The sequence below is a fragment of the Papaver somniferum genome, chromosome 10 (genome assembly GCF_003573695.1).
Source record: "Papaver somniferum cultivar HN1 chromosome 10, ASM357369v1, whole genome shotgun sequence".
In the NCBI taxonomy this organism is placed as follows: Eukaryota; Viridiplantae; Streptophyta; class Magnoliopsida; order Ranunculales; family Papaveraceae; genus Papaver; species Papaver somniferum.
Genome location: NC_039367.1, coordinates 2,038,296 through 2,102,097, shown reverse-complemented (window position 1 = coordinate 2,102,097; position 63,802 = coordinate 2,038,296). Strand labels below are relative to the sequence as shown.

At 38.2% G+C, this 63,802-nt stretch overlaps 4 protein-coding genes and 2 long non-coding RNA genes across 15 annotated transcripts; all 6 read left to right on the top strand.

Annotated features, from left to right (window-relative positions):
• Positions 1–23,696: 23,696 nt before the first annotated feature.
• On the top strand, positions 23,697–28,024 carry LOC113318272. Of its 8 annotated transcripts, none has more exons than XR_003344388.1 (11): positions 23,700–23,868; positions 24,065–24,123; positions 24,259–24,324; positions 24,493–24,632; positions 24,755–25,007; positions 25,368–25,498; positions 25,607–25,849; positions 25,944–26,255; positions 26,361–26,915; positions 27,177–27,352; positions 27,666–28,024. It is a non-coding gene; the product is annotated as an uncharacterized LOC113318272 (long non-coding RNA). The 8 variants fall into 8 exon arrangements; XR_003344387.1 differs by having other exon boundaries at positions 23,701–23,868; positions 25,944–26,207; XR_003344384.1 differs by having other exon boundaries at positions 23,697–23,868; positions 25,944–27,045.
• A 2,568-nt stretch (positions 28,025–30,592) lies between these two features.
• Positions 30,593–34,338, top strand: LOC113319474. Its single transcript, XR_003345537.1, has 7 exons — positions 30,593–30,865; positions 31,510–31,834; positions 31,961–32,022; positions 32,101–32,206; positions 33,363–33,600; positions 33,745–33,904; positions 34,053–34,338. It is a non-coding gene; the product is annotated as an uncharacterized LOC113319474 (long non-coding RNA).
• A 3,671-nt stretch (positions 34,339–38,009) lies between these two features.
• On the top strand, positions 38,010–39,021 carry LOC113318527. The gene is made up of 5 exons (XM_026566696.1): positions 38,010–38,177; positions 38,267–38,474; positions 38,568–38,664; positions 38,751–38,833; positions 38,982–39,021. Exons 1-5 carry the CDS (start codon positions 38,162–38,164, stop codon positions 39,019–39,021), a joined length of 444 nt encoding a protein of 147 aa, XP_026422481.1. The 5' UTR covers positions 38,010–38,161.
• Positions 39,022–39,028: 7 nt separating this feature from the next.
• LOC113317490 lies at positions 39,029–40,293 on the top strand. The gene is made up of 3 exons (XM_026565610.1): positions 39,029–39,247; positions 39,351–39,441; positions 39,626–40,293. The coding sequence occupies exons 1-3, from the start codon at positions 39,033–39,035 to the stop codon at positions 40,163–40,165; spliced, it is 846 nt and encodes a 281-aa protein (XP_026421395.1). The 5' UTR covers positions 39,029–39,032; the 3' UTR covers positions 40,166–40,293.
• A 3,229-nt stretch (positions 40,294–43,522) lies between these two features.
• LOC113318580 (methyltransferase-like protein 2) lies at positions 43,523–49,370 on the top strand. Of its 3 annotated transcripts, XM_026566765.1 has the most exons (15): positions 43,523–43,866; positions 43,994–44,240; positions 44,453–44,583; positions 44,744–44,777; positions 45,008–45,074; positions 45,233–45,410; positions 45,503–45,592; positions 45,690–45,789; positions 46,005–46,155; positions 46,352–46,619; positions 46,952–47,071; positions 47,170–47,320; positions 47,475–47,573; positions 47,661–48,060; positions 48,897–49,366. In XM_026566765.1, the coding sequence occupies exons 1-10, from the start codon at positions 43,588–43,590 to the stop codon at positions 46,377–46,379; spliced, it is 1,305 nt and encodes a 434-aa protein (XP_026422550.1). In that variant the 5' UTR covers positions 43,523–43,587; the 3' UTR covers positions 46,380–46,619; positions 46,952–47,071; positions 47,170–47,320; positions 47,475–47,573; positions 47,661–48,060; positions 48,897–49,366. The 3 variants fall into 3 exon arrangements, with proteins under 3 accessions (XP_026422550.1, XP_026422549.1, XP_026422551.1); XM_026566764.1 differs by having other exon boundaries at positions 46,352–47,071; positions 48,897–49,370; XM_026566766.1 differs by lacking the exon at positions 48,897–49,366 and having other exon boundaries at positions 46,352–47,071; positions 47,661–48,387.
• A 10,880-nt stretch (positions 49,371–60,250) lies between these two features.
• Positions 60,251–60,793, top strand: LOC113318525. Its single transcript, XM_026566694.1, has one exon. The coding sequence runs from the start codon at positions 60,251–60,253 to the stop codon at positions 60,791–60,793; it is 543 nt and encodes a 180-aa protein (XP_026422479.1).
• The last annotated feature ends 3,009 nt before the right edge of the window (positions 60,794–63,802 follow it).

Genomic DNA, 63,802 nt, shown 5'->3' with positions numbered 1-63,802 from the left:
GAATTGCATAAATAAATTTAAATAAATTCTGCCACATAAATTTTGGAAGAACGGCTTCCTCCATCGCCCCGGAGGATGGGTTTAGCTCATCATAATGGAAACACGCTCAAAAATCGATTCCATTGCTCAAAGTGTTTAAAAATGATGAATAAGGGAGAAATAATGAAAAACCAGGTTTGTAACAATTATAGTTGTTACAACACCGAACTGTTACAAAGTATGATAGAACTGAACTGTCATTGTCACTGTAGCAATTACGACTGTCCTTGTGCGTCTTATGTTCTTCACAGCAGCAGAAAATGCCGATTCTCTGCAACTTGATTTTCTCGCTCTGTAATGCTCTGAACTCTCCCTCGACTCTCCCCTTCCTTCTGCTCGACCCCAACAACCTATTTATACACCTTTGGACCAAAAATAACTTCTCATTAATCCAAGAAATCTTCACATTACTCGGCAGTCAATGAGAATATTACCGAGAAGTTTTCTTCCCATTGTTGTCTTCTTCATGCGTCTGTTGTAGTCAACCTCCATCCAAACACTCTTCCACACATCCCAGCATGTGTCAGACACGCTCAGGCCACAAGAACTCTTCCCAAACATAACCAGAAATCCCATGATATCCTCGAGTAAATATTCTTCCCCTGTTTTGTTCCACACGTGATTGCATCCAAAGTTAGACGATTCTGACGACATTACCAACCCTGTCTAGCTGAATTGAGCCGACCCAACAAAAATCAGCCGTTGAATCTCACAAAATCACGTCATAAAGGTGAACCCTGATTCTGCCAGTCACTTGTGAGATTTACCGCAAAAATCCATTTGAATTATGAAGAAGAAGAGGCGCCCCCTATCCGTCTGTGGAGTGTAAATAGCAGGTGCCCAACTGAGGTGCCCCTTATAAAATTAGGTGCCCCTTATCCAAAGCAGGTGTTCGTTTAACAAATGTCCTTCGGGATGCCTTTGACAACTTTTCGATCCAAATTTTCCAAAAATACCTACAAACACACAAAACACAAAAAATAAGTACATAATCGAGTACCAACATAGAGAAAATCGAGGACAACTTAGACACAAAAATGTGTCTATCAGAGATGAATTATAAGTTGTTGATGAAGATATAATGAAACTGACATTTAGATAACCATTATGTGTATGTTGAATTGAAGTTATTTTGGATGGATTGATTGCGGTGTTGATTACTGGTGGTGGTATGAATGAATTGGGGATTGAATATCAATTGAGTATTGTGTTGCTGTTTAAGAGGACTGAGTAATGGAATTTCAGGTGGAGGTATTGAGATGTAGTTGAAGTTAATTTACTGGTAGAGACTCTGTTGGGATATATAAGGATGCTTGAGTTTAAGCATTTGGTTGTTAGTGATATCTTGGGTAAATGAAATACAGCTGATAGGGTTTTAGTTATGCTGATTGTCGCAGAACTGGAGTGGAGTTACAGTTCAAGTACTGGTGCAGGCAGTGTGTACAGGATATGGAATTGATTAGTTGCAAAATAGAGTTGAGTGGGTATTGCAGTTGGAGCGAGTGTCATTGTATTATTGAGAATGGTTATTGTAGAGCTGTAGTTAGTGCTTGCAGTGGAAGCTTGCAACTTCTGCTGTTGCAGGTAGCGTATGTTATTTTGTACATCAATTTTAAGTTATAAGTTGAATGAATTATTGCAATGAATAAGTTTAAGTTGAACTGAGATTAGAGTTACTTTTGATTAGGAACCTTTGGCTTGTCTGACTGATCTTATCAGTCTAACTCAGACTTGTTATTGTCTGACTCAATATCTGATTGAGCTGAGTTATCCAGGTTAATCTGAGTTGGATCGGTTTGACTCATAGTTGACTCAGTGGACCTTGACCGACTGATTACCCTGGACTTGACCAGACCTTGGACGTTGACTGTTAATCAACCCTGTTGACTGTTAGAGACCGTTAGTTGACCCAATTGGGTCAGGCCTTGTGTAGTGGGCCAGACTAGTGGGTCGTGCCGGATCAGGCCCATGGGCTTGGGCTTAGGACCAGCAATCTTAATTAGTTTTTAGACCACTTATGGTCTGAATTAGTCTTTGGTTTCTTTTGCAGAGTTGTAGATATTCATAAGACTTGGCTAATGGACTTCAGAACTAATCTAATTGGACTAGTTAAACCTTTGGATATGCAACATATGGATAATAAAGAAGTGTAGAACCATAAATGGGCTTAGAACAATTAGATAGACTTGTATGATTCTTGTATGAGCCATTTTGTATAGCTTCTTAGAATTTTTGTGTGATTAAAAGTTAATCTTTATTAACAACGATCGATTCAAAGGATGAACCAGTGGATCACGGATCTCGAGATAGACGTGGCTTGTCATCAAAATAGGTGGGAATCTATATTTAACTCTTTTGTGATTATTGTTGTTTTCTTTACAAAGTTTATGTTTAACAAATTCATGCATTGTCTGATTGTGCTTTCCGTGCATTATTTAACCTTGAATTACGAAAGTTCTGTTATTTCTTTTAATCTTTCCATTGTTTGGAAAGGAATCGTATTGCTTTGTTTGTCTTTATGAATTGTTTGAGAAATAATAATTTCCATTTGATTGTTTGGAAATGAGAATTTCCATCTGTGGTATATAGGATACTTCTCCTTCATTTGTATCTACATGAATTCGAGCTTTTATGCAATCACTAGGTGCAGGACGAGTCACCATATAGCTATCTAGGTGCGGGACGAGTCACCAATATTATATATTGTTTGGAAGGAGTTAGTTCCATATACATGATTGTTTACTTCTTTGAATTGGTTGTGTTTAGTGTTAGGGAAAACATGTATTGTTTTCATATCATTTCAATGATTACTTAGAAGTTAAATGTTATATTCCTACTGGGCATGGTTGATGTTCTCACACATTCCCACTTCCAGTTTCAGAGACAGATCAGAGTTGCGCAGCGAAAGCTTCGAGGATTTGATTCCGTTAGTTGGTTAACTTGTGATATGTTTATTATATTGCATATTGTATCTGTAAACCAAATGACTATTGTATATGTATCATTTGAGAGGACTTCTTGTATATATATGTTTCATAGCGGGTTAGTTTTGGGTTAAGTTTTGTAGCACATTTCTTAATTGAATGCTTAAGTTTATGAGTTAGTTTTTTAATGAGTCTAATTTTAGTTAATCTCTTAGATTAGTCAGCTGCTAGCTTAGGGGGCGCTACAGATATGTTGTTCGAAGACACATCCTATCACTATGCTAATGAGTTGGTATTTGACTTACCTATTAATGCGAAAAATTGGGCTAGATAAAATGCCAAGAAAGACATGTGCGTATTGAAAAAGCGGGGGTCTAACAACCACACCCAATATTTCGATTAGAAATATGTATGGACTAACTCTGATTTACTTTTAAGAGAATCTAACTAGAAAGTCAGACTCAATCTTAATAAAAAGTATATCAAGGAGTTAATATCTCTTCTCTTTATTTAATCTTACTCAAGCAAATAGAAATTGCGAGTCTTAATCAAATACAAGGAATAGACTTGGATGGTACCAAAGACCAATATCCAAGGATCAACCAATATTCAATCAATAACCAAAGGTTGGATTTCACTATTGATCGATACAACGTACAACCTGTATTATTTAAATTATATAAAAAAGATATAACACGGAATAGAAATAACACAGACACCAGAATTTGTTAACGAGGAAACCGCAAATGCAGGAAAACTCCGGGACCTAGTACAGATTGAACACCATATTGTATTAAGCCGTTGTAGACACTAGCCTACTACAAACTAACTTCGGTCTGTACTGTAGTTGAACCATAATCAATATCACACTGATTCAATGTACTATTGCGCACTTTACATCTCTGATCCCAGCAGGATACTACGCGCTTGATTCCCTTAGCTGATCTCACCCACCGCTAAGAGTTGCTACGACCCAAAGTCGAAGACTTGAATAGACAAATATGTATCACACAAACAAGTGTACAAAATAGATAAATTTGTCTTCACAGATAAACCTACTAGTTTTATTTCGTCTTTTGATAAATCAAGGTGAACAGAAACCAACTGATAATCCGAACTTATATTCCCGAAGAACATCCTAGATTTATCAATCACTTCACAACAATCTTAATCGTATGGTAGCGAAACAAGATATTGCGGAATCACAAATGATGAGACGAAGATGTTTGTGATTACTTTTTATATCTTGCCCTATCGGAGCTAAATCTCAAGACAATCTTACAATTGAACTCGTACGATAGAAAGTGGCAAGATCAGATCGATCAACTACAAGAGAAGTAGTTTTGTATGGCTTTACAATACTAATGAAGTATTTAAGTCGTTAACCGACAGTGTCTCGAGAATAAACCTATAGTTAAAGGAGAAACGACTCTAGCAAACCAACTAGTATCACACAGGAGGTGTGGAGATTGGTTTTACACAGTTGCTAGAGTTCTCCTTATATAGTTTTTAAATCAGGGTTTGCAATCTTGATGGACACATTTTTGTGTCCGATTTGTCTCGATTCTATATATTGTTAGGTCTCATTTTTGTACTTATTATGGTGTTTTAATTACTTATAGGTATTTTTGGCCAGTAAACATTATTGGGAACATCATCTCGAAAAGTTGTTTAAGGCACCAGGAGGAATTGATTTTGGCACCCACGGTTTGGATAAGGGCCACCCTAGAGCACCCCACAGGCACCTCGTAAAGGAACCCTACTCTGGATAGGGGGAAACCATCTTCATTATTTGAATTCTGGTTTTTGGCGGGAAAACAAATCAGCGTGCATGCAGATTAAGGTTCGCATTCTTGGGAAGACTTAAGGAGATTCAATCTCATATTTTTGGTGGGCTGAACTTCCTATAGCATAACAGGAACGAACACATTGGACCAGTTTCAGAGAACTTTAGAACACCACATAGCTCCAGAGATTGAGTTGTAGGAAGTTAAGTTTTCTGCTGCTGCTGCTGAAGAACAAACGTTTCAAATAAGAAAAGCGTCTCAGATTTGTAACAGTGCTACAGTGAATCCTCTGTAACAATCAGTCCCTTGTAACAACTGTTTTGTAACGCCATTACATCGTTATAAGCAGTCTGTTCTATTGTTTCTCATCCTTCTAATCAACTTTTGAACCATAAAACAATATTTTGAGATCATGATTAATATGAGGAGCTAAACCCCATTGCTGAGGCGGTAGAGGAAGCTATTTTTCCAACAAGACTAGGACTACTCGTCCTTCGTGTATCAGATTAGCTGAAACAGAAGCAAATTATGAAATTAAGCCCGAGACCTTACAGATGCTTCCAATCTTTTTAGGGAAAGAAAATGAAAACCCCATTTCCATGTTAGGGACTTTGAGGAAATTTTTAGTACCCTAAAAATTAGAAACCTCGATGATGATGCTTTGAAACTTAGGTTATTCCCCTTTTCCGTAAAAGATAACGCCAAATCGTAAACTTATGAACAACTTACATATGCCTTTTTGAACAAGTTTTTCTCTAATCACAAAACATCGTCTATTAGGACGCAAATCTGCACGTTTTCTCAATAGGAGGGAGAATCATTGTATAGGTATTTGGAAAGGTTCAATGATCTATTAGCCCAATGTCCTCATCATGGTTTAGAAAAGGTTAGGTTAGTTCAGATCCTTTATGAGGGTTTAGATTATTCCACTACAACCACAGTAGAATTTGTGTGTACATGTGGGTTTGAAAACCAAACATTTGATGAGACGATGACATTTTTGAGTGAAATCGCCGAAAAGACCCAACAATGGGAAAATAATAGGGGACCCCAGAAAACAATTCTTCTAAACAGAGGAAACGTTAATAGGGTAGAAGGAGGCTTTGAATTAGATGCCAAAATTGCTTCTATAGCATAAAGGTTAGAAGCTTTAGAAGTGGTTCACACTATTGGTAGAGTGGAGCCTTTTTGGGAAGGACAGAATATTGAAGAGCAAGCCAATGCTCTTTATAATAACACTAGATTTGATAACCGTCAGAAATTTGACCCATGTTCAGAAACCTATAATCCTGGTTCGAGAAACCATCCGAACCTTTCTTGGTCTAAGGGCTAGATTCAAGGTCAGTTTAGTAATTCGAATGCTCCCCCAGGTTTTGGTTATAATAAGAACTTTTCAGGTCAAGATCAATTTCAGAACCCTTCAAAGAATAGAATGACTATCTTAGAGGAATCTCTTAGTATATTATGAAAGAGACAGAATATGTTAGCATAGAGCCAGGACATGTTATTAAAGAGACAAGTTAGTTTTCAACAGGAAACCAAGCAGCATTTTCAAACTAATGCTCAGACCCTTGCTAAGTTAGAACTTCAGGTAGGTCAAATAGCTAAGAATTTAAGTGAGAGGGATAACGGGAAGTTTTCTAATCAAACACAAGCCAACCCTAGAGGAGTTCATGAATTAGGTGCAAAACCATCGAATCAATTGAATGCTATTAGCACCCTTAGGAGTAGTAGAGTTGTATACAATAAGGTAACCATGACCGATAGTGAACATACTGTAGTTCACCCCTCAGGATCACCTGCTGAAGAGACTGACAAAGTTTCTGATGATGCTAATGATAGACGCATTTATGTGTCTATTTTCATCTCTATTGTGTATATTTTGAGTACCCATTTTTGTACTTATTTTGATATTTTATCTCTTTGTAGGTGTTTTTGGAGAAATAAGCTTTTGCGGCGAAATTGGATCGAAACATGTTTTTTGCGCTCGTGGGACAAAATTACTATACGGACCCTCAGTTTGGATAAGAGGTAACCTAATTACTAAGGGGCATCCCCAGGTCACCCCCAAGGCATCTTCTATTCGCACACCCATACATGATTAGGGGAGGTCATCTTCTCCATTTGAATTTTGGTTTTGGCGGGAAAATTTCCTTCTTCACTGGCAGATTTTTGATCGAAGTTTTGAACGTGTTCTAGGGAGATTCAATGGCTGATTTTTGGTAGGAAGTTGTGATATGGCCTAGCAAACACGTTGTGGTCTTTTGGTTCGATCAGAATTAGATAGAATCGTCTAGGTAATCCACGAGTTGCAAACATGGAAAACACGTACAGGGAGAAGATATCCACGAGTTCTGGAATAATTTGTACGTGTTCTGATGATGTGTAATGACTTGAACAACTTGTTGGAGCGTGACAAAGATAAACAGGGATAGTTTTTACGTAATTAATAGCTGCATATGCGTACCAGAGACAAGAAAGGGAAGAAAATATCTCAAGAATATATTCTTTTACTGCCGAGTAATGGAGGATTATCTGGAGTGATTGAGAGAGATTTCTTGGGTCTGTTGGCTATATAAAGGTGATACAGGACTCATAGAAAGAGGTTCGAGAGTTTGGGGAGTTAGCAGAGACAAGAGAACGAAGAAATCACGAGTTGCAGACACCACAGTTCTGCTGCTGCACAGCTGAAGAACACGAAGAACAGACTACCAAAGGAAGTCGTTTATCAACAGTGACAACGACTGCTTACTGTGGGTCGTAATATTTCCGATACTACTGCACTTTAAAAGTATCGTTCTTTGTAACAGTGCTTTGAAATGATTAAAAGCGTTGCAAACACTTGATTTTTGTCATTTTTCTCCATTTCATCATTTGTAAGCACCATTTGAGCAATGAATACCAATTTTGAGCAAGTTTACACAATGATGAGATAAACCCATCCTCTGGGGCGGCGGAGGAAGCTATTCTGCCAATGAAAAAGTGGTAATTTCTATTTTAATAATTTATGCAATTTAATTTATGATTATTTGCCTAGATTAAAAAAGTTTTTCCAATGATTTTTATTAAGCAATTGTTATTTTAATTGATGGTATATACTTAACTTTGAGTTCTTGATATTCCATGCTTTCAACTTACAATTGCTCTTTTATAAAATCTATTTTTGCAATAATTAGAATCACTTAGAAGGAAAACAATTGCATAATAATATTAAAAATATCACTTTGGAATTGGTAGAAAAGTGGAATCCTTAGCCCCAGTTTCTCCAAAATCTTGACATCACTTTTGAAATATTTATTTAAATCTAAAAATCCATTTCCTTCACAAGTCTGAAACGAACTTTTTACCACTATCGTTACAATAATTTTGAAACACATCAAATTTTGGCGCCGCCGACGCGGATTTGTGTTTAGGTAGTGATGAGTGCCAAATATTGTATATATTTATCCCTTTTTGTTGGCATTTAACTCATCTTTTGTGCAGTAATTCTACATTTTATCCCATATTCTGTATTTTCATTGTTTTCAATAATAAATATTTTTCTTACTTAATTTTGCATTTTTAGGCAATAAATAAAGTCTGGATAACTTGCGGAGCGGAAAAGAGCTGAAGAGTAGTGAAAAGCCGGAAGAAATTACGCAAGGAAGCCGCAAAGAATGGAGCGCACGTCCAAAAAGCTAGGAATGGGCTCAAGAAGGAAGAATTGTTCTTAAAGAAGATATGGGCTTGGCATACCCAAGGCCCAAAACCCTTACCCAAACCCATTTTCTATATCCATACCCGCCTCCATTCTCAGCCGTTAGATTGGATCCATCTCATCATCCAATGGTCGCTTCTTCATCGTTCATCAAAATCTGAAGTACCTGCAAAACACCATAGTGCCTAAATTCCAAGCCTTCAGATTAGATCACATTTAGATCCTACGGTCGCTTCTTTGCCTGCGCATCAAATCTCGATACTTCCGCTTAACACTTCAACACCTAACCCCATCTAGAGCCGTTAACTTCGTTGTATCAAGACATCCGACGGTCGATACCAGCCTCTTCAGGCGGAGCCGTCCGATTCACCTACCAGCTTCGATTCCAGTGGCTCAGCTTCGCCAACATCTAACTTTGATGCGCCCGCTCAACACCCTAAAAACGGATACCCTATACCCTAAACTGTCGACCCATTCTTCTCCTCTTTCTTTATTCTTCTCCTCCACCCGACAGTTGCAGAGCTGCAACTGCAACACCCATTCCGCCACCATACCTCTGCCACAACCACACCACCTTCTTTATCATCACCACCACCTACCGCACATGGTAACTTTCAATCAACTTCATCAACATCACACGATTTCAGTGACGTGTGGAATTGATGAGAATGATTGCATGTTATCAATCGAAGCTAGAAAAGGCATGGGAAGGAGCAGTGAAGTCAGAGGAAGGATGGGTCAGCGATTGATTGAAGAAATTGCGCCATCAAAGTAAGATTTTACGAAACCCTAATTTCTCAATTTTTGGGATTTTTATAGAAAACCCTAATTTCTGTTAGGAGAAGCAATGAATTAGTTATGGGTTCAATTTGTACTGTCAAAAATTAGGTAAATCATATACCTAATTTCACTGTTTGAATTTGGGTATTTTTCTATAAACCCTAAATTGGGTATTGGGTATAAAAGGGAACTGTGGGTTTGTGTGTGAGGTTTTATGCCTGGGTTAGCCAGTGTGTCACCCAAGAGCACTGGAATAGCCAGTGTCTCAAGGGTTAGTGTTTAATTTTCAACTATTTTTATGTTTATTCCATTACTCTTATTCAGTTTCAATTCAGTTGCTGTTTTTGTGTTTCAATTCAGTTCATGTTTTTGTTTTATGTCTTCTGTGTTTGTTTATGTTCAGTTCAATGCTCTGTTTAGTAATTGTTTTGTTGTTGTTGCTGTTATGTGAGTTCTCATGTGTATGTGTATAGCTAGGCTGAGATGATGCCTTAAGTCACTGTTAGTGGTGGAATGCTATGTTATAATTCATGTACATTGTTTTGATTGATAAATGGGAGAAATTAGTGCTCATAGCAAGCTTATTCTCTTTCCATTCCATTTGTATGCTTAGAATCATAAGTTGACCTTAGCTGTCACTTAGTTCCATTAGGAATTCAACCTAGAATTACATTGTCTGGCTAGGTCACAAGGTGGATTCATAACCTAGTTGTGATGTTTACTGTTTTGTGTGAATGTTAGGCTAAAGCCTTTGAAGCATTGGATTGATTGAGCAGTGGGGAGAAACTAGTGCTCACTAGTGACTGTGAGCAAACTGGTTCTCTTCCCACTCTAGATGTACGCCTAGGCTCCCAACTTTGCCTTTCATTTTTTGTATCTTGTTCTTTCTTCACTCTTTGCCTTAGGCTAGCTGCCTTTGTGCCTTGTTCTCCCACTGCCCTTGGCTAACAGCCTTGGTTTATTTGGTTTTGTTTCCTGTTAACTGCCACTGTTACCATTTTGTTTCATTGCTGCTCCCTTGCCTTAGGCTAACTGCCTTTGTGCCTCATTGCCACTGATTTTTGCTTCTTTCCCATGATCATTGTTAGTTTGTTTCACTACCATCTTCATTGTCATTGTAAATGCCATCCTTGGCCCTGTGTGATTTTGTTTCCTGTCTGCCTTTGCTTCTGCTGCCTTGTTCTCCCCCTTCTGCTGCTGCTGAAGCCACTGCTGCTGCTGCAACTGAGCTTGCCTCAGCTAAGACCACAGTTCAGGTTAAGGCCTAAGGCCCAGTTCATTGTTACCAAGCCCAGTACACATCAAAAGAACCCAAGCCCAAATTCAAAACCAAAGCCTAGTTCACTACCAAGCCCAGTTCAAAAGTGAACTGTTAAGCCCAGTCCACAGTTCTCTCCAAAAGCCTAGTGTACTGATAGGCTAAAGCTAAAGCCCAGTTCATTCCCAAAGAACTCAAAGGCCCAAAGCACAATCATAACCCATTGGTTACCAAAATCCATTGGTACCCAAAGCCCAACAATAGCAACTAGAACCCAAAATAGCTAAACACTACAAAACACCCCCAGTCTCTGTGGATCGACCCGTACTTGCACGAGCTACAACTGACGACCGTGCACTTGCGGTATTACTGTAGGCCCGTTTAATTTCGCTTAAATTTTACACGCATCTTCGGGTCCACCAAGTTTTTGGCGCCGCTGCCGGGGATTGGTGCTGTGTTTTTCTTGTAGTTTTATTAGCTATTTTTGCATTTCACTGCATAGCATCTGCATCTGCTTCACTTCATTTGCTGTTGGACCTGCTGTTCTGAACCTGTTTTTCCTCTGCTGGGACGCCACCAAGGAAAAGAACCAAAGCCCAACTGGGTTTTTGCAACAATATCAGAGCAGCTGGGCTGTGCTTAAAAGGTAACCCATTTAAGAGAACCCGAATTGTGGGCTTCCAATTTTTAATTGTGGGCTTGTAATATTAAAGCCAATTTTTGGGCTTCTCTTATTTTCTGTTGGGTTTGTAATAATTTTTGTGGGATTGTTTGTTTAATTTGTGGGCTTGTATTTAATTTTTGTGAGCTTGTTTAATTTGGACTTGTATTTTGTATTCTGGGTTTTTAAACCCAGCTGAGCTTGTAACCGATCACGCTAGTTGAACTCGTTAGTGAGCCGAGTACCCAAATTCTAGGCCGAGATTTTGGACTCAGTTTCACCAAACGTTTTCAAACCAGCTGAGCCAAAGCAAACACAAAACCAACAGTGGGCTTGCTCCCATTCAAAAACCAAATTTTATTTTCTTTTTAAAAAAACAAAAAAACAAAAAAACAAAATTTTTCTTTTTCCTATCAAAACCAAATGTCTCCCGACAAAACCAAATTTTTCCCAAAAAGTCCAATCCCATTAAAAACCAAATTTTCTTGTAGATAATGTGTTAGTTAAATTTCCTTTTGTATATATTTTGTGCTCATCCATTGTGACTCCGAATATGTTGGAGTTTTTCCTTGGATAACGGAGTTTTAATTCTGCTTTCGCCGAAATCGGGTATTCTCTCTCCTTTTACTCTACTCAGCATGTCCCTTTCCATATGTTGCATTTTAATTCTTTCCATATTTTTAAACATTGAGGACAATGTTTAGTTTAGGTTTGGGGGTATAGAGTGGATACCATGATAATATGCTATAATTGAAATCAAACTCCATCTTTTTGAAAAAATTGAAAAATTCCAAAAAAATTGAAAAATCAAAATTAAAAATTAAAAAATTAAAAAAATCATAAAAATGGAGCTCATTTACCTTGAAATGTTGACTCTTGTGCAAATATGTATTTTTATTAGGAGTCTTAGTCTAGATATTTAGGCACCCTGATTCTAGCACAATTCACATAGTGATAAGAAATTTGCACGCACACGATCTACCAATACATGTATGGCCTCGATCTTCAAGGTGTTTGATAGGAAGTTACGATTGCCAATCACTTTAGAATACTGAACGAAACTTGACTAGCTTGTTCTTTGGTTGGTTGGGATAGAAGGTGGAGGTTACATTAAGAAAGACAACCATCGAATTTAACTGGGTGCATCAAAAAGGGCTACCTCTTGCAAAGTGTCATGTAATTTTTGTTTCCTTTTGTATTTGTATCAAAAGTGTTTTCTTTTGCAAAAAAAAAAAAAAAAAATATCAGAAAAATACAAAAAAAAAATCAAGTATTTATCAATTCCATCATCTCTTGTTCCAAAAATAAAAAGAGAGTAGTCAATGTAAATTAGAGTCATGTAAAGAGTCATCTTTTGTTGTTTCATTGTAATAAGCAAGGAGGGTGTATGCCATTGATGTACAACGCGAGTAATTGTGAAATACCTCCAACTCATTCACAATTCTCGTAAAGTCCGGACAGCTAGCTAGATTTCGACCTCGGTTCTTAGCCTGAGAAACTATCTCTTGGTGATTAGTAGTCATAACTTCAGATCTTTCTTTACACATGTGTAGATACACTTTACACTTTTATCACATGTCTTTTTTTGTTATCAGTGCTAGGATTGTGCCTTCGATAGCTAGATTGACATCTCCATTTTGCTGTGAGCTTAAACTGTTTTGCACATGTCACATTTGATGGAATCTGAGCTTATATTTTGACCTAGAACTTTTTAGGTACGTTCTAAGCAAACCTTCACGAGACTTCAACTCGTCCACTAGGGACACTTAGTGGTTTAAAAGGCTTAGTGCATACGCTAAATGCATTCGAGAGACCAGCGACAGTGGTATAGTTAGGATTTCCTTAGTTTTGTTTTACTTGAGGACAAGTAAAATTCAGGTTTGGGGGTATTTGATGAGTGCCAAATAATGTATATATTTATCCCTTTTTTTTGGCATTTTAACTCATCTTTTGTGCATTAATTCTACATTTTATCCCATATTCTGTATTTTCATTGTTCTCAAGAATAAATATTTTTCTTACTTAATTTTGCATTTTTAGGTAATAAATAAAGTTTGGATAACTTGCGGAGCGGAAAAGAGCTGAAGAGTGGTGAAAAGCCGGAAGAAATTACGCAAGGAAGCCGCAAAGAATGGAGCGCACGTCCAAAAAGCTAGGAATGGGCTCAAGAAGGAAGAATTGTTCTTAAAGAAGATATGGGCTTGGCATACCCAAGGCCCAAAACCCTTACCCAAACCCATTTTCTATATCCATACCCGCCTCCATTCTCAGCCGTTAGATTGGATCCATCTCATCATCCAATGGTCGCTTCTTCATCGTTCATCAAAATCTGAAGTACCTGCAAAACACCATAGTGCCTAAATTCCAAGCCTTCAGATTAGATCACATTTAGATCCTACGGTCGCTTCTTTGCCTGCGCATCAAATCTCGATACTTCCGCTTAACACTTCAACACCTAACCCCATCTAGAGCCGTTAACTTCGTTGTATCAAGACATCCGACGGTCGATACCAGCCTCTTCAGGCGGAGCCGTCCGATTCACCTACCAGCTTCGATTCCAGTGGCTCAGCTTCGCCAACATCTAACTTTGATGCGCCCGCTCAACACCCTAAAAACGGATACCCTATACCCTAAACTGTCGACCCATTCTTCTCCTCTTTCTTTCTTCTTCTCCTCCACCCGACAGTTGCAGAGCTGCAACTGCAACACCCATTCCGCCACCATACCTCTGCCACAACCACACCACCTTCTTTATCATCACCACCACCTACCGCACATGGTAACTTTCAATCAACTTCATCAACATCACACGATTTCAGTGACGTGTGGAATTGATGAGAATGATTGCATGTTATCAATCGAAGCTAGAAAAGGCATGGGAAGGAGCAGTGAAGTCAGAGGAAGGATGGGTCAGCGATTGATTGAAGAAATTGCGCCATCAAAGTAAGATTTTACGAAACCCTAATTTCTCAATTTTTGGGATTTTTATAGAAAACCCTAATTTCTGTTAGGAGAAGCAATGAATTAGTTATGGGTTCAATTTGTACTGTCAAAAATTAGGTAAATCATATACCTAATTTCACTGTTTGAATTTGGGTATTTTTCTATAAACCCTAAATTGGGTATTGGGTATAAAAGGGAACTGTGGGTTTGTATGTGAGGTTTTATGCCTGGGTTAGCCAGTGTGTCACCCAAGAGCACTGGAATAGCCAGTGTCTCAAGGGTTAGTGTTTAATTTTCAACTATTTTTATGTTTATTCCATAACTCTTATTCAGTTTCAATTCAGTTGCTGTTTTTGTGTTTCAATTCAGTTGCTGTTTTTGTGTTTCAATTCAGTTCATGTTTTTGTTTTATGTCTTCTGTGTTTGTTTATGTTCAGTTCAATGCTCTGTTTAGTAATTGTTTTGTTGTTGTTGCTGTTATGTGAGTTCTCATGTGTATGTGTATAGCTAGGCTGAGATGATGCCTTAAGTCACTGTTAGTGGTGGAATGCTATGTTATAATTCATGTACATTGTTTTGATTGAGAAATGGGAGAAATTAGTGCTCATAGCAAGCTTATTCTCTTTCCATTCCATTTGTATGCTTAGAATCATAAGTTGACCTTAGCTGTCACTTAGTTCCATTAGGAATTCAACCTAGAATTACATTGTCTGGCTAGGTCACAAGGTGGATTCATAACCTAGTTGTGATGTTTACTGTTTTGTGTGAATGTTAGGCTAAAGCCTTTGAAGCATTGGATTGATTGAGCAGTGGGGAGAAACTAGTGCTCACTAGTGACTGTGAGCAAACTGGTTCTCTTCCCACTCTAGATGTATGCCTAGGCTCCCAACTTTGCCTTTCATTTTTTGTATCTTGTTCTTTCTTCACTCTTTGCCTTAGGCTAGCTGCCTTTGTGCCTTGTTCTCCCACTGCCCTTGGCTAACAGCCTTGGTTTATTTGGTTTTGTTTCCTGTTAACTGCCACTGTTACCATTTTGTTTCATTGCTGCTCCCTTGCCTTAGGCTAACTGCCTTTGTGCCTCATTGCCACTGATTTTTGCTTCTTTCCCATGATCATTGTTAGTTTGTTTCACTACCATCTTCATTGTCATTGTAAATGCCATCCTTGGCCCTGTGTGATTTTGTTTCCTGTCTGCCTTTGCTTCTGCTGCCTTGTTCTCCCCCTTCTGCTGCTGCTGAAGCCACTGCTGCTGCTGCAACTGAGCTTGCCTCAGCTAAGACCACAGTTCAGGTTAAGGCCTAAGGCCCAGTTCATTGTTACCAAGCCCAGTACACATCAAAAGAACCCAAGCCCAAATTCAAAACCAAAGCCTAGTTCACTACCAAGCCCAGTTCAAAAGTGAACTGTTAAGCCCAGTCCACAGTTCTCTCCAAAAGCCTAGTGTACTGATAGGCTAAAGCTAAAGCCCAGTTCATTCCCAAAGAACTCAAAGGCCCAAAGCACAATCATAACCCATTGGTTACCAAAATCCATTGGTACCCAAAGCCCAACAATAGCAACTAGAACCCAAAATAGCTAAACACTACAAAACACCCCCAGTCTCTGTGGATCGACCCGTACTTGCACGAGCTACAACTGACGACCGTGCACTTGCGGTATTACTGTAGGCCCGTTTAATTTCGCTTAAATTTTACATGCATCTTCGGGTCCACCAAGTTTTTGGCGCCGCTGCCGGGGATTGGTGCTGTGTTTTTCTTGTAGTTTTATTAGCTATTTTTGCATTTCACTGCATAGCATCTGCATCTGCTTTCACTTCATTTGCTGTTGGACCTGCTGTTCTGAACCTGTTTTTCCTCTGCTGGGACGCCACCAAGGAAAAGAACCAAAGCCCAACTGGGTTTTTGCAACAATATCAGAGCAGCTGGGCTGTGCTTAAAAGGTAACCCATTTAAGAGAACCCGAATTGTGGGCTTCCAATTTTTAATTGTGGGCTTGTAATATTAAAGCCAATTTTTGGGCTTCTCTTATTTTCTGTTGGGTTTGTAATAATTTTGTGGGCTTGTTTGTTTAATTTGTGGGCTTGTATTTAATTTTTGTGAGCTTGTTTAATTTGGACTTGTATTTTGTATTCTGGGTTTTTAAACCCAGCTGAGCTTGTAACCGATCACGCTAGTTGAACTCGTTAGTGAGCCGAGTACCCAAATTCTAGGCCGAGATTTTGGACTCAGTTTCACCAAACGTTTTCAAACCAGCTGAGCCAAAGCAAACACAAAACCAACAGTGGGCTTGCTCCCATTCAAAAACCAAATTTTATTTTCTTTTTTTAAAAAAAAAAAACAAAAAAAAAAAAAAAAAAAAAAAATTCTTTTTCCTATCAAAACCAAATGTCTCCCGACAAAACCAAATTTTTCCCAAAAAGTCCAATCCCATTAAAAACCAAATTTTCTTGTAGATAATGTGTTAGTTAAATTTCCTTTTGTATATATTTTGTGCTCATCCATTGTGACTCCGAATATGTTGGAGTTTTGCCTTGGATAACGGAGTTTTAATTCTGCTTTCGCCGAAATCGGGTATTCTCTCTCCTTTTACTCTACTCAGCATGTCCCTTTCCATATGTTGCATTTTAATTCTTTCCATATTTTTAAACATTGAGGACAATATTTAGTTTAGGTTTGGGGGTATAGAGTGGATACCATGATAATATGCTATAATTGAAATCAAACTCCATCTTTTTGAAAAAATTGAAAAATTCCAAAAAAAATTTGAAAAATCAAAATTAAAAATTAAAAAATTAAAAAAATCATAAAAATGGAGCTCATTTACCTTGAAATGTTGACTCTTGTGCAAATATGTATTTTTATTAGGAGTCTTAGTCTAGATATTTAGGCACCCTGATTCTAGCACAATTCACATAGTGATAAGAAATTTGCACGCGCACGATCTACCAATACATGTATGGCCTCGATCTTCAAGGTGTTTGATAGGAAGTTACGATTGCCAATCACTTTAGAATACTGAACGAAACTTGACTAGCTTGTTCTTTGGTTGGTTGGGATAGAAGGTGGAGGTTACATTAAGAAAGACAACCATCGAATTTAACTGGGTGCATCAAAAAGGGCTACCTCTTGCAAAGTGTCATGTAATTTTTGTTTCCTTTTGTATATGTATCAAAACTGTTTCCTTATCAAAAAAAAACAAAAAAAAAAAAAAATCATGTATTTTTCAATTCCATTCTCTCTTGTTCCAAAAATAAAAGAGAGTAGTCAATGTAAATAAGAGTCATGTAAAGAGTCATCTTTTGTGTTTAATTGTAATAAGCAAGGAGGGTGTATGCCATTGATGTACAACGCGAGTAATTGTGAAATACCTCCAACTCATTCACAATTCTCGTAAAGTCTTTCGAAACACCCGCGAATCTCCTGCAAGCGAGTTTACTGTATGCCTTAAGGTGATTATATGTTGAGGACTGAACCTGTTGCTTTAAATTCCTAGTAAAGGGCAAGAACTGGCCATATAAGATAAGGGTTTGGATTTCATCACCGTTCCCTTTCTGCCCGCCTTAGGAAAACGAAACCAAACGCGTAAGCCTAAAATTTTGACTAGAAAGAGACCTATAGGGTAACGAGCTTAACAGGAAAGTCATTCGAAAAATATTGGTTACTCTTTTAAGCATACTTCAAAGTTCTTGATGGTTTCTGTAAGTTGAATGCGTGACTGCGCCGCCTTGTACCGGTGAGACTTTGGGTATCAAAGCTCCACTGAGCTTCCCTCGCCTCGATTCAACTTACTTTAACTCGGATTGATTCCATAGGGGTTTGCTTAAATTGTAACGAATTCCCTTTCGAAGGATTAAAAGCTGGTCTAGAACCAATCTAAGTGGAGCCATCATGCTTTTTGTTTGATAGAAATTTTTAGGTTTGATTTGGTGAAGTCAGCCTGCTGTGTGTTTGCTTAGAATCTCCCTTTCTTAGTACTTTTGTTTGTGTATGCCAAAAGCGCTCGAGTCCTTTACAGAGCGTGCTTGGAAAAGAGATAATTTTGGCCGTTTGATTAGTGACGAGCCTAAAAGATCTTCTTGTTGAAGAGGGGAGCTCGAAGACTCTTCTTTTGAGAGCCCCGTTTTTGGAAACTTCAGTTTTGAGAATCTGTCTCTTCGTGAGGAAAGTACCCCTAGTACTCCTGGTCCTTTGATAGTGCCAGAAATGACAACTTTGAAACATTTGTTAAACCCAACTAGGACCTCTCGTCCGTCTTGTATCAAGTTAGCTGAAACCAATGCAAATTATGAACTAAAACCTGGGACTTTACAGATGCTCCCAATATTTTTAGGGAAAGAGAATGAGAACCCCTATTTTCATGTTAGGGAATTTGAGGAAGTCTGTAGTACTCTGAAAATTAAAAACCTAAGTGATGATGCGTTGAAACTTAGGTTATTCCCCTTTTCCCTAAAAGATAAATCCAAATCTTGGCTGTATAGTTTGGCCTCTGAGTCAATTGAAACCTATGACCAACTTACTTCTGCCTTTATACATAAGTTTTTCCCAAGGCATAAAACATCGTCTATTAGGACACAAATCTGTACTTTTGCTCAACAAGAGGGAGAATCTTTATATAGGTATTTAGAAAGGTTTAATGACTTAATATCTCAATGTCCTCATCATGTTATAGAGAAGGTTAGGTTAGTTCAGATTCTCTACGAGGGTTTAGATTATTCAACAACAACCATGGTTGAGTCCTTCTGCACAGGTGGGTTTGAGAATAAAACAGTTGATGAAGCGATGACATTTTTGAATGAAATCTCCGATAAGACCCAACAATGGGAACATAGTAGTGAACCCCAGAAAACAATTCTTCTAAGTAGAGGAAATGTCAATAGGGTAGAAGGATCTTATGAGTCAGATGCTAAAATAGTTGCCATAGCCAAAAGGTTAGAAGCCTTAGAATTAGGTCAATCTAGTGGTAGTAGTGGAATAATTGAGCCTTTTTGGGAAGGCCATGCTGTTGAAGAGCAAGCCAATGCTCTTTATAACAACACTAGGTTTGATAACCGACAGAAGTTTGACCCATATTCAGAAACCTATAACCCTGGCTGGAGAAACCATCCAAACCTTTCTTGTTCTAAGGGCCAGAATCAAGGTCAGTCTAGTAACGCTCAGGTTCTAAGAATCTTTCAGCTCCGGCACAGTTTCAGTACCCTTCAGATAAGAAGATTATGAGTTTAGAAGAGTCTCTTGCTTTGTTAACTTGTAACACTAGGGAGTTTCAGCAATATGTTGCTCAAAGTTTTGAAGAGAATAAGAGAATAGGTCAGGCTAACTCTCAGGATATTTTCGAGTTGAAAACCCAGGTTAGTCAGATAAATGAGTCTTTAAGAGAAAGAGGTAAGTTTCCTAGTCAGACTCAACCCAACCCTAGAGGAATTAATGAAATAAGTGAAAGACCATCTGATCATGTGAATGCTATTAAGACCCTAAGGAGTGGTAGAGTGATAGACAACAAGGTTTCCATGCCTGATAGTGAACATGTTGTAGTTCACCCTTCTGAACCAGAAAATGAGGAGACTGATAGAGTCTCCAAAGAGACCAATGAGGGTCATGATGAGCCCGACTTTATTCCCAGAGCCCCATTCCCCCAGCTTCTAGTTCCGACTAAGAGGGAGTCCAACTTTAATGATATATTGGAGGTTTTTAAGCAGGTAACAATCAACATTCCACTACTAGATGCAATTAGGAAGATTCCATCTTATGCAAAGTTCCTTAAGGACTTGCGTACGCGAAAGCGTAAGCTTAGTGTCCATAAGAAATCCTTCATAGCTAGTCATGTGAGTTCTATTATTTAGGATACCACTACTTCTAAGTATAAAGACCCAGGGTCCCCTACCATTGCTTGTACAATAGGTAGGTACCGTGTTGAGAAAGCGTTGCTTGACTTAACAGCCAATGTGAACTTACTTCCATACCATGTGTACCTTAAGCTAGGACTTGGTGAGATGAAACCTACCCAGATGACACTTCAGTTAGCTGATAGGTCCGTTAAAATTCCTCGTGGTGTGATCGAGGATGTTCTCATAGAGGTTGACAAGTTTATTTATCCAGTGGATTTTATTATCCTAGATACCCAACCTGTCCATGACCCAGAGAACCAAATACCCGTGATTTTAGGTCGCCCGTTTTTAGCTACATCCAATGCGATCATTAACTGTCGAAATGGTATTATGAATTTGTTTTTTGGTAATATGACTATTGAGATGAACATTTTTAATATTAGTAAGCTACCCTATGAACTAGATGACTCGAGCATAGAAGAGGTGAACATGATAGGAACATTAGTCGAGGAGTCATTACCAAACACTTTGTTAGAAGATCCATTAGAGAAATGCCTAGCTCACTTTGGGATTGATTTTGATGATGATAATGTGATCAATGAGGTGAATGCTTTGTTAGATTTAACCCCTTTGTTAGATACTAGTAATGGATGGAAACCTAAGTTCGAACCACTACCAGTTTCTAAGTCTACCCTAGTTTCTTCTTTAGAAGAGCCTCCTAAGTTGGACCTAAAACCATTGCCAGATACCCTGAAGTATGTGTTTTTAGGTCCGTCTGAGACTTTACCTGTGATTGTTTCTTACGACTTGGATAGAGATCGGGAAAGTAGGCTTGTAACCGTCCTTCAAAACAACAGGGAAGCTTTAAGGTGGACCCTAGCAGACATTAAGGGTATACGTCCTACTGTTTGTATGCATCAGATCTATTTAGAGGAAGACACCAAACCTTCTAGAGAGATGCAACGTCTACTAAACCCCAATATGAAAAAAGTAGTTCGAACTGAGGTTCTTAAGCTGTTAGATGCAGGCATTATATACCCTATTTCAGACAGTAAGTGGGTCAGCCCCGTTCAGGTTGTTCCCAAGAAATCTGGTATTACTGTAGTCCAGAATGATAACAATGAGTTAATCCCGACCCGAGTGACCACAGGTTGGCGTGTTTGTATTGACTATAGGAAATTGAACAAGGTCACTAGGAAGTACCACTTTCCCCTTCCCTTCATCGACCAGATGCTAGAGAGATTAGCTGGACATAGTCACTATTGCTTTTTAGATGACTACTCTGGATATAATCAGATCGTTATTGCCCCAGAAGACCAGGAGAAAACCACTTTTACCTGTCCCTTTGATACCTTTGCATATAGACGCATGCCTTTCGGGCTATGTAATTCCCCTGCGACTTTTTAGCGTTGCATGATGAGCATATTTTCTGACATGGTAGAACGGTTCTTAGAGGTTTTTATGGATGATTTTTCAGTGTTTGGTTCGTCTTTCGATGAGTGGTTGCATCATTTGTCAGTAGTTTTGACTAGGTGTAAGGAAAAGAATTTAGTGCTTAATTGGGAGAAATGCCACTTCATGGTTCGTTCAGGAATTGTTCTAGGGCATATCGTATCTTCGAAGGGTATAGAGGTAGATAGAGCCAAAGTTGACCTTATTAAAACTTTACCGGTCCCAAAAACCGTAAGAGATATTAGGTCATTCTTAGGGTATGCTGGTTTTTATCGTCGATTCATTAAGGATTTTAGCTTGATTTCTAGACCTCTTTGCAATTTGCTTGCAAAAGATGTTAAGTTTGTCTTTTGATGATGCTTGTTTAGAGGCTTTTGAGAATCTTAAGTCATTACTCACTACCGTCCCCATAGTCCAGGAACCCAACTGGAACCTACCCTTTGAGATCATGTATGATGCTTCAGATTATTCTATTGGTGTTGTGCTAGGTCAGCGAGAAAAAAAGTTACTTCATGTGATTTACTATGCTAGCAAAACTCTGAATGATGCCCATGATATCACTACAATAAAACTTGGAATTAACGACTACTTTCTTACCAACTTCAGTCGGCGGAACTCTCAAGCGACAACTTTTGGTAACCAAAAACAGCTCCAGCTGGTAGATATCTCTAACCACCAGTTTTCCAGCAACGACAATTGGTTGAACTCTTTAGCAACGCTGACTTAACAATCAAAATATCATATTTGTTGTTACTATCCTCCAGACACCATGGTTAGGTAACCAAAACGTACCATAGAAGGTATACATTTTTTGTCACTCGTCTTAGCCACCGGACAACCCTGTTGGTAGACACCTAATCCAACCATCAGATTTCTGGCATTGCTAGTATATTTCGACAACTATTGTCTGGCAACGAAAAAGTATACTAGAAGCAATATATTTCTAGCAAGTGTATTTAGCCACCAAAATTATCTGTCTGTGGACACCTTTACCAACTGTAAAAGTAAATACATGGCTATTAAACATTGATGAATAATGAATGGAATTTTATGAGGTTGATAAAACCAACGATATCGAGTGAGATTAAACATAGCCTAGAATCTAGATTCATATAGATCAAGATATTTTTTTTTCCCGAAATGATATGTTATTTAAGCAATTATCGAATTCATCTTTCATTTTTCTAATTCATTTTTATATATATTCGAACTTTTGTATACTTGAAGGTCAATAAAAATATTCTTAGTTATTCTTATTTATATACTAATATTCTTTGAGTTTTTAGCTTATCAAAGATTGATGAATAAACTGAATGCACCAGTTCATTTTAGCACCAAAAGAACCAAATATATTTTTCACACATTTCTCTTAATCCGTATGATTCCCGAACGGATTTTCAATTGCCAAAATTTTTGTTTCATCCACACGACCATCATTACCCACCATTCAAAATTCGATACTACGTGGTTTGATCGATGGTTTTCCATGGGGCAGTTACACACTACATTTTGGCTTGGGGGCTTGTATCTATTGTATACTGTAAAACAAAGCTATATAACATTTTGACTTAGAGATCCATATACATGGCACTACAAAATATTGGGTATACTCTGATATTTTCATAGGATGATTTTACAAAGTAATCTAATTTTAGAATTGAATCGATCTTATGAAATAGCCTAAGCATTTATATACCACGTGTTTTCATACTGCTTCAAGTGCATTTTAGAATTCATTAATTATCGATTCGATTTTTCATTTGTTTGATTTATTCTGATTAATGACCTCTTCCACTAAGCTAGAATCTTCATAATAACCCTAGATCAATAGATTCCTGTCATTTCTTCTTCATCGAGACATTGTACTTACATATTTTTGTCGTGTTATCCTTAATGAACTTTTACCCTAAGTAAAATATATGCTGGAACACGAAATCTACCATCATTATATTTCAAAACTTTATCTAGTCGAAAGTCGGAGACAATTATCGTATAAATTTTTCATTTTTCCAATTCATTTTTGTGCATATATTCGATTTTTTATATAATTGATGGATGATGATATCCAAAATTATTCTAATTTATATAATATTTTTTCAAGTTTTTCCATATATCGAAGGTTAATAAATAAACCGAATACATAGCACAAAAATAAGCAGGCACTTCCTCAATCCGTATGAGAATCTCAGACAAAATCTACACCGTCCAAATGTTTTGGTAATTCAACGGCCAAAAATTCAATAAAATAGGAATCTCTCATCCTCATCCATATGGCCATCCTTATCCTTATCCACTTCACCCTCTATCACAACCACAAAACTTTGTTTGCTAAACCTAATTTCATTTCTCCGCCTTTGCCTCCATCTCTCTCGCTCTTCATTTCTCTTTCTTCTTGTAACTCCCAGACGAGATCGAAAAAACCTAATCCTAAAATACCCATTTATGTTTTTTTGATTCCCTTGCGTATTCTAAGTGTTTGACATCTGAACTAGATACGAAAATGGTAACTCTTCCACTTTTCTTCTTTTCCCTTTTTCTTTGTCACTTAATCTCTGCCTTTTGGTTTTACTTCACTGATTCACTAGTTTGATTTTGATTTCTATATTTTGTTGCTAGATCGTTTGCTTTTCATAAGTTACGGTTTTATTCAAGAATTGAGATAGTGTTCTAACTGGGTTTGGTTGTTTTGCGGATTTCAGGGATTCACCAACATAAGAAGAAGTATCTGAAGATTCACAAGCAATTAGGCAATTTCGTGGTTCTTTTTATGATTACTTCTATTTCCTTCTGATTTTGATTTTGTACCGTTTGATTTTGTTTTAATTTTGGGGGTTTTTGTGAAAAAATAAACCCTAAGTTTTTTAATTTGGGTTTGTACTTATATTTGTTTCAGATGGAGGTTAGATTCTTAATGAGGTTTATAAAAAGGGGTGAGAAGTGAACTGGAGAATTTATTGAGGTAATTAACAATTGCCTTCTTAGTGATGCTTTATCTAATTAATGTTTGGGCTTGGTTCCAATTTTAACTTGAGTTTTTGTTTTGGTTTATAGTTACAACTTTCTTTATAGTATGAATTCAGCTTTGCTTTCAGTTTTAGATCGTCAAATCGTTGTTGTTTGTGTGTAGGAAATGAGGTGGAAGATAGTATGGATATTAAGGATTGTTTTCCAACTCAAAATTATTTGTAAGGAGGAGAAAAATGAAGGGTTGGCGCTCAATAACTAAGGGGTCTTTTCACTAACAGCAAGACACGAACAACAAAAGGGGTAATAGTTCCTACCTTTTGTAATATGTACATAAATATTTCGGAAATGGTATCATTGGTATGGTCTGAGCCATTTTGCAAGTAGAATTTGATAAATAAAATGGTTATCTGTTTCTATTGTAGGTTGATGTAGGCTAAGATAAAGAGAAAGCTGGTTTCAGCACTTAGTGATGTTGGACCCCATTGTCATGAATTCCATTGTCCACGAGATTCATAACATGGATAAAAGTAGAAAACTGCATCTTCATGTATGTTTTATCTTTTATTATTCACCATATTTGTTGAGATATCTCGAAAGTCGCTAGTAGTGCTATCTACTTCATGCATCATGTTCTGGCTAGTTTCTGGAGCTTTTGGATATTGGTGTCCAGTACCTGTAAGACCTTTTCCTTGTACCCTGTAATGTGGCAGCTTTTGAACTGCTGTTTACCATGTCCTCCTTTGGTTATGGTTGACTCCATCTGGTAGGGATGTGTAACACTAACAGAGTTCAATTAATGTAGTTTCATTTGTTGCTGTTGTTATGTGTCAATCATTTGCTACAGAATGTTGATATTAAAGTGCTCAAGAATTTTTATGTTGAAACTTGGGATCATCTGTTGATATTTAAACTATTCCAGTCTCTCTAGCCCCAGAAGCAGTTCTTATCTATTGATATCCGCTTACAGCCATAGGGGTGTCATTTCATTTGTTGGTTTAAAGTATTTACATGAGTCATTGACTTTGATATTTGTAGGTACTGATTCTTGATACTGAAATTGGTGTCTACATGAACTTATTAAAAGCAATGCTTTGTTGTTATTGATGTTCGCATAAACTTGTTATCATAATGTGCTTAGTCACCTTGAAGTTAATAGATTATTGAAGGTTCATATCTATTTTCACAATGTGAATTTTTGTTCATATAAAAGCGTTTTTCTGGAATTTAAGAATTCCCCCCCAAGGCCTAACTGATGTTCCTGTTTCATGTGCCAGGTCCATCTTTGTATATGTTCTGAGGGAACGTATCAAGAAGGGGTTACAGTTGTATTCTTCTGAGCCTACAGAACCATATCTGTCATCTCAAAACTATGGAAATAATATGGTTTGTGGATGACAGTGACACCAATGTGTATTGTGCAACTATCCACAAAATATTTGAAGGGAATCACATGACAAACCCATCAATGGTGCTATTTTTTAATTCAATCCAAGGATTGGGAAATTGTGTTTCTTAAGGTACGATTTCAACTATTTTGCTGATTTGTTGTGTTCACTTTTGATCTCAGTGTATATACCTCATGGTCCTAACAAACATATTTGGTTTCTATAGGTCATCCACAAAAGTGTGTGGGCAGGGTAGAAACGTCTCGACCAGCTTTCCAAGTGCAACACTTCTGAGGAAGTAGCTGCTCTTGTGCGGTCCTTGCTAGTTGAAGAGCAGCCAAAGCAGATGATTGTCACTTGTAAGGGAATGCTTGACCCTCTGGAGGTCCGCTTTCTTGATTTCCCCAATGTGTTTATCGAAGGCAGTGAGTTGCAGCTTTCGTTCCAGGCTTGCTTGAAGATTGAGAAATTTGGTGATTTAATTCTGAAGGTGACTGAACTACAATGCTTCTGTTAATTTCTTCGATGACTGGATGAAGTTAAGTCGCGCTTCATATGTTTTTGTGTTCAACCAATGGGAATATTATGTGTACGTGTTCTGTTTTCGTGCAAACAAGGGACGACTAAGAATTCCTTAATGCAGGTGAAGGTTTCTTTGAGGGATCACTCTCAGATTATGCACAGAAGAAGAATGTGAACGGATCTGCACTGACCCTCTGTCTGGGATTCGTGATATTATTCTTGGTGTTTAGATTACTCCACCCTCGTAACAGTGTCAGCAGATACAAGAGATTGAAAAGCAACAGAATTAATCAAGCTAGTTGACAGCAGTCACAACAAAGATTGAAAAGCAACAGAATTAATCAAGCCAGAGCATGATTTCTTGAACGACCTGGAGCCGCTTGGGTTTATGGACTCCTTCATATCTTCTCTAAATTTTAATTTGAGTTGTTTGTAGTGTCCCTTCAATTTGTTGAACTTAAATTTCATGAGGAAGTTGTTAATGCAAGTGGTAATACTTACATAGTTAAAGAAGGGGCTCTTACTGTGTCATTTGCCTTATCGAGGAGGACGACACTGTCTCAAACTTGGGTTACTGCAGGAATTTTCAGTGTAGAGGTGGTGTTGGATGATGCTCTCATGAGGGAGCACACAACTCGATAGAAAGATGAGCAGAACATAAAAGAAAGCGATGGAGGTAGTTTACATTTTACTCAAACTAAGTAATTACATTGAAGGTTTAAAGGGATGGAAGGCTTTTTTATGTTTTTAGTGGTAATTATCTTTTCATGGATCATTGGGGAAATATTTCACTGGATCCGAATGAGGTAGGTTTTGATGATAACTAGGAACCTTAAACTTTTGATACATCAAACACCTGTTAAATTCTTTCAAGTCAACGACTCTCTTTTCAGGTACAAATAGTCTGACTTATGTTTCATTGTTGTTTCCTTTTCAGGTAGTTTAGATTTGAAGGAATTGGAGAGGAACACGTAAATCTATAGTTTGTGTGGTGGCTCCAGTGAAGAAAGCTGAATCAGCAGCCAAGAATGCTCCTCAAGCAGTGAAAAGACGGGTAGACAACAAAGCCAAGAAATCTGAGATGAAGACGGTACTCACTCCTCTAATTTACTGGTAACTTCTTACAATTTTGATTACATTTTCAGATTTTGGGTGAAACTACATTAGATTTGATCCTGAATTTGTAATTCATTAATGTTCATCTGGACAATGATGTTTAACCAGTGGTGCAATGTTGTGCGTGTATCAATTTAATGATGCATGGACACAGAAATATGCACATAGGTTCTTTAAAAATACTCAAATTGTTTTGCATGGAATGTAAGCATGTGGCCCTGGTGATTTTGCATTTTTCAGAAGCATTTTTATGAGAACTAAACAAATTGTATCATCTGTTGAAATAATACTTCATTACTTCGGATTACAGGCTCATAAGATCATCCATCAAATGGATGTTGAAGGTCTAAAGAAGGTGAACAAGGACAAAAAGTTCATGCTTGAAGTCCCTTGGTTGAAAAGCTGAAAGTGTCGAATTGATGTGGCTGCTGATCAATTGCTTTCTCATTTGGGTGGCCATTTCTGAGACATCCTTGGGAGGTGCAAGTGCAAGGTTAACTTGCTGTATACTTGTGTAAATTCTTTGTAACGTATCATTGTTCAAATATGTTCTAATTGTAGTGATTGGAAATAACGAATAAAAGCAAATATCTGAATAAAAGAAATTCTGAAGTTATTGTGGTTTATTATTTTATTACTGAATAATACTCTACCAGCACCTTAAGCAGCTCAACTGGTAACGGTGAAACACTTGAGCAACTCAGTTTGTACTAGCTTAAGCCATTTTTCAAAGGCACCAATTGCATATTCGACGACTAAAGCACCTACCAACTAAACATTTGATGGCAACAAATCTTTACCAGCGACACATTAAGTAATTACAAGACTTCACGACTGTTTATTCTGTGGCTGGAGACCTTGAGCAGCTAAGATTTCAGTGCCCAGAACCCTCAACCAAAAACCAAGCAACCAGATATTTAGCGGGTAAACACATTAACCAACAAAAATTAAGTGGATAAAACACTCAACAATCCAAACGTTTGCGGATAAAATCCTGTACCCTCAAGCCGAAATGCATAGAGCAACGAATATCAGTGGGTTAAATACTTTATCAACTGACAAGTTCTATAGTTGTCCACATCCACCAACAATGTCCAAGTCTTCAACAACGAATATTTTTGTGCGTTATATATTTCACCAACAAATACTTTATATGTTCTACCAACTACAACCAGTGCTTACTGAAAAGTTGTGCCAACCCGGAATTGTGTCGCTTCGTTGAATTTGAAAGATATTTGTACCAACAGAATGGCTGGTAAAAACCTTTTGCAAATAATCATTTACCCACTGAGCATATCCGTTGCCATGTCGGCTGTTACAGAGCTCCATCCACTCAAAACGGCCCTGTACCAACCGATTCGGGATAGTCGCTAAAGTCCAATTTTCTTGTAGTATATGCACTAGAATTAATTAATTGATGAATCTATATTAGCAGGTAATCTATCTAGGAGCATTATATTTATTCGAGAATCGAGGTATGAGATAGTAGAAGCATCATACTCGTTCTAGATGTTTATTCAGCATAGTCAGGGAACATTTGCGACACCTTGAAGACGTTATTACTCTATACTAGTGTTCAATCAAACTAGGAGTCGTCCAATCATTCTCGATTCTATACATAAGTGAGTACTGGTATTTCTCAGTACAAATGATGAAATATGCAGAATGTTGAAAAACTCATCTGGGAGGCTTTGATAATTTCATTCATCCATGCTCTGAAGAGTATACACACTCAGTCAGAGATCACCGTGACATGAGCGTTCATGTCTAAATTTTAAAATATGAATTTATTATATTCGTCTGAAGCTAGGTCAGAAATATACAAAATTATGATTTTACAATTATAATATTCGTCAAAAATCCACTATCAACATTAAGTCCTCTGCTTATTGCCGGAATTCCGTAGAATGATGATTTTTTTAATCATAAACGAAATAATTAATTGAACTTACTCATTAAATATGTTATTAGAATCGACTTGCTGCAATAATGTCATGTATGAGCAATTGTTTGATTGATGATCCACGCAATACGAGTCGTCAGGTGAGCGTGAATTGATGAAGCACAACTGATTTGGGTGGTGGAGTTTGGTAGGTAACACTTGTGGGACCACGATCCCAAAACTGAAATCCTTGTCTAATTAGGTTTAGGAAATAAATTAGTATAAATTAAACCCTTTTTTTTTGCACCGATAAAAGTATCTCCCATCTTCCTCCAACTTCACGCTCGAGTAGCTTGCCGATGCCCGACACCGACCAATCCTTGCTGACGCCCGACACCGACCAATCATCGCCGACGAATTTCCACCTGATTCCAACACCGACAAGTAATTTTTATTTTATTTTTCTTAATGGATGTTGGACTGTCCGTCCAACAATATTTTTTTTATTTTATATATATAGTGAGCTTTCACGATTTTGTTTTATTTTCTATTTTTTTCAAGAATGAACGTTTGTCAGATTTCGAAAAGTGGATAACTGTTCATAAATTATTTATTTTTTTACATGAGTTGCTCACGACATTTAAAAGGAAAAAAAAAGTGGACGATCATCCACAATAAAAGAAATTATTTACGTGAGCTAATCACGCTTTTTAAAAATAAAAAAATAAAAAATCAAGTTTTGATTTTGAAAAACGAACCTTGCTCTTCTTTGCAGGTATTTCAATGATTCTTGGTGAAGAAACGAGCAAGTCCTTAAAGCATCGACTCTTTTGCTATCATCGCTAGATGCTAGTAAGATTGTAAACATGTAAGAGTTTGAATTTTTAGCGAGTTTGGGTACCAAAGGGGAAGCTCGTAATCCACTCACTGTTAGCATGTATGCTAGTGAGAATATAATTAGTACGAGTTTTATTTATCTGCACGCTCCATGAAATGTACTAAAGTGGAATCAGTAGATTAGTCTTGCAAATTTCAATGTGGTGTAATAAATTACAGATTGGATTTCTAGTGATGCTAATATCCAAATTGAACTAGTTAGCGCGTCGAGTCGACGAATTTCGCTTTCCTTGGATCACTTTTTGCAATCCCTTTAACGGAAACCTTTTAGACGGTGGATGCAAGTTGCTAATGGGTCGCACAATAAAACTCGGAGCTAGATGTCCGGAACCGAATTAACCGGTTATGGGTGATCGGGTACCCATTGACACTCCGCACATAACCGGCCCAATGGCCTTGCCCGTAATTAAAACAGTCCTCTCGTGACAAAAACAAAACCTTTCTTACAGAAATGGAGAGAGAGAAAGAGTTCACTTCAGCTGAAGAACAGACCAGAGAAAGAGAGATGGAGAAGACATAGAGAACTGCTGAGACTTAGAGAGAGAGATGTGTAGAGTCTTATTTGGAGATATGGATACTACTATCCTAGGTTGGAGAAGGAGGAGGAAAATTGGATTCCAGGTTTCAACAAATGGAACTCCTTCTTCAACTTGGATTCGTCAAAAAAAAAAAAAATTAGGGTGGGATTCGATGTGTTCAGAAGAAGCAGGAAGATAAATGAGATATCCAAGGTATGTGTCGATTAACTTTAATGTTATTGATTAAAAAAAAAAACTTTAATGTTTTAATTGCGCGAAATTTGATTTGGGGCAAAAATAAAACCCCCAAAATCCTTGATCACGTGACATTACTTGATGTAAAAATTCTAAACGTTAAAATTTTGCCTCAATTTTGTTTTTCCCCTTCAATTTCTTTTGAGTACTACTATATATTCAAAAATCAGAATTTTCCATGAATGGGCGGCCTTCACAGTTCTGTGGTAGTTCCTTTCTGGTTCTTGGAGCAGATTCTTGCTTCCTTGTCAGCATCGGTTCTATCTTCGCCTCATTCATTCTATCTTCTTTATTCTTTCTTTTTATCAAAACCTTTCAAGTAAATTGAAAGAAAATAGGGAATTGTATGATCAAATTGAAAGGATGTACATGGAGGAATGTTGTAACTCCTGTGAAGAAAGAATGGGTTCCAGTTTTGAGTTTACTCTGCATCCAGTTAGGATTTGCAGTAATGAGCTTTATCACTAAATTTTCAATTAATGAAGGTTTCAATCCGTTCATTCTGACTGCTTATAGGCAATTACTGGCATTTTTTTGTGGTTCTTTTACCAGCTTGGTTCTTTGAAAGGTGAATTGATTTCCTCTTTTTAATTTTGTTTCAGCATTGTGATTGTGGCGAATGTGGATGCAGCATCCTATAGAACAGATCCTGTCCATGTTCTACTAGACTAATAAAAGAACACCCAAATCATTTGCCTAAACTCTAAACCACGAATATCAGCAATTACGATAATGTATTCGAAAACAAAGAAATTATGTATCACTACTTTAATATGAATGGAATCCTTTTCCGATCAAGTTATAAGTAGAACTGCCTAGCTAAAACTAAAATTACCTCTTGTGTTCGGAAACAAACCCCCTTTGCTTCTTTGACATGGGTCGTTTGTTTTCGGCAATGACTGATGATTAGGATGCAGGAGAGCTGGGGTATGAAATCGCATTAGGATGTTTTCTTTGTCACATTTTATGGAATCACATTTCGAAATAATGGTTTCATTATTCATTCTTTTTATGCTCATAAAATCCTGGGTTTTTGCGTATGTTGTTTTGCAGGAAAACTGCTCGTGGTATGAATATACGATCCTGGTCCAACACTTGATTTTTTCAGTGCTTGGGTTAGTATATTTCTTCTATGTTTTCAAGTTAGTGAAGTTATGTTCTACAATTGAGAATTCAATTCTATGTGTTTGCAGGGGTACTTTAAACAACGCATTGTTCAGCCAGGGACTGAAATATACAGCTCCCACCATTGCAGTCGGGAATTAGTAATCTGTTTCCAGTATTAACATTCATTTCCAGGTAATACTTCTTTAGAGTTATCCATTATTGTGTTTATTCTGTTTCCCTTTTGTTAGGCATGTCTCTGAATTCAGAGAAAATCTAATTTTATAGCCCAGCATGTGTTATCATCACTCATGCTTTCTGGATTTTGTTCGTTTTCACTGGGCATAATGTTCAGGGTTAAGATAGCATCACATTTGTAAAGTACCATGACAATATTTTCCCTGTGCAATATCATCTTAAGACTGGCCATTTGGGTTTAACTCCAAAACCAAGAAGTACATATGAGGTGAACCAATCTGGAGTTACACCTTTGGATCATGTTCAGGCCAGTAAATTAATAGGTAATCTGGATCCGATACTTGAGGAAATTGGGCAAATTAGGAACCCTTCCTCAATTGCCCAGTCTACTTCTTCTAACAATAATGAAATATGTTTGAACGAGAAGGATGAATCTGAGGTTTCCTATGTTCCTTGTGCTCCTTTCCCTCAAAGATTGTTACCCAGAACAAAAGAAGCTCAAAACAATGACATTTTAGAAGTGTTTAAGCAAGTCAGAGTGAATATTCCATTACTTGACGCTATTAGACAGATTCCATCTTATGCTAAAGTTTTGAAAGATCTTTTGCACTGTGAAACGCGGAATGAATGACTATTGCAGTGATTGTTTTTAAGGGATCTCGGAAAAGAATGGAGTAAGGATCTGACGGAAACTGAATTCTTAAATGTCTGCTTATCCCATTTTGCTGATTTAAAGATCTGGTTATGCATGATATTCTTGCTGCACTAAGTTCCTTTTTCATTGATGCATCTAATAGTTCTCTAGAAGCATATATGATTTATGAATGTGGAACTGATTGATACAGGCCAGCTAACATGGATTACTGATTTTTAACCAATCTCGGCTTGTTTAGCCCATTTTGTTGAGTCCAATGATCAGATGCTTGTTGACATTGTCAATGCACCTCCGATTTCTGGTGAAGATAGTGTGTCCACTGAAAATATTTCAGCTGATGTAGAACCCGATTTAGAGTCTGCAAGCCGAATACAAGCTATTAAACAGTCTGTACTTGTTGTTTATGTTAGTGATTTACTATCTCTACCATGCATGACTTGATTATATGTTAGTCTGCAACCCAATTTAATTGTAAAGTAATAATTTTACGGATTTCAGGACTGAAGAATTACAATTTAAATCAACTACGGGATGCTTGAAGATAGCAGGAACTATGCTTTCCGTTGGTGGATCGCTAGTCCTGTCATTCTACAGTGGGTTCCAAATATTTGTAAATAAATCCTCGGTTGATTGGCGATCTCTAAGAAGTTCAGGCACCACTCCAGAACCCAATAGTGTTGGTCCGGTCTTGATCGCATTAAGTTGCTTGTCGAGATTTAGTTGGTTTCAGCTGCAGGTAAGATTCTTGATCGCATTAAGTTGCTTATCGAGATTTGGTTGGTTTTAGCTGCAGGTATGATTTAAAATGCATACTTTAAATCGCTAACAAAAAAAAGAATTTGATCTCAACTTTGTCCTTTTCTTTTCCTGTAATTTGCAGGGACGGTTTTATAAAGATTTTCCTTTCCGGTACACCAGCACTGCCGTAATATGCCTACTTTCAAGCATCCAGTGTGCTATTGTTGGGGCTGGTACGAAGCATACAATTAGGGGCTTGGTCATTAGCATCAACCTTGAGAATTGTATCGGTCATATATAGTGTGAGCTTTTCTCTAAGTTTTTTCTTGTTGCTTCTTCAGTTTTTTGGTAGTTAGCATCGGTTTTTTGAATTGTATAGTTCATACTAGGAGCAAACCTTCGAATTATATTTTCTAATTCTAACATTTAGTTGGTAAATGAATAATGCAGGTTGGATCTGCAATCGCTTTCCTTGTGAAGAATTTTTTCATCACAAAGAAAGGCCCAGTATTTGTGTCGATATTTAACCCAATATCTTTGATCTTTATTCAAATTTTTGGTTGGGCCTTTTGTTAAGGAAAACGTCTACTTCGGAAGGTTACATAAACTTTATGAATTATGATTTTGGGAATACCAAAAATTTTCAGGGCATACAAAATAGTTTTCCCATCCTAGGTGACCTTATAAGGGGTGTCTATTGGGTAGTTCAATTACGTATATTCCTTTGAACCTAAATCAAAAAATAAACTATCCTAAATATCTCTTCTTCTTTTTCCAATCCATGAATTAAAGAAGAAGAACCAATTGAAGATGAAGGTGTAAAAACTATAATTGAACCAGAAATTGAATCGGAAATTCAACCATTTGAAGCTCCAAATACTGAAATGAGGATAAGAAGGTATTCCCTACAAACCCAATCTTTTATTTGTTGTTTTTCATGGATTGAATGAGTTAAATTGCTAAAAACTTAGGTTTTTGACGGTTACAGTAGCGGGTTCGGATGATTATTGAGTTGAGTTTTGAGCCGAACTGTTCTTGAAATTTCACCTTGAAAGTGTCTGTGAACAGTTCGGCTGATAATTGAGTTGAATTTTGGGTTATAAACAGATGTACCCCTGTTTTTGTACCCGACTTAATAATGTACCCCAGTTTTTTTTCACATTTACAAATATAGGCCTATTGGATGTTTTCCATCCAAAACTGTTAGAAAAGTCAATTTCTCGTCAATTTCTCGTCACTGGTCAATTTATCGTGAGAAATTGTCGCCACGTGTTTAAATCGTGTGAGAAAATAGTGCCACGTATACGTGTACCACGTGCAAAGATCTCAGTCACACATCTGGGTAAAGGAGATCTCGTTGAAAATCAAGGGTTCGGATTTAGTGTATTTGTTACCTCCGCCAACACGTGTAGTATTTATGTTTTTCTCCGCCAACACGTGTGTGATATTTGGACCGTTAATCTTAACATGTGGGCTAATGTTAACCGTACATCTTAACGAGATGAGAAAATGGACGGTGTGAGATTAAAGAAAAAACTAAGAAGGGGGAAAGAAGAAGGAAGGGTCGACCTAATCTCTTTTCTCTCATCTTCTTCCCTCGTCTCTCTCTTTTCTCTCTGTTTCAAGGACCAGTAAAGATGGTGAAGCTAAGGCGTGGAAAGAAGAAGGAGAAGAAGAAATCAGAAAAAGAAAAGGAAAGGTTAGGGAAAGAAAGGGTTATGGTGTTAGCAACACCAATGTTTTCTTGTACACAGAGATTTAGGGTTTTCATTTTTTTTTTTCGATTTTGGGAAAGAAAGGGTTTTCTTCTATTTCATGAAATAGGGTATTCGTGTATGACAGTGATGTAGGGTTTCCGTTAATTTGTTTTTCAATTTTGGGTATTATGTAAATTGTTATTATTATTTAGGGTTTTTAATTTTTTTTCGATTTTGAGTCTTCTGTTAGAGTTCATGATTATTGAGTGAAATACAGTTTTAGGGTTTATTTCTAGGGTAATTTTTTTTACGATTTTGAAACTGTTATTGATTTATGGGTGTTCTGTACATGTTTTTGATTATAGGGTGTTCTGTTTAATTTAGAAACTGTTATTGTATGTATTTTTTTTTGATTAAATGGTGTTGTGTGTATGACAGTAGATGTATGGATTTAGGGTTTATTTTTTGATTACTGTTGCTATTACTATCTTCTTTGAAAGCTGGAATGTTTAATTTACTCAAATGAAACGTGCAAAAATTGTTATAGAAACTGCCAGTGAATAATCTGCAAATGAAAATGTCTTTATGTATATGGCTTGTGGAAAAAATTATAATGTTATAGAAGCAACCAATAATTGTTATTTCATTTTTGTGGAATCTCTCATTTTTGAACATGAATCTCTTATATATGTAAATAGTTCTAACTCTTATATTTATTTTTGAACATGAATCTCTTATATATGGAATTTCTTATATATGTAACACATGAATCTCTCATTTTTGTGGAATATTATATGTGTATGTGTTTCTGTATATGAATGTTTGAACTAACACTGTTTATGTACATTTGGCGTAGAAATGAAGTTGAAGACAAGTATGCTAAGAGAGACATAAGGGTTAAGGTTATGGATACAGTGATGACTTTTGAATTCAAAGGTTTGGCTAGAGCAGATATGGGTCTCTTTCAATTGAAGGAAAAGATCAAGCCCCTACTTAGATTGCAGCTACATGAGGAAGTGGATTTAGTATGGTTTAGTGGCCCCTGTTTACCAGAGTCATTGTTTACTGAAGAAGAATTTTTGAGGTTTTCGGATAATGCAGAAGTACATGAGAATTGGACTACACTGCATATGCAAGTTATCATTCCACATGAGTATTCTGAAGGGTTAACAGAGGTAGCTATTCCACACAAGTATTTGACACCAACAAAGTCTTCAACACCAAAGAAACCAGTGAGCAAAACCAAGCAAATTCCTATAAGAACAAGTCCTAGACTATCTAAGAATAAGAACCAATGTCAGGCAGCAAACAAGAAGTTATTCATTGACTTAGATAAAAAAGAAGTATATGTTCCTCAATTTACACAACAAACACAGTCTAATGTAGCTGGTAACATACCTGAAGAACAATTTGAAACATTTAATCATGATTTTTGGTTTGAAGCAACACAGGCAGCAAGCGTTGTTGAGGATGATCAGTATGTTGTACAACTTCCAAATGAAGAACCTGATGAGTGTCACCCTGAGCAGGATTTAGAAAACTTCAACTGTGGGTATGATAATGAAGAACAACATGCAAAGGACTATGAGGAATTTTTGATAAAGGCTGCAGATGGTGGCTTGGCAGATAATTTTGATGATCCTAACTTTGGTGAGGTGGAGGTTGATAATGACAATGAAGGTAATGTTCTCTTTTCTTGGGTATTATCTCAAGTATCTGAAAAATGAATTTTGTATGGTTGTTTTGTGTGTTGTTTCAGAGGATCATTATGGGGATATAGTGAGTTCTGATGGAGAAGATGAAGGTAATAATATGCTTGTTTAATTTGTTTCATTTCATTATTGTTAGTTATTGTATTTTCAAAACAAGTTAAGATGAAGGTACTGACTGGTAGGATTTGTTTGTTTGTTTGTTAGGTGGATAAGAACAAGCTAAACCAGGTGGGCCTGAATGTAATGCACCTCACCAGTTTAATGGACCTCAAGCTAATGAGCCCTGTCCCACAGCAGAGTTTGAGAAAGAATATGCAGAGCACTTTAGGCAAGAAGAAGAGGAAGACTTGTTCCAAGAGGAGATAGGTGAGGAATTTAATCCTACTAAACTTGTAGTTGGTACCAAATATGTAGATAAAAATGAATTTAAGAAACATGTTAGGCATTTCTGTGTAATGAATGGACATGAATTTGTATGGAATAAATGTGATAATAAGCAACAAAGAGCAGTATGTGTTAATTGTGAGAAGAGGGAATGTAAGTTCTTTATATATGGCATCAAGCGAAAAGGTGAAGGAGACACCTTTACACTCAGAGGGTATAATATAGAACACAACCACCAAGGTCGTGGAGATGGGTACAACAGAAATGCAATTCCTCCTTATGTAGCTGATTGGTACATGGAAAAAAGAAGGGAGACAGGTTGTGATGCAGAAATACCTTGTCCATGTGACTTAGCAGCACAATTTAAAAGGGACACAAAGGTCACCATTGCATACCATACTGCATGGAGGGCAAGGGTTATGGTGTTGGATAAGCTATATGGGAGTTATGAGAAGAGTTACCAACAAGTTCCTAACTTTTGTGAAATGGTTAAGGTAATGTTACTCTTATCTCTGACATTATTTTTTCTTCTTAGTTGTTTTTGCAAATAATATTCATTTTGTCATTCTTGTTAGTTATTAATTCTACTATGTTGTATGCATAGGAGAAACCCAGGAAGCCATTGTTCTTTCTCATATGACACTCTAGACAATACGTTCCTTTCTTTAACCATATCATTTGCTCCTGCAATAAAGGGGTGGAAGACTGGCTGTAGAAGGGTCATTGGCTTGGATGCTTGTCACTTGAATGGAATTTTGGTGGTGTGATGCTATGTGCAACAGGTAAATTCTTCTTTTTCTTCACTTATACATTCTTGTAATTCAATTTATATGTCATTTTGGATTATAATTCACTTTTTATATGCAATCAGGTCTGGATGTTCAGAATGGCTTAGTTATGCTAGGTATAATGGTGTGTAGGAATGAAACCATAGAAAATTGGAAGATTTTCCTTGGAGATTTGAAGCCTATGGTAGATGAAGATGGTGTGCGTATCTGTTTCATCTCAGACAAGCAAAAGGGAATCTTGGAGGGTGTTGACTATCACTTTCCTTTAGATGAACACAGATATTGTTTTAGGTATAATGTGTATGATTTCAGATTACTATTCCCTTTTTTCTTTCTAGATCACTTGTAATAATCCTATAATGTATTTGAATTTACATGTGACAGGCACTTGCTTGCAAACTTCAAGAAGACATACAAGAGTTTTAGTTTGCAGAATCATCTTTGGAATGCAGCTAAACGTTACAAGAAAAAGCATTTTGAGGTAATGCATAAGCACATTTCACTTGTTTAAGTATATTTCCTCAAAATTCTTAAGTTATGTAACCATAAGCATTGTTTTTGTGTTAGGAACATACGGCCAAGATGAAGGCTGAGAATGCTGATGCTGCTTGGTATCTCTTGAAAGAAGAAAAACTACAAACCTGGTCCAGGTCCCATTTCGAAAAAGACAACAAATGTGAGCACCTTAATAATAACTTTTCTGAGTCCTTCAACAATATGGCAAAGAAGATGAGGGATAATCCCATCTGCAAGTTAGGCCTGATGTATGGAGATCTGGTGATTAATACTTGGTATAAGAGAACAAATGAGTCTGCAAAATGGAGAGATGGTGACATAGTTCCTAAAGCAATGAAGTTGATAAAAAAGATGATAGCTTCGAATCCTAATTTTAAGTTGGTTCCAGCTGTGAAGTACAAAGTCTATGAAGTGATTAGTGTGCATGAAGCAGTTTTTATTATGTATCTTGAGAAGAAAATTTGTAGCTGTTTGCAATGGGAGTTAAGGGGATTTCCATGCCAGCATGCTGTATGTGCTTTGGCTCCAATGAGACCTAACTGGGCTGAGTTAGTTTCCTAAACTTGAACCCCTTTGTACATTTTGGTTTGTATTACATTTTTCCTTGGACATTGTTTAACCAAATCCATTTTGTTTTGTTATATATTGTAGGTACTGTAGCCCTTACTACACAGTGGACTACTACAAGAAGACATATGCTCCTGAATTCAATCCACCAGAGGGTGTAGCTGACTGGATAGAGGTACATTTAATTTTAAATATTTTTTGTTTAAAATATTATATGTTTTGTCTTTATTGTTTGTTGTGCAATAAATCAGGGTAATAAAGTAGATTCCTTTAGGGTTTCATTGTACTAGTATAACAGCCTCCACAAGTTTTCTAACTCTTATCTTCTTATTCTTCTTCTTCTTCTTACTTCTTTGCAGCTAGAAAAACCAGAAATGATGAAGCCACCAGTAGACATTAGAAAGCCAGGCAGGCCAAGGAAGAAGAGGATATTGTCATATGATGAACCAAGAGGTCAGAAGAAGGCTATAAGATGTAGTAGGTGTAAAAATGAAGGTCACTACTCATCAACTTGTGTTGGTGGTCCAGTTGGAGGAAATCCTAAGGGATTCAAGCCTAGAACATGTGTTGATGGCACAAAGCAGACAACAGTTGAAGCTCCACCAAAGAGAAAGTACAAAGCTAAAGCTGCTGCAAATTCTGGAGGTGCATCTGCTGCAAATTCTCAACCTTGTGCTAGCAGATCTAAGACGCAAACAAGCGTTGCTCAATCTTCCCAACCAGCTGCAACATATTCTGCAAAATCCAAAGGTGTCATGAGAAAGGCAGGTGATGAATCTTGTTCTCAGCCCAGTTTCAGTCAGCACAACACCCATGTTGGATCTGTTAGCAACAACATAACCTTTACAGCTCCAAACCCAAAAGGAAAGAAGAGAGCAAAGAAGTATATGAAGCTTTAGATGTACCTATTTTATGTTGGTTTGTGTTTATGATGACTCTATTTTATATTTGAATGTTAAGACAATTCCTGGAATGTTATGTTAAGATAAGACAGTGGAGAGTTACTGAAATAGATAGTCTTTTATTACTATTGCAGTTACATTTGCAGATTTTTCTTGAATTCCTTGCATACTTCATATACTATTGTTTCTATAACTATTGCATCTTACACAAGTTCAATTTGAGTTTGGAATTACAATTATCTTTGGAGCACTGTTGATTGTTAAGTGAACAATTTTGAAAATAGTAAGGATTGATTGTCTTCTCCACATGCTAAGACTTACACAAGTTCAATTTGAGTTTGGAATTACAGTTCTCTTTGAAGCACTGTTGATTGTTAAGGGACCAGCAACGTGTATACAACTTACGTGGAAGAATAGACGAGTTGGCAAGTGAGTTGGATGAATTAACTGCTGACATGGAGGTTAACTTTCCGTTAGCCGTTTTTTCAAAAAAAACGGTCAAAACAGGAGTACATTTGTAAATGTGAAAAAAACGGGGGTACATCTGTATGCGCCCAAAAAAACAGTGGTACATCTGTATTTCACCCTTGAATTTTTAGCCAAACCCCAAAATGTGTATTGAATACATCCCAGAACAGTGTCAGGTTCGGCTAATACCTTGCAAACCTTCCCGGCCGAACCTAAGAAGTGAAATTTACCCCAGGTGGTTGTCAGGTTCGGCTGACTCGATCAGATCACTTTCAAGCCGAACCTCTCTCTGTAAACACTTCGAAAATATTGATTTGCAGGCTCTAGGTCCGGCTAGCTCGTGTTGCTGAGTTATCAGCCGAACCTTCTCTTTGCACACTCAAGTTTTTCGATCTTGTTTTGGCAATAACTTTTTCGTCCGATGTCGACCTCATTCTTTTTGCGTTATGTTTTTATTTTTATTCTCTTGAAGTTGAAGATAATATATCATTGATTTTAATGAGTTTAAAATGGACCTTGGTATTCTCCATCATTAGACTTCACTTTCTAATACTTTTAGTAATTTCCACTTTTTTTGTTTGGTTCATCCTATGAAAAGGCTGCACAATAGAAAACATATGTAATAAAAAGCCTAACCGCTAAATGTGTATGAATTTAAGTGTTTCATGGAAAATCAGTATCATGTTCGGCGGATGTGATTTTTTGAATATGAGCCGAACTTGGAAAAATATATAGTTCGGCTGCTACGATATTTAAAGTGAAAACCGAACCTAACTCTCAGGAATAGGTTCGGCTTGTTATTAGACTTTAATATAAGCCGAACTAGGATCTTGCAAATAGGTTGGAAGTTGGAAAATGAAGGTTTGGCGTATAACGTTAACAAATTCAGCTAGTCGAACTGTTCATCAATATAGTGGGTTCGGCTTATATGTTTAAGCCGAACATAGTCCTGGTTCGCCGAACCATGATGTAAAATACTTTTTTTTTTGATGATTTCAAGCTACAAAAGTGAAATTAAACATACAATAGAATTATACATGTGTGTTAGAAGCATTGGGTTCCTCATCTATGTATTCATCATCTGGATTTGGCTCATAAAAATCATCATCTTGAGTTTGACTTTGAGTTTGAGTTTGTGTAAAATCATTCTCATAATCTAAGAAATCAACCATTTCTGGATCATTGTTGTAGTTGATATGTATTTTCCTAGGTTTTTAGATGAAGAATGACCCTCCTCATCCTCCATTAAATCAAGAAGAAAATTTTTCTCACTTTCTCCTTCTCAATAAAAACTTTGATTTTTTTTTCCCCAAATTTTTTCATCTAAATAAACCTTTATAATTCTGAAAATTCTCTTAATCACTAAACAAAATATTTAATCACTAATCCAGATTACTAACACTAATACGTAAAGGGTAGATTTGCCATTTTAAAAAATTTGGGTTAAGGGGTTATCTGATTTTGCTATTTGATAACCCTTTTTTGTCTCTATTCAGTATGCCTTGAAAGATTTTGGTATGCCCAAAATCATAATTCAACTTTATATCAGATTTTAATTGTGAACCTTGAAAATAAAATTTTAAACATTTACATTTTTTGGTTTGCAGATTGCTGGGGTCTGCATTATCACCTGTGGGGTTCATTGTCATTCAATGGGCAAACCGGAAGGAAGTTTATTTAAACAAGGCGAGGTTCAGTAGATTTAGAAGTTGGCATGAACAACTCTGAAGACCATAAGTCTGAATATGCATTTTGCTTAGCCTTGGGATGTACTTTCAATGTTTCCACTGGTATTCGAAAAATACATGCATACAATATGTTTTTTCTTTAGACAAGGCCGTAGAAGTTTGTTGTCTACTGAATTCCACAAGTATCGGTATTTGATATATGTACTGGTGGCTCTATGTATCAGAAATAAAATGAAACACATTGCATATCACTTTTGATTCTTATTCTACAGTTTTATAGTTATGTACTGCCAATTCTAAGTGCTAGAAACACAAAGTAAAAGTTGCATGTAAACTCTGATAGGTTCTCATAAATTTTTAATCAGTACTTCAAATATGTACTGGTGGATCTATGTCCCAGAAACACAAAAAATATACTGAAAGTGTTAGAAATAGTACCTTTTTTCTGAATTGGTGCGTTGTTACTCGGTTTTCTTCGTTTTCTTTTTAGTACATCTGGAGATTCATCGTCCGTTGAACTTTTTGAAGTTTTTTTCTTCGATTTCGGTGTTTCAACCTTTTTACTCTTTTTCCTCTTTGATTTTCGTCTTGAAATTCTTGAATCGTCTTCTGATGTTCTAGGAGCAGTGCTATCATCCATTATTGTTTCTTCTTCTTGGATTGTTCTTGTGATTTTTCTTGTTTTAACCATTATCGGAAGAGAATATAGGTTTTAGGGCTTTTCTCTATTCTTGTGAATCAGAATCGTTGTTTGCAAACTATTTTCTGAATGATTTTTCTTGTAGGGAAACTATTCTCTAAATGAATTTTGGGTTTCTATTCTCTGTGTGAAGAGAAAATTTTTTCTCTTTGAAAATCTCTGTATGTGAAGTCTAAAAACCGCAAGAGGGTGGTTGTACGGGAAAGAGAAACCGCAAGAAGGTGGTTGATTTCACACGTGTTTAGTTCTAGGATAAACCGGTAATTTTGCTAGTTTTAAATAACTATGGACCTAATGATAAGTCTAAAACCCGGTTGGACCCTACTATAACTAACTTAATGGGCTTAGGACCAAACAACAAATTTTCCAACTCACAAACACTAAACTCTCTCAAAATCCACAAGATTAAAAATAGGGTTAACTCTTGTACCCAAACACTAACTCCCCCGAACTCACCCGAGTACTAACCCCCTGTTAGTTAACTCTTGTACCCAAACACACCCTGTTAATTGTGTATCCAGCAACGCTTTTGTGAAGAGTTTTCTTCCAAACGGAAGACAAAAATGGCGGAATTAGTAAAGAGCAAAGAGATGATAAAATTTTTGGAATCGGGAATTTACCGATTTATCTCAAATTTTACTTTTATGGATCCTGTTCGAGTTCTTAATGCTTCTGATTATACTCAGTTTAGGGTTTCTGATTCTGTTTACTACAACCGATTCTTCGAATGTGAAGACAAGGAAAAAACTAGGGTTTCAACGAGTTCTAAGAAACGAAAACGGAAAGAAAGAAAACCTTATACTCTTAATGAAAGAGAGCGTTCTGCAGATCAACGTCACCAGGTATGAATTTCAATCTTTGTATATTATTTATTTTCTGATAGTTTGGCGAGGAGGAGGTTGAGGGTTTGAATTCCACTTGCATTAGGGTGAGAGATTATTGTTATAAATAATGAATTTGTATTATCAGGAAGCAAAGCCACTGTTATTGAAGGCACATGAAGTTTTATTAGGAGCTAAAGATCTTTTACATTATATTAGTAACTTAAAAAGTGATGGTGGAGATGATGATAGTTGTTGTTCGAATGGGATTAGAGAGTCATGTATTGAAGATGGGAAAAAACAATCCTTTGTCGAGCTTGGAAGTGTTTGGCAAGCTCCTTTATATGAAATTTCTATAAATCATCGGGAAGAAAATATGACCACAGCCGATTCAGGTCAGTTTCTTTACAAGATTATTTTTTAGGCAAATGAATTCGAAGATTGAATTGAATGTATTGTTTGCACATTGTGATGTTGAAGAATTATTGACTTGCATTTAGTCTATGTGCTGTACAATTGAACTTATGGTTGTCTGAAAGAGTGAAACATGCGGTAGTAAAAACAATAGCTATGCAATGATTTTTTGTACCTTGTGTTGGATATTCAGGTTCATCCCTTGGCGTGTCAAGATTAGTGCCAGCATTTAATAGCCTAGTCATGAATGAGAGTTGTGATGATGTGGAGGCAAAAATCTTGAATAACCGTTATGTTTTGCCTGGAAATAGCTGCTTCTATATGGTACATCTTTGACTTTTGATTTCATTTGTTATATTCTCAGTGAATCTTATTTTGTATGCACTTAACACTTGATTGGTTTTCTCTTCTAGTATTTTTGATAGTTTGTGGTTTCACGGGCTCTTACATTGTTTTATATCTCAATGTTTTTACCATGTGGAAGTCAGACTTGAAGCAGATTCATGACCTGATTCCTGGTAATTGCTAACGCTGAAGTCTGCTGTGTACTGTATGTAAATTGTGGTAACTCATTCTTGGAACTCCTGCGATGTGTAGAATACTAGAATATGACAATATTGTGTTCCTGAAATTAAGAACGAGGATTTTTTGTAAAGGATTCTATGTCTTCACAGCCTTACGAGTACCCTTTACAAGTACTACTTCACTATTAATGAGGTCAAATGCTCTATTATTCCTTGATCTGCAGCTGATACTGATAGCGGATTCAATCTTATTGTAATTGATCCACCATGGGAGGCAAGACAGAAATCATTGTAAGTACATTGGTCAATTATCTTTGTCAACACTGGGAACATTTTGCTCAAATATACTGGTTTTTGATACCCACCGGAGTTCAACATGTCAATTTAACTTCCTTGTGGACTTATTTTTCCCTCCCTGATACTTTCCACGAGCGTTCTCTCCATCACAGGTACCCAACATTGCCTAAACGATACTTCTTGTCCCTTCCGATTAAACAACTTACTCACTCAAAAGGAGCTCTTGTGGCCTTGTGGGTTACGAATAGAGAGAAATTGCGAACTTTTGTGGAGAAAGAACTATTCCCACTGTGGGGTGTCAGTTACTCAGCTATCTTTTACTGGTTGAAGGTGATTTCACACTGTTCTATATGAAGGGGATAATCCTGGGAGCTATAACTTATCATTCTCCCGCTTCTTACTATTTTATTTTAGTAGTACAGGTGAAAGCAGATGGGTCGCTGATCAATGAGCTAGACCTCTTCCATCATCGTCCTTATGAGTGCCTTCTTTTAGGTTATTGTCATGGGGAGGTGAGTCATTTCCAGCAACCACGTAACCTTTCATCAGTGGCGAGTCTTGATGATTCTTCACCTAATATTTTATATGGTTCTGTAAAATTCTTTGCAGGAAATGAATACTGAGCTTACTTCTACATATAAGCGTCTGGAAGAAAATCAAGTTATCATCAGTGTCCCCGGGGAGTACTCAAGGAAACCCCCAGTTGGAAGTATCCAATCACTAACTTGTTAATAAATTACTTCTTCTGAAAATTTTAATTTGTGATGAATATCTAGTCTGCAATCTTCTTAGAGTGCAACTAGTAAACTATGATAATGTTGTCTTTTTCTCATCTCACTTTTCTATCTTTTATACGGGTAAGATGTCATCAGTCAATACACAATCTTGATCCCAGGAAGCTCTTTTTCTTGACATTGTTGTTAGAGTTGCTAATGGATTATCTGCCAGGAACCGGGCCAGCACGATGTATTGAACTCTTTGCTAGAGAAATGTTTGCTGGATGGACTTCTTGGGGAAATGAACCTCTCCACTTTCAGGAGTTGAGTTACTTTGTGAACAGGAGTATGAATGATGGGTAGGGTAATCAAATCCTCTACTGAGAAAACTCGTTTTCTTTTCGGGATGTACCTTCTTAAAAACAAAAGGGGGATCTTACATCGGAATTATTGAAGGAAAGATTCAGTTCGAACTGGAGACATAAATGTCTTTCATCGTGGAGTTAAACGAACTCGCGGATCAACAATATTCTTTTAAATCTTTTCTGTCCGCAGGTACTCATTCCTCGTAACTATTCCGTAGAAATCAGCAAACCTCCAAGATGCTGCCAAGGCACCGCCTTAGGTCAGAGGTACAACTGCACAATGAAGAGACGGGTGTCACACGGGCTACCATCAAACAAGGCGAGAATACTACTAGTAACACAATAATATGAACAAAAATTCCTAACAAACTGTCCCCAAAACACCAGCAAATTCCTAACGAACTGTCCCAACTCCTTGACCCCTCTGGTTTTCGGGGAGAGCCGCACCGAATTTACGTGTACGTATCATGAAACAAAGCAGGAAAAGGCAGTAATAATTGAAGAATAAATTCCTACTAAAAATTAAAAGAAACCTTAAAAACCATTCCAGGAAATAAGGTGTTTTAAACCAACGTTTGTAACCACGAACCCGATTATAACAACCCTAAAAAGCTACACATCTTTCGGATTCTGCATCTGGAATCCAAGATCATGCCACCTCCTATAAACAACAATAGCTAGGGTAATTTCGGTGTTAGGAAACAACTGTATTTTTGGAAACAGACTGGTATTAGGAAACCACCGCTTTTTATAAATACAACTACAAGCCTAACCCTATTACCATCCGCAGAATACAAAAAGTCACAAACCATCAAGAGCGAGAGAAAGAGAAACCGCTGACTAATAACAAGACAACGACCATGTATGCACGATTTGATCGGGAACACGGTAAATACTCGTCTGCTCATAGGTACGTACTTGTCTTATTTTTGAATTGTTGATCATCTCAATTTCCTTTACTATTAATCTATTAATCAACCAATCAAAAACTTGGTGTTTCGTTTTCAGGGTTGAGATGGACGAAGTTTTGGATAACTGGAAACTTCGGGGCGGGGAAGGAAAATACAAGGTGCTAGATGATTACCTGTGCGACGTGCAAACCAATAGCTCTTTTTATGATTCCGCTGAAGATTTGCGTACCGAATTGAGGATCCTAAATGTAAGATTTGTCGTTTTCCTTCACCAAAAAGGGGTCTTTTGTAAGATTTTAATTTAATTAATAAGATTATGGAAGTGCTACTTAAACGGTTTATATGTTCTGAGAGTCGGAGATTACACCACCTTGTGACTGACTAATCCTTTAATATTTGCAGAGAATTGATGATGTCCTCTGTGCTGATAGCAGTGAATCACTTGCAGTTTACCGCAACGGTGAAATTGAACTTTATAGAGCCCTAAAAAATTCATCAGAGGTTAGTTTTATTCTTTTATTACCTATCTGTGTGTTTTGATTTATAATCCATTGAAAACTAATTTGTTGGAGTCTAATATATACGTAGGTGAGAATTATGATGCTGGAGTTTTGCAAGTCACGGATGAAAGCTGCTACGATATTGGATTTTCTAAAGTTTCTTGCCGATCTTCCAGATGAGTTTTCAGCTTCACCAATAAAAGATGCCACAACGTTGAATTTTTTGAAGATCCTTGTTGATCTTGATCTTCCAGAGGAATGTAAAAACTGGCTGCTGCATAAAGTGGTGGAAAATGACTTCAACACCGTCTTTGAGGAGTACAAGGATTCGGTCAAGTACTACATCAAGAAATTACAACGTCTAGGAGTACAGTGCCAAGAAAACAATTTGACAGAAGACGAGTATCCATGTACTAATCCGGACTACACCAAACAAGATAAAGAAATCATATTCCCAGAGAACTATATTCTTGGAATCATATTTCTAGGTATCGCATTTCCTTCCCATGAACCAAACACGCTGTTAAGATAAATTGGATTGGATTTATTATTCTAGAGTATGTCATTATCTTTTTGCTGTGACTTTTTTTTTTGTTGAAACATTTGCTATGACTGTTAATTAGCACTCAGCAGATGGAATCTGGGTGTTGGGCATAAATGTTTTGCAAAGAGAGTTTTTTGTCTCGTCAATTTGTTTTTCTTCCATGGAAATGAATTCCTCCCTTTATTTTCCACCCATATGTAAAGAAAATTTTCCTATTTTTCCCTTTTTTGTTATTTTATCTATAATACAAGCATGAATGCGGTTATCTGGATGATTAAGAATTTCTGCTAGGAAATTGTTACAACCAAAATGTACTATATTCAGTAGGATTTTATTGTTACAATTACTGGTGATGTAAATTTTGGGTTAGGAATTTGTTTAGATTTTGTAGTAGACAATTGCTCAATTTTGGATTGGATGAAATACCAACTTCTAGTTTCTTCTTAATGTGGGAAATCCTTCTGTGAATTGGCACACTTTTATATTCAATTATGTCATGGATATTATCTGTATCTTCTTGAAATTGTTTGCTGTTGACCATGTATTACTAGAATGTCAGTTCACATACTTTTTAGCAACTGGAGCCAAGCAATTGGAAAAGTGGTGTGCTGTGAATGTAGGAAGCAAAATGGAAGAAAAAAAAAATCTGGCATTTAAGTAAACCGCCTCACAATCGTGAAAACAAAGACTCCTACCCATAGATATCATAGAAATGTACATCCCAAGTTTTTGGTGTTACAGAAACGAAGCTAGTAATAATCCTTCAGTGGCTTTTTCCAGGCAGCTGCGAGGAGGACTGTTCTTATTATTGTGCAGTGGGTTGCAGTCACAGTATTGAAGTACAAGGCACGGCTTGCTTGGGTTTTATGCTTGTCCGTTCGTGGAAATGTGAAACTACTGTTGTAGCCTCTTGGAGCTGGATGTGCAGGTGGAAAAATTTCTGAGATTGTCGCCTGTAATTTGCTGTAGCACAACTGCAATGGATTACTTGACGCTGTTCTCCTTCAATGGAATACTGCAGCTGGTGTTAGGATGTTGCACACATAAAATGGGTTACTTGCTGCTGCTCACCTGCAATGGATTTCTGCAGTTTCTTTTAGGGTGTATTTGGGTGTGCAGCCTTTCCTCTGGAGATTTGGTTTGGCATACCTGTATTGGTATCTCGTTTTCTCTTTAATATAACGTTTCTTTGAAAAAATAAATAAAATTCCTTTAGTGTGCCCAAAGTAAATGTTGCAAAGGAAAACCAACAAGCGGAGTCTGTCTTAGCTGAGAAGACACAGCAGCAATATCCATCTGTTCTTACTCGAACAATCCAAGAGAAAAAGAAAATATAATTTAAATGACACAGCAGGCAGGAAGAAGAATGCCAGATTACCGAGTCAGAGAAATCTAAAGAAAACAATGGCACAAAATCTGTACTAGTAGTTCAAACAAAAAACATTGTATCAACTTCAAGTAACCAAACAAAGAAGCACAAATATCCCAGTTTTGCAATGCTTACGCATTTGCCACAAGGCACTTCTTTGTGTATTTCTCCCAATATTTGATTCTCGGTTCATATACTAATAGAACACCGAGAGGATTGCATACTCTTATTTCCATTCAGACGCCCCCTTCTCCATAAATCCCAGAGAGTTCAAAATTCAAAAACAATTGTGCTAGTCCTGAAGCGACATATGTACTTTTCCTGATCAAAAGCAAACAAGTAATTGCAGTTGCCCTCAAGACTGGCGCTCTACCACTCAGCTATAAGGGCAGTTGTAGAAAGCGTTACAGGTTTTACATGCTAAAACTGTTTATGCATATAACTTCAACGCAAGTAGAAAACGTACTACAAATTAGTGCCTAACACCATGCTGGAAGTGATTCGGCCATTACCTGTGAGGAAAAACATTCAACCTGGTATGAAATCTAACGAGATGATGACAAAAAAATTCCTCCACTTGTGCGATTGACCACAGCCTTAATGTGCCACCAATTTTCTGGTATAGTGTCAATACAAATAATCAGAAGAAAATCCTGACAAAAATCAGCTTTTGCTTTAATTCAACCGTATCAGAATTCAGAAGTACAAAAAGTATAACAAGCAACCAGCAAGAGATACCAAAATACTAACAGCTTCCAGGATGAAATTTAAGGGAACACCACCACAAAAAAGATCAGCCCTCCAATCATCTTCATGCAAGCCCCACAAAAAATGAATGCCATAGCACTTTCATTACATGAAAAATGAAAGTAACAGTTATTTACAATGCGGAGATCACTTATCTAAGCGATCAAGTATCTCGCAAACCAGTACTGATCCTCCTCAATGTCCCCAGCCTCATCTTCTGCTACTAAAATGTCTACTGAATTAGGAGAACCAGGGTCTCCTTCCACCAGTTCTGGCTCTTCTTCGCTGTCAGACTCTTCATATTCATCTTTACTGCCGCAAGAAGCAAGAAAGTCAAATTGTACCTTCAACCACTCCTGTACCTTTCTTCATAAGTTTTCAGGCATTGTTTCTTTTTATCACCGGCCAAACCCCAAACACGCAATTGTTCATTTATTTTCCTTCTAGTGTTCTGTTGTTTTGCTCCGTACACAAATTGGCTCTCTTTTTCTTCCGCAAGCAAAAGCCTCGTAACAACACCCCATTATTTAACAGATAAATGCCGAATCTGGATCCAATAACGGTGCAATAAATGTTTGCAACAAATTTGGTTTAGATCCTTACAGGTACTACGTTGCTTGACTATGACATGAATATTTGCTCTCCTGAATTAGTGTTCCAATATGAAGATAACGAGGATAAAAGCCTATCAAAAGGTGGGGCAGTTAACATTCTCTTATAATGGGAACACAGGGTTCTCTATCTGTGACATAGGCAATGAACCAACTAATGACATGAACGTCTACAAATTTCAGCTGATCAACTCACACTTCTTGGTTATATATATATAAAAATCATCAGATGTTTTAACCCACTTGTAGACGGGGAAAAACGAGTTGCTGGTTTTTACGGAATTGAGGAGACGACCGTGCGGAGGAGACTCCATGAACCGAGCGAAACATTTAACCTCACACAGATGCACTGCAAAAAGGGAGTATGGCCGTTCCATAGTCAAATCGGTCACAAGAGAGGATGGGTCGATCTGTAAGAGGGAAGCCGAGAAATGTGTGAGATCAATGGTGATCAAAAATTGTAGGTGTGTTGTATATTCTGCGTGGATAAGATAAGTTCTGATTGATTGAACGCTGAGTTCTTAATCTCTTGTTTGTCTATTTGACGAGAGATTGTCTTGTTTTCAATCATGATTCAAAGACTTATTTATATTGCTAGAATTGTAAACACCTTGATCCCATGGAGTGTGACAGTTGCTGAAGTCAAAGAGTGGGGAAGTGGAAAATCATGTCAAAACCAGTTGCTCATCGTGCGGAGACGATTTATTTTCCACCCACTACTTTGCTAACTCCTCCAAATGGTTGCATGACTTGCTCACATTCTCGTCGTATTTTTGAACACACGTGCCGTAGACCGCCAGACCAAAACCCTATTTAATATTCCCCATGTGACACCATTGATGTCTCGTGATTGTGGAGTCAATTGCTGACTTCATAGAACGATGAGTCCTTGTATTGCTGAGTCGAACGTGATTTGCAAATGTTCTGAGACTCATGAATTGATCATGTCTGTTGAGACGAAGGTATCATTGTTGAATAAATGTTGATAACTTAAGACGAGCAAACTGTTGCTGTTGAATTTTTGAATATTGATAGTTGAACCAATATTCCTTAATCTAAGCAAATATTGCTCATCCGAGCAAATATTTCTCATTTGATGAATTCTTGGTAGCAGGACCAAATAAAATATTAATTTAAAATACTGATAACTAGGCCGAGCATGATAATAAAAGTGTTGATCACGGGATCAACGTAAAATTATTAGTGTTTGAATCTGCTTAGAATTATGTTTTGCAGAGCTCTGGATTCGAAACCCTAATTCTGATCAATTGATGATTTATTGAAAATCAACCACAAGGAGGGACCGACTACATGGTATAACAAGTCGACTATGTAATGCCCAGATGCTCAAATGAGCAAAATACCAAAGTCTCTTGAAGACCAGTTGGTGAAACGATGATTAAATGCTGGTTTAATCATTTATTAAAAATAGTGCTCCTCTAAGCTTTAGGTGATGAAACCTAATTATGAAGAGATTAGGGATCGTCCAAAAGGGAATGAGGCCGGCCCTTGGTGGTCTTGGGATCAGCTGATGGTCGTTTGAGCAAACTCCAAGTTGTTTGCGAAGAGTTTGGACCCAATATGAGCAATTGAGCAAATTAGGTCAAAATTGTTAAAACATGCGGGACCGGCTATTTGCAAGCCCTATGGTCGGCCTTGGTCGGTCAACGATACATGCCCGTGTCACCATAATGTATGTGTCTTAGTCCTGAGAGTTTCAATATCTTCTGATGCGCGCTTGAGCAACATTTTGAGAAAATATGAAGGATTCAGGGTATTGCTGAAACTGAGGAATCTTCGTGAGATGATGAAAATAATTAATAAAATAGGGGATTGCAAGGTACGATACTTTCCACGGCTAGGGCATGGTCGGATAACTAGCAAGCTCGGTCCCGCAAGACCTTTCCAAATTTTATGTATTTTCCCTGATGTGAGCGAAATACCATAAAACTGAGAAATTTGATAAGGTTAAGGAATTTCCATGAAATTATGGAAATAATAATAATAAAATAGGGATTCATGAAGTGTGGGACCAGATATGGCTAAGGCATGCCGGGCCGGCCAATGAGCATGGTCCCATGGCATTTTCCTAATTTTATATTATTTTCATGACTTTAGGGAAATATCATGAAATTAAGGAGTTTGTTGAAACTAAGGATTTTCCTTGAAGTGAAGGAGTTTCCATGAGATGAGGGAAAAAAATAATACTAAAATAATGAGACGAGGGCGTGTTGGACCGCCCATGGCTAGGGCATGGACGGACGGGCAGTGTGCCCGGTCCTGTGAGCTTTTCCCTAACTTTACGTAATTTTCATGAGTTGAGGGAAATATCATGAAATCAGGGAATTTTCATAGGATGAGGGAAATAATAAAATAATAAGGAATCATGAGGTGTGGGATTGGCCACGGCTAGGGCATGACCGACCGGCTAGTAGTCCAGGTCCCGCGACACCTTTCCTGATTTTTATTATTTCTTTGATACGAGGAAACACCATAAGACTGAGGAGTTTCCTTGAGACGACAGAGATTTGTTCAAATGAAGGGATTTTCATGAGATCAGGAAAAAATAATAAAAAATAATAAAATATAGAATTGGGCGTGGGACTGGCACGCGTGACTGGATGCCGGTGAGCCCAGTCCCCTAGCGCCTTTGTTAATATTTTATTATTATTATTTTCGTACTTATAGTCGTAGCCATTGTGTCCAGTAAAAACGCCATCGTTCTTTTCAGTAACTTTTGTAGTCCCATTTTTCAAGATGTCGCGCTGAGTGTATGAGAAGGGTATGTCGTAGGAAACTCGCGTTGCCATCAGGCTTGCCTTCACTCTACTCACAGGTGGCATAGTGACGGTTCGCATAGACCCAACTTCAATGTTTTCGGTCGTCGTTGTTCCCCATTCTTTAGTTCCGCTACCCCGAGCGGAAATCTCAAGTGCACCCGATGTTGTGAGTGAGATACCAAGGTTGCAAGAAATCTGTGTGCTCTTGGTCCTCTTATGCCAGGGAGATTTGATTGTAGCCTTTATACCCGCCCAATAATGATATCCTTTTATTCCCCGAGGACGACTCTACCATCTGTGGTATATCTGGTAAGGGAAAGTTGTCTTTTGGACAATCTTTGTTTAGGTCACTGAAGTCGATGCATATCCTTATCCCATTTTTCTTTTTTGGCACTACCACCATGTTTGCGATCCATTCTGGGTACTTTGCTGGTCGTATTATTCCTGCATCTAGCATTCTGCAACTCGGCTTCTATTTGCGGGTGGTATGTCTTTGCTATGTTCCTTATTCTCTGCTTGAATGGCCGTGCATCCTTCCTGACATCTAACCTGTGACATGCAACATCAGGATCTATATATGAAATTTCATCCATGTCCCATGCGAAGACATCGCTATATTTTTTTTGGAAGTTCTATTGTTCTTTCTTTCTCTTCTACCCCCATTCCAGTTCCTATTCTTATCATCTTGGGATCCTCTTTTGTCCCTATGTTGACCTCATGAGTTGGTTCACCTGCAATAAAGTTAGCATTTGATTCACCTATTGGGGATGGCTCTATGATCTATTTCACTGGTGCTCCTTCTTTATCCGGGATTTCGCTTGGTATACCTCGCCCTTCTTTCGCTCGTACCATGTAAATTCCGAGTTCTTCTTCTTTCTTTAATTTCTTCGCCTTTCTCCACCTATCTTTTCGCTTTTTTGCTCTTCCTTCATAGTTCTTGACATCTAACTGGTTACAGGTTTTCGCTTTTTCTATGTCACCTGCAATTTTTTCTATTCCCTTCGGTATCGGGAAACGTATGAATTGATGTAAGGTTGATGCTACGCCTTTTATACCATGAAACCATGGTCTTCCCAAGAGCATGTTGTAAGGTGAATCCATATTTACTACACACAATGTTACCTGCACTCATATCTTTGTATTGATTTCCCTCTTTACACAGTAATGGCTGGTCATATATATAGGAGTTTTACATAGTGGAGGACAGCTAATAAACCCCTTATTTTCGGATCTGACGTGCGATATCTTTGCACGTTTATGTTGGATCTTCTCGTACGAACCCCTTAACTTCGCACAACCTTCATACTTTACTCGTGACTTGATGATGTCATTCATTCCGTCATTTGGAATATAATACGTGCGAGCACGTTCGTATCTATGGATGCCATATTTAACCCCTACAATCCGCTGCTAACTTAATTAGTGGTGTGAATACCCGATGTAGAACTAATCAACTTAATAAGCTTACATCGTCTTCTTTTAATTGTGCTGTATGAGAATTTTGATTTCCTTGGAGCCATTGGTTTTGATGTGTCAGCTCTTGAATCCTCTGTAGATTACACCAAACTCTGTGAACTTTAGATATAGAACATTAGATGCTGACTATCAAATGTTTGATATGCATACAGGGGTGGAAGACATCAAACGACTCTATTTACCGAGAGAAGACAGCTATCTCATTGTTGCTAGGGAGTGTGGCTAAGGGTCTGATATGAGCAACAACCGAGGACTTGGCAAGGAATAGAGGACAAGTGCTTTCTATATACCGGCAGATACTAAGAAGCCTCAATTCTCCAAAACCTCCCATGAACTTTGCAGCAAGATTGGCCAAGAAAAAAGAGTCTCGTGTTATCTTCATGCTGGACGCAGAAAAATAGAAGAGGAAGTGTAGTTTTTAGCCCGATGACTTGGCAATATTTTCTGACGTTTGAACTTTCTGGCAACTGTACAATCGTTGGACGTTGCAGAACGAGTTGCTCCTTTGCGTACTTAGAAGTGCTGTGATCTTAAAAAAACAAAAAAAAAATTATTGAATCATGTAAATTCATTACTGGTAGAAAAAGAAGCAAAAAATTTTTATTGGCTTCGCGGCTTCGCCAAGTTTTGAACTGGAGACCTTCTATGTGTGTTAGACTGACGTGATAACCAACTAGACTACGAAACCTTTGGTGCCGGAATCGTGTGTGTGGTCTATTTTGAATGACTTGTTCACTATGCAAAGCCAGGATAATAGCTGATTTTCTGTCATGGTGTAGAATCGGCCATAGCCGATTTTGGTTTAGGTTGGTCACAAAGGCAAACTTAGTTCATGAGACATATTCTGCGTCGTGGCAAAGCAAAATAGGCCCAAAATACGTCTGTTTCCTATTCTGAATCTTGTTTCCAAAATACAGACTTGCTAAAAGTGATCTTTAATTAGCTTCTATATATAAGTATAAAGACTAGAGTCAAAGGCATGCTAACACAATTTCTTTCCTACAAGGAGATTCAGAGCTAGCTTAGGAGTTAGGATTAAAATAAAAACAGAGAAGAGATTTTTCCTAAGGAAAAGACGGTTTACAAAACTAATCATGGCACAAGTATTCCATCAGAAACAAGATTTGGATTTTAATCTTTCAGAAGCAATGCTTGAAGCTGTTGCCGAGAAGATGTGTTCTCGGCATCAAAGCATAGAGAATGGTAAGTCATTTTAAGTAAGTCTGTTTGCTTGTTTGAATTTGGTACTGACTGATTAATTAATGTAGTAGTAGTGCTAATTTTCTTGTCTACAGCGAAAAAACAAAGGAGCAAGAGCCAACAACAATCAGAGGAGCAAAACAACCTATAAAAAGCATGGGAACACGGTTCAAGAACGCATTGAGTGGACACTTCGTCAACAATAACTGTACGTACATATTTCATTATCAAACACGTGTATGTGAGAAGACACGTGGAGAGCATGCAAGCTAAGTCATCAAAACATGATGATACACGCCTACAGCCAAGAAACCCATTCCGCCGTCGTCAGATCTTCGTCCAAATAAATCCAAGGGCAGAAATCAAAGGAGTACCAAAGTACGGTGTTACTGCGGAGCACCAAATAGTTCCCGAAGAGTTACTTTATCCCATCCCCAGAAGAAGCCAAGATCAACGGCGAGGAGAAGGCAGACTGACACGGATGTGACAGGGGCAGAAGACACTTGTCTGACACGAGCATACTTCCCAACTACCCGCATTAAACACTCTGAGCAGTGTACGTGTCAATCAACCCGTGGAACGAACGAGGATGACTCTTCGGGATCAAGCAATAAACGCGAGGAGTATTGTAAAGATCGAAGACCTCTGCGTGATGGACACAAAGCACAAGAAGATAAGGTTGCAACGGCTCTCAGAAACGGGTCCCACACTCTAACCCTATAAATACCCCTCTCCACCAAGAGAGAAGGGGTCGACCAAGGGAGGGAATTTAGGAGAGAGAAGAATAGAAAAGAATAGAGAGAGTAAGTATACTTTATATCCGCAGACCTATGTACACTCTAAAGTCATTCGACTATCTCTGTAACCATTGAATGCATAGTCAAACAACAACCCCGTGGATGTAGGCCTTAGTGCTGAACCACGTAAATCTTAGTCTTATTTACATTTCAGCACTTTACATCCAGTTCATACTCCATGAGTATTGCTTTTATGCTTCGTTTTCTTTATATTCCTCTATACGAACATCTCTAGTGATGATATTAGATGAGGCAATGATAAACCCGAAGGTTTTGAGCCGAGGAATCAATACAATCATCTCCTCAGTGCGAGCATGTTTATAGATTGCGAACATTGTTTGTGAACACGTGGATGCCTTCGTGATTTACGTGTTCACAATTTGGCGCTAGAAACAGGGACTTTGTCCCGGTAAAAGATTTATCTCATCCTGTGATTTCACCTTAAAAAGATTTACAAGATTCATTTAAAACACGTGCTATTGCTTTACTTCATTAACTTTAGCAGCATTTATCTTTTCGTTAACTTTATTATCCTCAAAGACGAACCAATAAATCAGCACAGATCCACATGTCCGATGTGGTTTAAAATTGGTGAAAAGATTTATTACTCAGATCCACAAATATTCACTATGGATCTACATTTTCAGTAGATCTCCTACGGGCCTGCTTTTTTTCAGTAGATTTTCGTACATCTTCAATGGATCTACGCGCATCTTCGATGGATCTCCACGCACTTTCATGCATTTTCAATGAATCCGCATTTTCAAATAGATTTTAGCCCATATATTTTAGCTTGTATGCTTTATTCAATAGACCTCCATACGGATTTCTCTGTGGCCCTCGGGCAGTTTTTCTTTCCATATGGGAGTGAATGTTTTGCGAACACGAACAAGACTAACCCGATCCACGCGGACATTTCTGTTTCTCGTTGTTTGAAATTTCCCCTGTGCAGAAAAAACGGAAGGACCCAAGATGGAAAAGACACAAGAGGCAGGAAAAACCAAAGCCTCATCAAAGGAAGCACCGAGGACCACCCCGGTCATTACCCGAAGTAAGCAGAAAGGAGGAAAAGCCAAAATAACTAATCAGAGGCAAGACACGGCGGAAATCACCTGGCCTCTGAACGCCAACTCCGTTGCAGCCGCGACTCTCAGAGCAGCGGCAGCAAAGAGCCGTACGGCTGCCGCGGCCCCCAAGGCTGCAGAAACTAGCAAAACTTTTGCTACGAACCAATTCCATCAACAAAAGGAAAGGGTGGATGAATCTAGGACACATCAACCCGCGCACCCGCCATCCTTCGGAATGCCGTCAACAAATGATCAGAATCAAACTATGCCGGCGGTTCTAACACCGCGGATGGACACTCAGCATGAAAGACCAAATTTGGAGATGCCAATAATCAAAGCTGATCCCCTACCACCCTTAGTACAAACGGTAGAGGAAGGGGGCACCATGGCCATAGTGGCACGTGCTGGGACTTCCAATCAGGGGTCTAACCAATCTCATCGACTGATAGATGAGCTTGAAGAACTGAAGAAGAGCCAGCAGGTCTACGCATATTCCGTGGCTTTGCTGGCCAGAGAAAATCAAGATTTAAAAGACCGTATTTCCCAAAGCACGAAGACTAGCCAACAACTTGATGAAGCAAATTCAAATGCACCAGAACCTAATCGAGGCCGAAGAGTCATCGTAGCAAACGCGGCTAGGGGAAGTAGTGCATCCGATCCGGATTATGATGCCGAAGAGTCAGACTATTACGACAGCGAAGACCGAAGAAAGCGATCAACCGAGCATGATAGCGTGGGGCACCACCGCGCGATGGAAGAGCTACGTGATGAGATGATGGATGAGATCAGGCAGCTAAAAACTAGACAAGGCGGAGGAAGGCTAGAAGAGGTGATGAGAGAGGCTAACTCCACGCCTCTAACTCATCGCCTGACGAAAACCCCTAACCCGTTGAAGTGCCCCGTCCCGACCTTCGAATGCTATGACGGGTCCAGTGATCCTGCGGCACATATCCGGTATTATAACCGTATCTTATCCCGATGGAGTCAGAACGATGCCGTACTTTGTAGATACTTCCCATCAAGTCTGAAGGGGTCGGCTGTGTCTTGGTTTGATAATTTGCCACCTGACTCCATCAATTCCTACGATCAACTCGCGGAAAAGTTCTTAAGAACTTACATGTACAACAAAGCCGACAACATCGGAATGGATAAACTCTTTTCGCTAGCAATCGGTTACAAGGAAAATACAAGGGATTATACCAGCAGGTGGCACAAGATCTGCCAAGCTATAGGGAGTATAGATCTTGTAGTAAGCATCAACTTCTACAAATTGGGATTAGACCGGATGAGTCCATTGTTTGTTGAGATCCATGGAAGCCTACCTAATACCGAAGGAGATCTTCGGGTAATCATTGAGAAGCATGCTCGTCTTGAAGAGATCCAGCGAGAAAACCCGAGGGCACAAATGCAAAGGTCTCACCGTACCAATTCCACAGAACAAACCAGTGGGGCTAAAAGGAGTAGTTCAGTGGAACGTTCTTACGAAAATAGGAAAGGACGAAGAGATGATCGGCAAAAAGATGATCGAAAATTCGAAGATCAGGTCTATACGAAGCTCAACGCTAGCTACACTCGGATCTTGCGAGAAATCAAAGGACGGGAAAATTTAGAATGGCCGTGGTATAAAGGGAAACAACCCCCAAGGACTGAGAAGTCAAAAGACTACTGCGAGTATCATTGCTTTAACGGTCACCAGACCGAGAAGTGCAAGAACCTCAAAATAATGATCCAAAAATAGATTGATGCGGGTGAACTCAAGCAATACATACAAAAATAAGGCATCGAGGACAAATCCAAAATAAGCAGGAAGTCTTACTACCAGAAGGGAACCGCACAATCAACACCATTTCATATTCCAAAGCCGAATGGCCTTCGCTCACATCGCAGATAGGGAAGATATTAAGGAAGGAATTCGAAGACTACTGCGAGTTATATAGATTGATGGCGTAGAGGGGGATGAACACGAAGAGTGGATGGACGAATCTATCATCTTCGATACTGGAGATATCGAAGAACATATGGAAGAACACAACGATCCCTTGGTCCTCACACTACCGGTAGCCGGATGTAACCTCAAGAAGATCCTTATGGATGGAGGAAGCTCAGTTAACGTCCTATTCTATGACACCTTCAAACGGATGAAACTTGGTGATGAGCAGCTGATGTCTTCTTATTACACCATCTACGGGTTCAACGGAGCACCAACAAAGCCATTAGGCGACATCGTGTTACAGGTGGACACAGGCCTCATGAAGGTAGAAACACTGTTCAGCGTAGTAGATGCCCCATCCCCTTATAATGCCATCATTGGCCGAAAATGGGTACACAAACTTAAGGGAGTGGCAACAACTTACTACCAATATCCCAAGTTCCATACACCCGATGGAGTAATGGAAATCAAAGGAGATCGAGCCTCCGCAAAGGAGTGCCAGACCACTCAAGATCGTATCAACAACGAACAGGAAGAGCAACGAAAAGCCCGAAGAGCCAAAAACAAAGAAGCTGTGAAAGAAAATGCCATAGACCTGTTCCTCAAGGAAACCGTGGGTAAAAGCTTGGCAGAGAATGATAATGTTCTTAGCACAGAAGCAAGTACTTCAGCGGCTATCCAAGGACAAGAGCGTATCTAATAGAAATTAAAGAATGTCCCTGTCCTTGGGGACCCAAAGACGATGTTCACACCAGTGGAGCCCGTAAAAGAAATCAACATAGGAGCGGAAGAAGACCCGAAGATGATCAAAATAGGAACCATAATGGACGAAGAAAGAGAAGCCTCCTTGACCAAGCTACTTAAGAAATACGCGGATGTATTCTCCTGGAAGTTGGGGGACATGTCGGGGATTGATCCAAAAATAATCCAACACGAGCTACGCATCAAACCGGGCACGCCACCTTTCAAGAAGAAAATAAGAAAAGTCGCACCGGAGTACCACAAGGCAGTAGAGAAGGAGCTCCGAAAATTACTAGAAGCATGCTTCATCAGGGAAGTAAAGTATCCAACATGGATCTCGAACATGGTCATCGTTCCCAAAAAGAACGGAGGGGGTCAGAATATGCATCGACTTTACTAACCTCAACAAGGCATGCCCGAAAAAAAGCTATCCGCTACCGAGCATAGATCAACTAGTTGAAGCAGTGGAAGGTCATGAAGAGCTATAGTTTATGGATGGACATTCTGGCTACAACCAAGTAGCCCTGGCAGAAGAAGATCAACAACACACAGCATTCTAAACCCCGCACGACCTTTATTGCTACACTAGAATGCCCTTCGGACTTCGAAATGCAGGGGCAACGTACCAAAGAATGGTCGACGCTATCTTCAAGCCATGGATTGGTAGTACTCTGGAGGTCTACGTTGATGACATGCTCGTCAAAAGCAGGATGCGCAAAGATCACCACCATGATCTGAGAAATAGTTTCGAGGCAATGAGAAAACATCACATGAAAATAGATCCAGAAAAATGCACCTTCGGTGTCACATCAGGGAAATTTCTCGGATACCTGGTAACAAAAAGAGGCATTGAGGTAGATCCCGCAAAAATTCAGGCCATAGTAGAAATGTCATCTCCGAAGAATTTTAAAGAAGTACAAAGGCTCAATGGATCTTTAGCAGCTTTAGGAAGATTTATTGCCAGATCCTCGGACAAAAGCAAACATTTTTTCAATATTCTCAAAAAAGGGAGTAAGTTTGAATGGACCATAGAGTGTGAAGAAGCTTTCCAAAAAATCAAAGAATACCTGGCTTCAATTCCGATCCTACAAAAACGGATCCCTATGAGGTCTTGGCGCTGTACATAGCAGCAAAGGAAGACGCAGTTAGCGCGGTGTTGGTCAAAACAAATACGAAGGTAGAACAGCCTATCTATTATGTCAGCAAGACCCTCAATTCCGCGGAAAGGAATTACACGAATATCGAACAACTCATCTTGGCATTAGTATGGGCTACTCAAAAGCTGAGAACCTACTTCTTAACTCATTTCATCCACGTACCATGCAAGGCACCATTGGAAGCAGTCCTCAAATGTACAGGGAAAGTAGGAAGAATAGCCAAGTGGAACACCCACCTGGACCAATTCAACATCATCCATGAAATTCAACACTCCCAAAAATCCCAAGTCTTGGCAGACTTCTTGGCAGACCTCCCCCTGGACAATGATGAAGAAATCATGGGCACGCCAGAAGATGACGAGGAAAATAAGGACACGGTTGACATCCTCGAACCCTCGAGCCAAAGACAATGGGAAGTTTTCGTCGATGGTTCTAAAAATAAGGAAGGTGCGGGAATAGGAATTGTCATCACAACCCCCACTGGAGAAAAGATCGTACACGCACTCAGATTGGAATTCAAAGAGCATACCAACAATATCGTTGAATACGAGGCAGTCGTACATGACCTTCGCTTAATAATAGAAATGGGGATAACTGATGTAAGACTAACAAGTGACTCGCAGCTTGTCATACGACAAATATGGTTCGAATACAATGTATACGACAATACCCTTTCAGCTTACATGACCTTGGTCCAAACATTGGCATCGCAGATACAGAACATCAAATTTAGGCACTTGTGCAGGAGAGATCTCAGACATGCGGATGCCCTAGCATACATATCATCCATGTTGAAGGACGAGAATATCGAATCTATCAAAATAACAAGAGTATACGAGCTTGCGATTGCATCACAATTTTCCTTCGCAACCAACCAAGATACGATGGAAGAAAATATCGAAGATTAGATGAGAGAAGACATCCATAACGATTTCGACGAAGAAGAAATCCTGTCGAGAGCAAATCAAGACGAAGATTTCAGAAATGAAGATGATTGGAGAATGATCATTCATACATTTCTCAAAGATGGAATCTTACCCGCGGATCATAAACAAGCCAGAAAAATACAATCCAAAGTAGGAAGATATGATCTTCGGGATGGGGTATTATACAAGAAATATTTCCTCGAACCTTTACTACGATGCTTATCCAAAAAGGAAGGGCATCGAATACTGAACGACATTCATTAGGTGACGCGGGAAATTATAGCGGCATGAGATCACTAGCCGAAAAAGCGAAAGTACAAGGATATTACTGGCCCACAATGATACAAGATGCCGCAAGGATGTCCCGACAATGTGAAGAATGTCAGCGTTTCACCAAAAGGATACACGCACCATCCACAATGCTGAACCATGTGGATAGTCCATGGCCATTCGTAAAATGGGGAATAAATATCGTGGGGCCTTTCATCGAAGGGTCAGGGAAAAGACGATTCTTGATAGTAGCCACAGACTACTTCAGTAAATGGGTAGAAGCTAAAGCCTTAGCTAGGATCAGAGACATGGACGTGTTTACCTTCATATTCCAAAACATCATTTGCAGGTTTGGCATACCAGCAGAAATCGTGTCCGATAATGGTAAGCAACTACAGGGGAAGAATATAGACATGCTCTTCGACACTTTAAAAATAAGAAAGAACAAGTCCACGCCCTTATATCCTCGGAGCAACGGACAAGCGGAACTACTAACAAGACCCTCACCCTGATTCTCAAAAAAAAACTAGACGAACATAAGGGGCGGTGTTGTGAGCAGCTACACAATGTATTATGGGCATATAGAACTACACGAAGATCGGCCACCGGGGAATC

Bases quoted from the DNA above. Each gene is read 5' to 3' on its own strand.
- LOC113318527 (XM_026566696.1), top strand. The intron at 38,475-38,567 runs GTATAATGTGTA...TACATGTGACAG, and splicing joins GAACACAGATATTGTTTTAG to GCACTTGCTTGCAAACTTCA. The intron at 38,665-38,750 runs GTAATGCATAAG...TTTTTGTGTTAG, and splicing joins ACAAGAAAAAGCATTTTGAG to GAACATACGGCCAAGATGAA.
- LOC113317490 (XM_026565610.1), top strand. From the start codon at position 39,033: ATGAAGTTGATAAAAAAGATGATAGCTTCGAATCCTAATTTTAAGTTG. The intron at 39,248-39,350 runs GTTAGTTTCCTA...TATATATTGTAG, and splicing joins ATGAGACCTAACTGGGCTGA to GTACTGTAGCCCTTACTACA. The intron at 39,442-39,625 runs GTACATTTAATT...ACTTCTTTGCAG, and splicing joins GTGTAGCTGACTGGATAGAG to CTAGAAAAACCAGAAATGAT.
- LOC113318580 (XM_026566764.1), top strand. From the start codon at position 43,588: ATGGCGGAATTAGTAAAGAGCAAAGAGATGATAAAATTTTTGGAATCG. The intron at 44,584-44,743 runs GTACATCTTTGA...ACCATGTGGAAG, and splicing joins GAAATAGCTGCTTCTATATG to TCAGACTTGAAGCAGATTCA. The intron at 45,075-45,232 runs GTAAGTACATTG...TCTCCATCACAG, and splicing joins GAGGCAAGACAGAAATCATT to GTACCCAACATTGCCTAAAC.
- LOC113318525 (XM_026566694.1), top strand. From the start codon at position 60,251: ATGGATGGAGGAAGCTCAGTTAACGTCCTATTCTATGACACCTTCAAA.